Raw genomic sequence first — 72089 nt, forward strand, 5'->3', positions numbered from 1 at the left:
CTGTGTGCCCATTGTAATTGGAACTGAAGATGGTTAATATTTAATTATTTTCCAGACTTTGAATGACTTGCTAAATAATTTTAGACAGTATCCAGTGTCAAAACTGGGATCCAATACTGAGTACCTTGTCGATATGTCACAGGGCATTAATTTCCCGCGCGCATTTTTCTGCCTGCAATAATGTTTTGTGTCTATTGCAATTCAAATACTTGGCCAGTATACCATGGCAACCATTTTATATTGAAAGATATACTTTGATTATTCTTGAGTGTGATGCGATGTAAACCGGACTAAAATTCATCTTCGTTTTTCTTTTTTTTATTATTATTTATTTATTTATTTGTATTTTTAATTAGAACACAGATTGCTTCTTGTTGATATGGATTCATCTTTTCAAATTAAATTATGTTTTTTTTATCTTGTTTCGATTCTCGTTAGTCATCGATTTTGAATTATTTCGTAGGAGGCTCTATTTGAGTGTCTTAAAGAAATCATACTGGATGTAATTCAGAATCAATTTAAATTACGCGAAGAGAGATACACCGATTGGTGCATTTTTATGTACAGTAGCGAAAGTACAATGTTTGTAGTAGTGACCAACAAGCACCGCGAATAGGCAATCAATTACGACGATGTATGTGATACAAAGTACATTTGTATTATAATTAATTAAAAAAATATGGTTGGACTATTACTTTCAATGGGATGGCTTTGTGAACTATTCATTCCAGGTATGACGTGGAATTACTAAATAAAGCATTACAGGATATGACATATTCAACGGAAAACGATTATATTGTTCATCTAAGTCGTTTAGTCGTACGCCCTTTGAGTCATCCCACGTCGGACGACAACAAATGCCCGTAACATATGCATTGATCCCTGTACGCTCATCAGTTTACGGCGTGGATATTTGTGGTGATTCCCTCGATTGACTAAATATAGACATTCTATAAATATAAATATAAATAATTTATCCCGCCACATAAACGTCTCAAAGTGCCGCCATCAGATGTGCTTTGAACCGTTCACATATCGGCACGTATCGTCAACACAACTTGATAACATGAAACCAACACATTACCGATGTTACCGAATGTGAGATTTCAAAGATTGGCTTAGTAATATACGGACTATTTCGAGAATTTTTAATATTAGTGCCGCTTACTGAGAGTCAATTCTTTCAATGTTTATGTTAAAACACAAAGATCGTATCTCACAACCTTCGAAGACAGGTAGTCATGGCCACTCGGCTTATTTGTTCCGAACTAAGCTTGAGACTTATAATAATGTACATATCATATATATATTTGCACTTTAGTATATTTGCGAATGTACCCCTAATTTAAAATAAATAGTTCCATTTATGTACAAGTTTTCATAGTATTGCCATCATTACATTTCGCAGCAAGCAGAGACGTGTTTTGAAACAGGCACTGATCGAGAAATACCTATTAAATGATAGAATTGTAATGACGCAACCCACTGCACCAGAACAATAAAATAACAGTTTGTATTAATAACAATATCAATTAATTTATACAAAACAGGTACAGTTTACACCCGCATACACCCTAGAGGAATTATTATTCACAATTATTCCTAGTAGTTGAGCTTTGCTGGACCACACTCTTCTGGTGAGTTAGCCCGTGACATTATTTTGGGTTGAATGTGCAAGACTGCCTCATCCTTTCATTTTCCACCATTACTGTTGTTATATTACTACCACATTTATTCTAACTAACTCCTGACAATACACTAGTTGTCTTGCTAGCCAATTCGTACTCGTGTATACCACAGAGGATGATGGTCTCAGCCATAACATATGTCATTGAGGCGGTGATGTTTAGGCTATATGTTGCTGTTAATTATACGAAATTGAATGAAGATCACGGTGGGTGTGAATTTAATCCATATAGACCATTTATTGTTTAGAAATCACATGATGTCATTAAAACGGTGAAACTTTTATTGTCTTAAAAATGTTTGATAGAATAAACATCATCAATAATTACATAATGCGTTATTGTTAGTCCCGGGCTTATAATAGATATGAATACTCCGCGTTGAAAGCAGACAAAGCACGTACACATATATCACTATATTTAAAGAGGGAGGGTCGTCACCTGCGCACGCACGGGAATTGAGTCCCAAGTGACAATAACAACACACACTAAAAAGGCAAAGGCTCATGATTAGACGCTTGTTTGTAAACAATGACCCGCTATAGCCATTTGACACATGCGCAGGTGACGACTCTCCCGCTTTAATATATACATTCGATCACAACAATATTAAAGATAAAGCATGGTTGCATACATTTGGTTTGTAATAAATCCCGTAAACTACAGTTATCGATCTACGAGTTCGACCAAAATGTTAAAATCAAGAGTATGTATGTTACTCACAGACTGTGAGTGAAAAACAGAACCACATAACTGTAGTTTCCAAATACATACAAATATTTAACTAAACTAATATTTTTTCAAATTGTTGTACAAGTATATTATTTATGTAAAAAAACACAATTTTGTAAATATGACTCATACATCAAAATCTCATGTTTACTGCCACAATGGGAGAAAAAAATAACACTCATATTATGATAAATATTCAGTAATCAATACTTAAGAAAAAATGTAAAAGATTAAATATTCAAAAATTGTATACTGATCAGTAAAAAAATGTATTACTAATTTATGCATTCAATTTTATATTGCAGCAATATATACTTGAAAGTACCGTTTGTATGTAATATACTATCACTATATATATTTATTTATATACACGACATATGACCTCTGTATTACAGAACGACAGGGCCTCGTGAGAAAATAAATAAATTACATTGCGTAATAACTGAAATATATACAAGTCGAGACAATCACGCAATGAATGTATTATGTAGAGTGTTGTACTGTCTGCAGAAAATCTATATAATGTACTAACACGTGTACTTAATTCAGACCTGTGATTAAAGCTACTGATGACGAGAAAAGGTGCAAGTTAAATAAAGACGTAATTTAGAGTCAACGTGACTGTGCTTATACATATTATGCAGTTCGTTGCGCGGCTCGTTTTTTTTTTCGGGGGGGCAGACACATTAAGTTACCACAATACGAACGTGCGCCGGTCACTCGGCTGAACAATGAACATTGGCGTATGTGCCGTTTGTACTAAGGAGACCGGCCACGCTTTATTCACGCTTAGTTATAATTTAAAAGCAAGGTAATAATCTGGCCATGTATATATATTGATATATTGTTATGTAATATGCATGTTTTCTTAATGGTACAATAAAGTATGTTGCGTGTAGAGATGGCTACGTTAGTGTCAAACTGACATTACTGACGAGTATATTCATTGGCATTAGATAGCATTCATATGAAGTATCTGTGCTCAACACGTGTTATTTTAATCAGGATTCGCCGCACGTAACCAATTAGTCGGGGATATGGGAAGGCCGACGACAGCTTAAAATATAAATATCCATCCCTCCACGTCGTAAAATAATAAGTGACATGTTATAATGTATTAAAACACGATATTAGTATTTTCCCTCTCCCTATACACTTTTGAATGTCCGGGCCGATCGAGTTCAAGTTTAAGCTAAGGTAACACACGGGGTGTAACATGCATGTACCGTGCTTCTGATTCTGTACCTTCCATGATTAGGGACGCGATCCTCGATGCAAACCCGCAATGCACACAACATTGTGACTGAGAAAAGACCAACAACGGCGAGTTGTATATTAGCAATTAACCCGGGTCGTGAATGTAATGAAAGAGTTTGACATGGAGGGTTTAAATGATTATTAAGATGATTTCCCGGGAGACTTGTCAGTCAGTCCATTCAGTGCACTAGCTATCAATCATTCAGCAAATATGTTCATCCCATGTTTCAAAATAATGCTATACGCGAGTAATTTGCAAAGTACATAGTGGTAACACATTTTGTATAAAAAAAAAGTTATATTATGAGTTAAGAACAATAATTTATTTATTTCTAGATTCTTAATTGTGTTGCAAAGGTTCCTAAAAATTACTGTATAGTGTAATAAATTAGAATTAGAGAGAGAGAGAGAGAGAGAGAGAGAGAGAGAGAGAGAGAGAGAGAGAGAGAGAGAGAGAGAGAGAGAGCTGTCTGAGCTGTGACCTGACAACTTCTTCGATAATATGCAGTGACGTCATTTAAATATACACGCGTTAGATTGGGACAATCATTGCTGTGCATGCACCGAACAAATGTTTGTATGAGCCAATCATTGTTGGCATGATATTCACGCACTGAAAAGCATACACCGAACACGTGTCAGAATGAGCCAATCATTATTGTGCATGCAAATAACACGTAACGGATGAGCCAATCATTGCTGTACATGCATCCACCATGTGACGGAATGAGCCAATCATCTGTGGGACACTGTGTCATGCAATTGTAATAGATATGCCCATGTAAATGCACGAATATTACAAACAAAAACACTATGATGATAATAGGTTACGTAATTACCTAGTGCTTAACTACCTGTGTTATACTGTGAAAAATAATCACCCCGAACCCTAACCCTCGCAATCTAGCCCCAATGTGATTCAATATGCCCCTCCAAATAACTATAAGTGACCTGAAGAGGGGTGTATACAATTGAAATGAGTAAGCAGCGCCGGTGGGGCATGGTTACTAGGCTTAGAGTTATGCGTGAACTTGAAGAGGCCCTAAGGAAGTATTATCGTAAATGGTAACTGTATATGTCTAGTATATATCACACGCATTTAAAAGATATATTCTTTATAATTGCTTGTGTAAACTTATTTATGCTGTGGTGCCACTAATATTATTTGTTGGTGTCCACCATTTTAGCGGACAGGTGACATCAACCATGTAGTTCCATGCAACAATTGACTTGAATAGTGTTGGTTGCTATGAGACTCGCATGAAGCATGCGCAGTTCTGACGATGATGCCACGGTTTGTGTATAATGCATTTTAATGACGTACGACATCGCCCTTGTACTGCGGTAACGAACATATTTGGTCGCACTACTGTTATTAGCGACATATCATGTGTTATGTGCAACCAGTCACGTGTTTGCCTCATCCGGCTACTTCCTCCCAGGCATCATGTATCAAATAGTGTTTAGCTTATATTTTTCTTACAAAGTCTCATTACAAGTGAACCACGTGAAATAACAAGTTAACTACAATTATAGTTGCAATAAAATAGCTGTAAATGCCTATTTTTCAGAGAGAAATATGGCCGTTCTTCATAAAAAATTACCATCATCAAAAAAGTATAGCAAGCGTGGAAATAACCTAAAATACTAGTACTTTGTCAAATCCCATGCAATGTTTTGACGTCACTATAACCCTTTGACCTTTGTTTGTTCTATTTTTACATTCAATTCCACACATACTGTGGGATGTCTCGCTGAAAGGAAAGTGATCTATTGGTCGAAAACTCCATCAATTTGCGACAATCGTCGTACAAATTTGACATATCATACTAGTTGATATTTTAACGGCATGTGGTATATGACGTAATCATTTTGTGACCATTATTTATCCAATGCATAGCATCAGCGGTACAGACGGGTACATATTTCCGACACTTCATAGAATGAATACTGTAAAAACATTTATTTTCATTCATATTTAATTTCACTGTTTTGGTTTTTTGAGAATATTCACTGTGTTTTACTTGTAATTTGTAAAGGAAACAATGAGTTTCATTGTTATTTTACATGTTCAGGTAAATTTAATTTAGAGGATTTTACTTATCAGCGATAATAGCGAAAATAAAACCCAGTGCATAATTAATGAATTTACAGTATTTTCCATCGATGGCGCGTATGGGATAAGACTCAATTACACAAGCAACGCACGAGCACAAACACATACAGCAAACATGCTTTTCCTGTTCATGTCCTGTTCTACGTAAGCTTTTTTAGCGATCATATCACAACTCTCGCTTCAAATAAGGGTGAAGGAATGGTGGATTTAAAGATATAATCAGACCAAAATATATACCGCGACACTGAAACTCGTGATATACATCTGTATGCTGATATCTGAAACAGTAAAACGCGGGTAAGGGTTTTCAAACAGTCTTATTGCACGTAGGCCAACAGGTGATAGAATCGTTGTGGTCCACTGTTCCGTAACAAATGTTCAAAAGAATGTTCGGCAAAGATAAAAAAAAAAGCATTTAAGTGTAAAATTGCGTTGTTTTCATCTTCATTACACTCGGGGTCAAGGAAATGATAATTTCATTAATTATAACACGTACTAGGTGATAGTACGGTTACGGTAGTATATTATCAGTTATACCAAGTTGTTCTGTGTACCCGAGTCTTTTATAAGATACTAGTGTCGGCGTAAATTAAAATCGGTTGTGTTTTTTTTTTTCAAGACAATTTACGCTAACAAATCGTGTATTTCCATATTATAGTTATTATCGAGAAGGATTAAAAATATGTGCTTCGCGTATTTGGGACCCCCCCCCCCCATGAGAATATGCTCCGTATTTTACTGTTTTGATGACATTTTCCTGTATTTTGGGGTTAAGGATAATGTGAAGTAGTTTCACGAAATACAGTTCCTCAAAACAACATAGTCAACCATATACATTGTTTCTTGCATTTTTTTAAAACTTCTACAATACTTATTTTCGAATATTAGTATAGCAATGCATTAGATGTGGGTTATTTGCTTTAAAAACACTTGTTAATGATTTTTAGAACATGATTATTCGGATTTAATTTGGAGCGAAATACCCGAACACTGGAATTTGTATATACTATCCATACAGGGTATGTGACCTATGGTCTGCCTTACTATGGAATGACCGGCATTCTTACCTAGCAAGGATTTGTAAATAAGTTATGTTATGTTATATTGCTCTTACTTCTTGTTACATACGTTAATTTTCTTCGTGTTCAGTTCATGTTTTTTTTTGTTCTCTAATTTTTCAAACTTCTGTTTCCCCTTGTGTTTTCTGTATTCTGCAGCAGTTGCCAAAGCACCGACACCTAGTACGATTCCCTTTGTTTTTCACAAGTTTCTTCACAGAATATCTGACTTTATCCCTAGCGAGGTTCAGCGCGATGGACATCATCACCAGACCAATGACAATAAAAATAGATAAAATCGTCTGTCTCATAAGTATCTCTTCTTCGCTGAGATCTGGCCTGTCATCACCAGGAGCAATGTCACCAAAACCTATAGTTAGAAATGTTACAACTGTGAAATAGACAGAATCCAGGTACTGCCACTGTGGTTCTAGATATATAACGGCACGTGCACCAACTAACACGTAAATCAACAAAACGATAATCATGAACCCCACCGGGGCGTCGACTTCCTCCTCTTTCGAACCAGCCGCACTGCCACTCTCTTTTTTCGGAGATTTTTTTAAACCCATGAAGTTGTCACCAAAGTTTCCAATAGAAACTGCTTTCGCCATTCCAGGTTTTTTTGCGCGTACATCCGACGAGCTGCTTCCCATGGTTGACCTTCTAGACGTCGTTTCCTCGTCCCGATCTGGATACGGAGTGATTCCGGAATCAAAAACGGCTAATGTATTTGGCGTGCCGGTCTGTGTTCCAGCTGATCTTAGTCCGGTCGGTGTAACTGACCCGACCTCGGAACTGTCCCGGTCAAAATACCAGCTTGGACTAGCTGCCATATCGTGACTCTCCTCTTTTGGCGACGTGGAAGTATTGTTTTTCTTTTTTATAAGCATAGCTTTAAGGGCACGGTATTTACGCGTCGAGCGGACGTGCAGATATTTCAGTGGTACGGACACTAGTTCACCGACCTTTGCTAGAAAGATGACAAATAACGGGATGCCAAAAATAGCGTAAAATATGCAAATCAGTCTTCCCGCTTGTGTGCGAGGGGCTAATACTCCATACCCTGAAAGAGAAAAAGAAAGAACACCCAATGGGGTTCAGTTAGTAAGCGTAGACAAGTTACGAAACTTCCGGTGAGCCAACAAATGTATTTATATTGCTTTTGTACACATACTATCGAAAGAGTGGAAACAATTACATCAAATTTTCAATCTGCTTTGAATTTTCGATCTTTGAATAATAATAGAATCACACTGCTTTATTTCACACAATCCACATAGCATAAAAATTATATGTCATCTTCTCCATACTTTTATTATTATTGGTAAATTTAGGATACAGAAAAAATAGGATCATCGTACAATTTGTTGCGACTAAACAAAAGTATCATATTATACGGAAAATGACACGATTCTTGAAGATATTGAGTTTCCAGTGTGTTTTGATTGCGGAACATCAGAAATTGGTGGATGTGTTATTCCGCATCAAAACACATAGTAGTAATCCGCTGAATATACGAGTATTGAACAGTTATAAATAACAAGAAAGGTCACAATCATATGATACACTAGAACTATTTCGTATCTCTTGTATCACGATGTCTTGCCTTAGCGAGATAGTTCTTGACACAAAACTCAAAAGGTTTAATTAATATGTAAACTAGGTTATTAAAACTAGTATGCGCGGAGTTCAGCTAAAACCTAGTCATGCCTGCGCATTATCTCAGATCATCTATGTTCAAAGTTTCCTCAAAATACAATGAGAGGCTCTTGCGACACCAGTAGAACTGATATACACACGTATATACAGAAATATTTACTGCAAAGTCTCCTATTGCGTGTTTCGCAAAAAAGCAATATTGGAGAATTGTTCTTATTTTTTCGGTTTAATGTTTCCCATTGCTGTTTTTCACATGTCTATGCCACCACTCTATACACAGACACCCACACAAATATTCGGGTCAACCGTAAGTTACTTTACTAGGCGGGCGGGGATTATTCCGATTCAGTGATCCCATGTTACCAATTTAGACCACACCCATTCATCCAATGCCGTTATTTCTTATATCAGTGTGTATATCCCATCAAACGAGAATAGCTTTTGAGGTGGATCCTTGGCAGAATCGCCGACGAATCCAATTCCGAAAATTGCCAAAAAGGAAATGATTACAAATTCCCATGCACCGAGTTGGACATGGGTTCCATACACCAGGTTGGACATGGGTCCCATACATTGTGTTGGACATGGGTTCCATGCATCATGTTGAACATGGGTTCCATGCATCGTGTTGGACATGGGTTCCATGCATCGTGTTGGACATGGGTTCCATGCATCGTGTTGGACATGGGTTCCATGCATCGTGTTGGACATGGGTTCCATGCATCGTGTTGGACATGGGTTCCATGCATCGTGCTGGACATGGGTCCTATGCATCGTGTTGGATATGGGTCCCATACATTGTGTTGGACATGGGTTCCATGCATCGTGTTGGACATGGGTCCCATGCATCGTATTGGATATGGGTCCCATGCATCGTGTTGGACATGGGTCACATGCATCGTGTTGGATATGGGTCCCATGCATCGTGTTGGACATGGGTCCCATGCATCGTGTTGGACATGGGACGCATTCATCAGGTTGGATATGTGTCCCGTACATCGTGTTGGATATGGGTCCCATGCATGGTGTTGGACATGGGTCCTATGCATCGTGTTGGACATGGGTCCCATACATCAGGTTGGACATGGGTCCCATGCATCGTGTTGGACATGGGTCCTATGCATCGTGTTGGACATGGGTCCCATACATTGTGTTGGACATGGGTCCCATACATCGTGTTGGACATGGGTTCCATGCATCGTGTTGGACATGTGTCCCATACATCAGGTTGGACATGGTCCCATACATCGTGTTGGACATGGGACGCATGCATCGTGTTGGACATGTGTCCCATGCATCGTGTTGGACATGGATCCCATATATCGTGTTGGACATGGGACGCATGCATCGTGTTGGACATGGGACGCATGCATCGTGTTGGACATGGGTCCCATGCATCGTGTTGGACATGGGTCCTATGCATCATGTTGGACATGGATCCCATGCATCGTGTTGGACATGTGTCCCATACATCGTGTTGGACATGGGTTCCATGCATCGTGTTGGACATGTGTCCCATACATCGTGTTGGACATGGGACGCATGCATCGTGTTGGACATGTGTCCCATGCATCGTGTTGGACATGGATCCCGTACATCCTGTTGGACATGGATCCCGTACATCAGGTTGGACATGTGTCCCATACATCGTGTTGGAAATGGATCCCATACATCGTGTTGGACATGGGTCCCATGCATCTTGTTGGACATGGGTCCCATGCATCGTGTTGGACATGGATCTCATGCATCGTGTTGGACATGGATCCCATGCATCGCGTTGGCATGGGTCTCATGCATCGTGTTAGACATGGGACCCATACATCGTGTTGGACATGGGTCCTATGCATCGTGTTGGACATGGGTCCCATTCATTATGTTGGACATGGGTCCCATACATCGTGTTGGACATGGGTTCCATGCATCGTGTTGGACATGTGTCCCATACATCAGGTTGGACATGGGTCCCATACATCGTGTTGGACATGGGTCCCATACATCGTGTTGGACATGTGTCCCATACATCGTGTTGGACATGGGTCCCATACATCGTGTTGGACATGGTTCGCATGCATCGTGTTGGACATGGGACGCATGCATCGTGTTGGACATGGATCCCATGCATCGTGTTGGACATGGGACGCATGCATCATGTTGGACATGGGACGCATGCATTGTGTTGGACATGGGACGCATGCATCGTGTTGGACAGGTGTCCCATGCATCGTGTTGGACATGGGTCCCATGCATCGTGTTGGACATGGGTTCCATGCATCGTGTTGGACATGTGTCCCATACATCAGGTTGGACATGGGTCCCATACATCGTGTTGGACATGGGACGCATGCATCGTGTTGGACATGTGTCCCATGCATCGTGTTGGACATGGATTCTGTACATCAGGTTGGACATGTGTCCCATGCATCGTGTTGGAAATGGATCCCATACATCGTGTTTGAAATGGGTACCATGCACAGAGTTGGACATGGGTCCCATACATCAGGTTGGACATGGGTCCCATGCATCATATTGGACATGGGAAGCATGCATCGTGTTGGACATGGATCCCATGCATCGTGTTGGACATGGGTCCCATACATCGTGTTGGACATGGGTCCCATGCATCATATTGGACATGGGAAGCATGCATCGTGTTAGACATGGATCCCATGCATCGTGTTGGACATGAATCCCATGCATCGTGTTGGACATGGGTCTCATGCATCGTGTTAGACATGGGACCCATACATTGTGTTGGACATGGGTCCCATGCATCGTATTGGACATGGGACCCATGCACCGTATTGGACATGGGACCAATGCATCGTATTGGACATGCGACCCATGCATCGTATTGGAAATGGGTCCCATACATCGTGTTGGACATGGGTCCCATACATCGTGTTGGACATGGGTCCCATACATCAGGTTGGAAATGGGTCCCATACATCGTGTTGGACATGGGTCCCATGCACCGAATTGGACATGGGTCCCATACATCAGGTTGGACATGGGTCCCATACATCATGTTGGACATGGGTTCCATGCATTATGTTGGACATGTGGTCCATACATCAGGTTGGACATGGGTCCCATACATCGTGTTGGACATGGATCGCATGCATCGTGTTGGACATGTGTCCCATACATCGTGTTGGACATGGGTTCCATGCATCGTGTTGGATATGTGTCCCATACATCGTGTTGGACATGGGTCCCATGCATCGTGTTGGACATGGATCCCATGCATCGTGTTAGACATGGGTCTCATGTATTGTGTTGGCATGGGTCTCATGCATCGTGTTAGACATGCGACCCATACATCGTGTTGGACATGGGTCCTATGCATCATGTTGGACATGGGTTCCATGCATCGTGTTGGATATGTGTCCCATACATCGTGTTGGACATGGGTTCCATGCTTTGTGTTGGACGTGGGTTCCATGCATCGTGTTGGACATGGATCCCATGCATCGTGTTGGACATGGGTCTCATGTATTGTGTTAGACATGGGACCCATACATCGTGTTGGACATGGGTCCTATGCATCGTGTTGGACATGGGTCCCATACATTGTGTTGGACATGGGTCCCATACATCGTGTTGGACATGGGTTCCATGCATCGTGTTGGACATGGGTTCCATGCATCGTGTCGGACATGGGTTCCATGCATCGTGTTGGACATGGGTTCCATGCATCGTGTTGGACATGTGTCCCATACATCAGGTTGGACATGGGTCCCATACATCGTGTTGGACATGGGACGCATGCATCGTGTTGGACATGTGTCCCATACATCAGGTTGGACATGGGTTCCATGCATCGTGTTGGACATGCGACCCATACATTGTGTTGGACATGGGTCCTATGCATCGTGTTGGACATGGGTCTCATGCATCGTGTTAGACATGCGACCCATACATCGTGTTGGACATGGGTCCTATGCATCGTGTTGGACATGGGTCCCATACATTGTGTTGGACATGGGTCCCATACATCGTGTTGGACATGGGTTCCATGCATCGTGTTGGACATGGGTTCCATGCATCGTGTTGGACATGGGTTCCATGCATCGTGTTGGACATGTGACCCATACATCAGGTTGGACATGGGTCCCATACATCGTGTTGGACATGGGACGCATGCATCGTGTTGGACATGTGTCCCATGCATCGTGTTGGACATGGATCCCATACATCGTGTTGGACATGGATCCCATGCATCGTGTTGGACATGGGTCCCATACATCGTGTTGGACATGGGTCGCATGCATCGTGTTGGACATGGGTCCCATGCATCGTGTTGGACATGGGACGCATGCATCGTGTTGGACATGGGACACATGCATCGTGTTGGACATGAGTCCCATGCATCGTGTTGGACATGGGTCCCATGCATCGTGTTGGACATGGGTCCCATGCATCGTGTTGGACATGGGTCCCATGCATCGTGTTGGACATGGGTCCCATGCATCGTGTTGGACATGGGACGCATGCATCGTGTTGGACATGGGTCCCATGCATCGTGTTGGACATTTGTCCCATACATCGTGTTGGACATGGGTTCCATGCATCGTGTTGGACATGTGTCCCATACATCAGATTGGACATGGGTCCCATACATCGTGTTGGACATGGGACGCATGCATCGTGTTGGACATGTGTCCCATGCATCGTGTTGGACATGGATCCCATGCATCGTGGTGGACATGTGTCCCATACATCGTGTTGGAAATGGGTCCCATACATCGTGTTGGACATGGGTCCCATACATCGTGGTGGACATGTGTCCCATACATCGTGTTGGAAATGGGTCCCATACATCGTGTTGGACATGGATCCCATACATCGTGGTGGACATGTGTCCCATACATCGTGTTGGAAATGGGTCCCATACATCGTGTTGGACATGGGTCCCATACATCGTGTTGGACATGGGTCCCATACATCGTGTTGGACATGGGTCCCATACATCGTGTTGGACATGAGTCCCATACATCGTGTTGGACATGGGTCCCATACATCGTGTTGGACATGGGTCCCATGCACCGAGTTGGACATGGGTCCCATACATCAGGTTGGACATGGGTCCCATACATCATGTTGGACATGGGTTCCATGCATTATGTTGGACATGTGGTCCATACATCAGGTTGGACATGGGTCCCATACATCGTGTTGGACATGGGTTCCATGCATCGTGTTGGACATGGATCGCATGCATCGTGTTGGACATGTGTCCCATACATCGTGTTGGACATGGGTTCCATGCATCGTGTTGGATATGTGTCCCATACATCGTGTTAGACATGGGTTCCATGCATCGTGTTGGATATGGGTCCCATGCACCCAGTTCGACATGGGTCTCATGCATCATGTTCAAAATGGGTCCCATGCGTCGTGTTGGATATGGGTCCCATGCATCGTGTTGGACATGAATCCCATGCATCGTGTTGGACATGGGACCCATGCATCGTATTGGACATGAGTACCCTGCATCGTGTTGGACATGGGTCCCCTGCATCGTGTTGGAAATGGATCCTATACATCGTGTTGGACATGGGTCCCATGCACCGAGTTGGACATGGGTCCAATACATCAGGTTGGACATGGGTTCTATGCATCATATTGGACATGGGAAGCATGCATCGTGTTGGACATGGATCCCATGCATCGTGTTAAACATGGATCCCATGCATCGTGTTAAACATGGATCCCATGCATCGTGTTGGACATGGGACACATTCATCAGGTTGGATATGTGTCCCGTACATCGTGTTGGATATGGGTTCCATGCATGGTGTTGGACATGGGTCCTATGCATCGTGTTGGACATGGGTCCCATACATAAGGTTGGACATGGGTCCCATGCATCGTGTTGGACATGGGTCCTATGCATCGTGTTGGACATGGGTCCCATACATTGTGTTGGACATGGGTCCCATACATCGTGTTGGACATGGGTTCCATGCATCGTGTTGGACATATGTCCCATACATCAGGTTGGACATGGTCCCATACATCGTGTTGGACATGGGACGCATGCATCGTGTTGGACATGTGTCCCATGCATCGTGTTGGACATGGATCCCATACATTAGGTTGGACATGGATCCCATGCATCGTGTTGGACATGTGTCCCATGCATCGTGTCAGACATGGATCCCATATATCAGGTTGGACATGGGACGCATGCATCGTGTTGGACATGGGACGCATGCATCGTGTTGGCCATGGGACGCATGCATCGTGTTGGACATGGGTCCCATGCATCGTGTTGGACATGGGTCATATGCATCGTGTTGGACATGTGTCCCATGCATCGTGTCAGACATGGATCCCATATATCAGGTTGGACATGGGACGCATGCATCGTGTTGGCCATGGGACGCATGCATCGTGTTGGACATGGATCCCATGCATCGTGTTGGACATGTGTCCCATACATCGTGTTGGACATGGGTTCCATGCATCGTGTTGGACATGTGTCCCATACATCGTGTTGGACATGGGACGCATGCATCGTGTTGGACATGTGTCCCATGCATCGCGTTGGACATGGATCCCGTACATCCTGTTGGACATGGATCCCGTACATCAGGTTGGACATGTGTCCCATACATCGTGTTGGAAATGGATCCCATACATCGTGTTGGACATGGGTCCCATGCATCTTGTTGGACATGGGTCCCATGCATCGTGTTGGACATGGATCCCATGCATCGTGTTGGACATGGATCCCATGCATCGTGTTGGACATGGGTCCCATGCATCGCGTTGGCATGGGTCTCATGCATCGTGTTAGACATGGGACCCATACATCGTGTTGGACATGGGTCCTATGCATCGTGTTGGACATGGGTCCCATTCATTATGTTGGACATGGGTCCCATACATCGTGTTGGACATGGGTTCCATGCATCGTGTTGGACATGTGTCCCATACATCAGGTTGGACATGGGTCCCATACATCGTGTTGGACATGGGTCCCATACATCGTGTTGGACATGTGTCCCATACATCGTGTTGGACATGGGTCCCATACATCGTGTTGGACATGGGTCGCATGCATCGTGTTGGACATGGGACGCATGCATCGTGTTGGACATGGATCCCATGCATCGTGTTGGACATGGGACGCATGCATCGTGTTGGACATGGGACGCATGCATTGTGTTGGACATGGGACGCATGCATCGTGTTGGACATGTGTCCCATGCATCGTGTTGGACATGGGTCCCATGCATCGTGTTGGACATGGGTTCCATGCATCGTGTTGGACATGTGTCCCATGCATCGTGTCAGACATGGATCCCATATATCAGGTTGGACATGGGACGCATGCATCGTGTTGGACATGGGACGCATGCATCGTGTTGGCCATGGGACGCATGCATCGTGTTGGACATGGGTCCCATGCATCGTGTTGGACATGGGTCCTATGCATCATGTTGGACATGGATCCCATGCATCGTGTTGGACATGTGTCCCATACATCGTGTTGGACATGGGTTCCATGCATCGTGTTGGACATGTGTCCCATACATCGTGTTGGACATGGGACGCATGCATCGTGTTGGACATGGGTCCCATGCATCTTGTTGGACATGGGTCCCATGCATCGTGTTGGACATGGATCCCATGCATCGTGTTGGACATGGGTCCCATGCATCGCGTTGGCATGGGTCTCATGCATCGTGTTAGACATGGGACCCATACATCGTGTTGGACATGGGTCCTATGCATCGTGTTGGACATGGGTCCCATTCATTATGTTGGACATGGGTCCCATACATCGTGTTGGACATGGGTTCCATGCATCGTGTTGGACATGTGTCCCATACATCAGGTTGGACATGGGTCCCATACATCGTGTTGGACATGGGTCCCATACATCGTGTTGGACATGTGTCCCATACATCGTGTTGGACATGGGTCCCATACATCGTGTTGGACATGGGTCGCATGCATCGTGTTGGACATGGGACGCATGCATCGTGTTGGACATGGATCCCATGCATCGTGTTGGACATGGGACGCATGCATCGTGTTGGACATGGGACGCATGCATTGTGTTGGACATGGGACGCATGCATCGTGTTGGACATGTGTCCCATGCATCGTGTTGGACATGGGTCCCATGCATCGTGTTGGACATGGGTTCCATGCATCGTGTTGGACATGTGTCCCATACATCAGGTTGGACATGGGTCCCATACATCGTGTTGGACATGGGACGCATGCATCGTGTTGGACATGTGTCCCATGCATCGTGTTGGACATGGATTCTGTACATCAGGTTGGACATGTGTCCCATGCATCGTGTTGGAAATGGATCCCATACATCGTGTTTGAAATGGGTACCATGCACAGAGTTGGACATGGGTCCCATACATCAGGTTGGACATGGGTCCCATACATCGTGTTGGACATAGGACGCATGCATCGTGTTGGACATGTGTCCCATGCATCGTGTTGGACATGGATTCTGTACATCAGGTTGGACATGTGTCCCATGCATCGTGTTGGAAATGGATCCCATACATCGTGTTTGAAATGGGTACCATGCACAGAGTTGGACATGGGTCCCATACATCGTGTTGGACATGGGAAGCATGCATCGTGTTAGACATGGGTCCCATGCATCGTGTTAGACATGGATCCCATGCATCGTGTTGGACATGAATCCCATGCATCGTGTTGGACATGGGTCTCATGCATCGTGTTAGACATGGGACCCATACATTGTGTTGGACATGGGTCCCATGCATCGTATTGGACATGGGACCCATGCACCGTATTGGACATGGGACCAATGCATCGTATTGGACATGCGACCCATGCATCGTATTGGAAATGGGTCCATACATCGTGTTGGACATGGGTCCCATACATCGTGTTGGACATGGGTCCCATACATCAGGTTGGAAATGGGTCCCATACATCGTGTTGGACATGGGTCCCATGCACCGAGTTGGACATGGGTCCCATACATCAGGTTGGACATGGGTCCCATACATCATGTTGGACATGGGTTCCATGCATTATGTTGGACATGTGGTCCATACATCAGGTTGGACATGGGTCCCATACATCGTGTTGGACATGAGTTCCATGCATCGTGTTGGACATGGATCGCATGCATCGTGTTGGACATGTGTCCCATACATCGTGTTGGACATGGGTTCCATGCATCGTGTTGGATATGTGTCCATACATCGTGTTGGACATGGGTCCCATGCATCGTGTTGGACATGGATCCCATGCATCGTGTTAGACATGGGTCTCATGTATTGTGTTGGCGTGGGTCTCATGCATCGTGTTAGACATGCGACCCATACATCGTGTTGGACATGGGTCCTATGCATCATGTTGGACATGGGTTCCATGCATCGTGTTGGACATGGGAAGCATGCATCGTGTTGGACATGGGTTCCATGCTTTGTGTTGGACATGGGTTCCATGCATCGTGTTGGACATGGATCCCATGCATCGTGTTGGACATGGGACCAATGCATCGTATTGGACATGCGACCCATGCATCGTATTGGAAATGGGTCCCATGCATCGTGTTGGACATGCGACCCATGCATCGTATTGGAAATGGGTCCCATGCATCGTGTTGGACATGGGTCTCATGCATCGTGTTAGACATGCGACCCATACATCGTGTTGGACATGGGTCCTATGCATCGTGTTGGACATGGGTCCCATACATTGTGTTGGACATGGGTCCCATACATCGTGTTGGACATGGGTTCCATGCATCGTGTTGGACATGGGTTCCATGCATCGTGTTGGACATGGGTTCCATGCATCGTGTTGGACATGTGTCCCATACATCAGGTTGGACATGGGTCCCATACATCGTGTTGGACATGGGACGCATGCATCGTGTTGGACATGTGTCCCATGCATCGTGTTGGACATGGATCCCATGCATCGTGTTGGACATGGGTCCCATACATCGTGTTGGACATGGGTCGCATGCATCGTGTTGGACATGGGTCCCATGCATCGTGTTGGACATGGATCCCATACATCGTGTTGGACATGGATCCCATACATCGTGTTGGACATGGATCCCATGCATCGTGTTGGACATGGATCCCATACATCGTGTTGGACATGGGTCGCATGCATCGTGTTGGACATGGGTCCCATACATCGTGTTGGACATGGATCCCATGCATCGTGTTGGACATGGATCCCATGCATCGTGTTGGACATGGGTCCCATACATCGTGTTGCACATGGGTCGCATGCATCGTGTTGGACATGGGTCCCATGCATCGTGTTGGACATGGGACGCATGCATCGTGTTGGACATGGGACACATGCATCGTGTTGGACATGAGTCCCATGCATCGTGTTGGACATGGGTCCCATGCATCGTGTTGGACATGGGTCCCATGCATCGTGTTGGACATGGGTCCCATGCATCGTGTTGGACATGGGTCCCATGCATCGTGTTGGACATGGGACGCATGCATCGTGTTGGACATGGGACGCATGCATCGTGTTGGACATGGGTCCCATGCATCGTGTTGGACATTTGTCCCATACATCGTGTTGGACATGGGTTCCATGCATCGTGTTGGACATGTGTCCCATACATCAGGTTGGACATGGGTCCCATACATCGTGTTGGACATGGGACGCATGCATCGTGTTGGACATGTGTCCCATGCATCGTGTTGGACATGGATCCTGTACATCAGGTTGGACATGTGTCCCATACATCGTGTTGGAAATGGGTCCCATACATCGTGTTGGACATGGGTCCCATACATCGTGGTGGACATGTGTCCCATACATCGTGTTGGAAATGGGTCTCATACATCGTGTTGGACATGGATCCCATACATCGTGGTGGACATGTGTCCCATACATCGTGTTGGAAATGGGTCCCATACATCGTGTTGGACATGGGTCCCATACATCGTGTTGGAAATGGGTCCCATACATCGTGTTGGACATGGGTCCCATACATCGTGTTGGACATGAGTCCCATACATCGTGTTGGACATGGGTCCCATATATCGTGTTGGACATGGGTCCCATGCACCGAGTTGGACATGGGTCCCATACATCAGGTTGGACATGGGTCCCATACATCATGTTGGACATGGGTTCCATGCATTATGTTGGACATGTGGTCCATACATCAGGTTGGACATGGGTCCCATACATCGTGTTGGACATGGGTTCCATGCATCGTGTTGGACATGGATCGCATGCATCGTGTTGGACATGTGTCCCATACATCGTGTTGGACATGGGTTCCATGCATCGTGTTGGATATGTGTCCCATACATCGTGTTAGACATGGGTTCTATGCATCGTGTTGGATATGGGTCCCATGCACCCAGTTCGACATGGGTCTCATGCATCATGTTCAAAATGGGTCCCATGCGTCGTGTTGGATATGGGTCTCATGCATCGTGTTGGACATGAATCCCATGCATCGTGTTGGACATGGGACCATGCATCGTATTGGACATGAGTACCCTGCATCGTGTTGGACATGGGTCCCCTGCATCGTGTTGGAAATGGATCCTATACATCGTGTTGGACATGGGTCCCATGCACCGAGTTGGACATGGGTCCAATACATCAGGTTGAACATGGGTTCCATGCATCATATTGGACATGGGAAGCATGCATCGTGTTGGACATGGATCCCATGCATCGTGTTAAACATGGATCCCATGCATCGTATTGGACATGGATCCCATGCATCGTGCTGGACATGGGTCCCATACATCGTGTTGGACATGGGTTCCATGCACCGAGTTGGACATGGGTCCCATACATCAGGTTGGACATGGGTCCCATACATCGTGTTGGACATGTATTTTAAAATAGACAAATATTTAGCCATTACAATTTTTGTAATTGCTATATCTGACAAATCAATATAGAATGCCGGGTTTTCACGATGAATATGTGTGTGGCTGACGTTGAGGGCCTACCTACCAGCATAAATCATTTGAGTCGAGTGTTGGCTACACAAATTATTATTTTGAGATTGAGGGTCACTATCCATAATTTAGAACATAACAACCAAATAAATAATATATCAGCAAATGCGCGTGTATGTTTTTTTCTTCTTTTTTTCAGTGAGTTTACGCTGAGATGGTTTTCAAATGCGGAAAAGAATCAGCTGTGATTGTCCATCGGTGACGCATGGCTGTCAGTGGGCAGTGTTGTACAGGTCAGATTTAAGTCCGACATAGGTGTATGTTCCCTCACAAAATACGGGTTAAACATCCACGATTAAAGGGGTGATATTCGAGTAATTTATTATTGGTTTTCATGGCAAAAACGTTTTTTTTTTTTATATCTCAAAATTATATTCGGCTACACATGGTACAATAATTATATTGTGGTTTTGTGGTGGGCACTTATAGTGATCACAAATATTTAAATCTATTTTGCAGACTATTTATTTATTTTGGACTTTTATTATGGATTTTATGGTCATTATTCAAAACATGTATATTTTTGCATTTTGTTTTTCAGGCTTGTTTTCTCCAAAACAATAAATCATACTTTGTGGAAAGAGCACGAAAATTTGAAGACTTGTGATTAATTTGTTTTAACTATTTATTAGTTCGAATGCCCACAAATGCATTCGAACGAGTGGTATAATGGCGTGTGCGCTGTCACAACAACCCGCATAAACGATGCTGCCACAGATTCCCTAAAAAATCAATAATACGCTACTCACACAAAGCAAAATATGGAGATTGGTGCCATTTCTGATTTTTGCTATATAAAATCGGAATTTCTAACAGAAACAACATTTAAGGCGAATGTCCTTTTGTATTTATTGTCATGGATGTACAGTAACATACGTGTCTTTGTTTAAGTAACGCTCGTGCCGGCAGTATGCAAATTGATTATGTTCCTACATTACAATCCCACCGCTGTTGTTTTCAGGACACCCGTACTAGGAATGTTATGCAATCGTTTAATTATTGCACTTCGCATTTTATCGCCCCCTGCCACGTCACTGTTACGAACGCATACCAAAGACAAATTATTATTAAGATATTACTTTACCGATTGTGCTAATGACCGTCAGACAGAAAAAGCAAGACGAGAAATAATTCCAGCGGTCATGATTGCTTCGGCCATCCTTGTACAACCACGCATCTTTCTGCACCTCCTTGCGAAATATTGTCAGCTCTTTCATGGCAAACTCGTGCCAATCGCTCTGCGTCGTGTTGGCAGCGCTGCTCCATAGCTTATTCGCTATTATGATTTCCTTTTCTGTCATATTTGGCCGAACGTCGACCTCTTTGCTGTGTCCCTCGACGTGATGGAACATGTATCCACCTACCATGACGTATGCGATGGTTGCTATGAACAGAATCGTCGTATTGCGGACTTTCTTTCGAAAAATGTTAAATCGACACGCCACATCCCGGACCTTCACAGCACTGGAACGCCGTCGTTTAGCGATGTCCGATACGACCACACTCATGGCGTTGTTATCGGCGTTACACTGGTGGGCAGCGATTTTCTAATCGATCGGCTGTTTGTCGGCCACCTCTTCGACTATAACCGTTAAACAATTAACAGTCGTGAGGTGCAAATACTGTTTCCATTTTGTACAGGCTGTAAACGCAACCAATCTAGTTTAAAATAACACTCTGACGTATCAACACGTGGGCGTTCATGCTATGATTCTGCATACCCAGTGGATACAAATACTGTTGCCATGTTCGTTGCACTGCAGTATTGTGCGTGAACTTGTTGCACCATTTGGATATAACCAGCAACCGTTCACACTCCACGCTCTTCTTACACGAGTCGTTAAGCTTAATGGAGCGTCATGGCACTGACGCCCGGAAGGAAGTTCGGTGATGCGTTGGACAGCGTTCATAATTAATTCCAAGTTACAGCACTATATATAGGCCCCGCCCGTAATTACAAGTATGGTACCATGAATGCCCGGTTGCTCTGCGTGATACAGAATTGATAGTTTGGTGTGTCGATTCTCTGTCGATTAAAGATGCAATATTGTCAAAAACATGTGTGTTTTAGTATTGGTGGCTGACGGATGCTGCGTGTTGATGACAAAATTGGATTGGAATTTGTCGCAAACTGAAAATGTTATTTATGCATTGCACAGCTTAGTATCAGTTCGATATCAAAAATGAAAAACAAAAACAAAAAACGAATGCCCCTATGCGATGATTGTTATTGTATTCCCAAAAACATATGCGCATGCGCGGAATGGCGTTTTTGCATTTATTCGTCGAACAGCGTTAGTTCCCCCAAAATAAAGCACAGTACAATGTGTTCATCAAGCAATATTATTATACAATATATGTAATGTTCTCTTCCTCACTACATATGTTATACCTACTGTAACAGTTGTCATTACCACGTGGACATGACAGCCAATCAGATTCGCGCATTTCAAGTAAACATACTAGTATTCATGTGTCTACCTGCTGACATATTCTTATGTACTTTCTTCCGGGTATCTTCCTCCCGAATTTACCTGATTTACGCCAATAATCTAGATGAGACAAGATATGCGGTATTATTCATGAAATAACGAGTTTGCTATTCTTGCTTTGAGTATTTGACCATCTTATTCGATAGAAATATAGGATTTTGTATCAATTTCGCGTTAATGTAGTCGCGATTGCCTCAAGTTTCGCCGGCGCGCTCGGCTTTGTGCTTTGATCTGTGCTGGCGTGATTCGTTTCTTTGTATTTATCTCACTCAGGTTTGTTTCAATAATTGGCGATCGCTGTTGAAATATTACCTTACCGGTCATTACTGATACCAAGTGTACCCACCACCAGTGCGATTTGGGACTAGCTTGTCACAAATATTGTTTGACATTAGTTAGATAATACCCCACTAGTCCCAATAGATGCCCACCGGTGTTGCAATATATATATATCAGTAAATCTAATGAAAAAAGGGTACAATTTTCTTTGTAAAATAAACACCTGTGGTTGCTGAGTATGCTGGACTCCTCACGAGTGGATACAAGTTTAAAATTAAAATTGTTATCCATAAAAAAAATGAAACCATCAAAATTCGCCTTATAAACAGCCATTTAATTCATAGTGGGGTGGGAGGAGTAGGCCGGTGCTTATTTGTTATTATTGTTGACAAGTTTTACCATCCAGTTTGCCTTTCATCATGACATTTCCATATACCAATTCCTGAGTAGTTGTCGACCAGCTGCAATGTTCTGGACAGCTAGCACGGCTTACTGTAGAATACTTTATTTTCGATTGAAATTGATTTTCGCTATTTTCGCTGAAGGAAGGATTCAGTGAAAATCAAATTCAGCGAATAGACCTCTTTTTCCTATATTTTACACTGATATATATATATATATATAAGGGACTGACCTGTTTTATACATAAGCTCCCTGGTAAATGAGCCCTATTGTACAAATGTACAAATTTCAAAGTTCTCACCGTAGATCAATATCGGTGGCTACTACGACCCCGCAGGCATATTTCCCTTGTCCACGCATGCGCGCTACTATTTATATGCGAAATTGTGCATATTATCAGTCAATGGAAAATGACTTCATGTGTGCTCGATAAGTCGCATATGATAGCAATATGTACATTTCCAACAAAATCAATCAAACCTGGGATGTTAAAAGTTCCACGTTATCGTCGTGGCATTCATTTTCATAATCGCACTGGCATCTCTGAACGACGTGATGTAGAAAAAACAATTTAAAACGAGGTTTGAATAACTTACGTACACCCAGATGTAAACCGTATGTGCCCGTCTTGTGAGTTGATACGTGTTCATTGTTCGTATTATGTTTAGTTAGATAATGAGGTATACATGTGCCAACTTATGTGTCTAAATGACCGACATTAATAATTGCTTAAATAATTATGTATTTACCAAATAACAGCTACGTTCTAATGATAGACAATCACAAGTCCGACTGGTGGTACTGTAATTGTATGCATATATTCGAAGATGTAACGTTTTTATACTCAATGTATAACACATACCCGGATGTCTTAATAACATATTTGAAGACTGGTCATTTTTTGGACGATTTTCGGTAAAATTATTATTGGCTAAATTAATCTTATTGTAATATCAAGTTATTTATCGAATTATAAATGGTATATCCACATGTTTTTAAGATAACACATTCTGTACTAATATATTAAACTTGATGATTGAAAACCTGCCTTTAAACCTACTTCAAAATGTCGGAAATGTAACAGATAAGGCATTCAGTGTAAACAATATGTTATCAAAAAAAAAATAATACTCTCCGGATATATCACAGTGGTGGGTACTGTAGCAAACGAGTTTATAAATTACACTCAATCGCCGTGATTTTCGATACAACAACTCCAATTAGCACAATGACGTTAGATAGATTAATAATTAAAAATCAGGTTTTTAAAAACAACGGACACAAGTTGAATATCTTCACCTAAATCAGCAAGATGTATATCGAAAATCATTTAAATCTAGATTTTTACGACGAAAACCCTCTCTTTACATTTAAAATTATGGTCACAAGTCATCAACTTTTTATTTTACGCAGTATTATCTATTTTTAATTGGATCGGATTCTAAGAGGAACAATTTTAGATTATTAACAAACATTTGATACGTGTTTAATTTACATACAACACTGGTGGCAAGTTCTTGTTGATTTGCGACTATCACCACATTGAAAAAAGTTTCTGCTTCATAGTGATGATTGTCGTACTATTTCCTTGACCATTGCTGTTCCTTGAGTCAACAACTTTCTCTCGTATTGACAATATGCTATTTTGGCGTCAACCAGGCTCATAACCAGGCCCGGTCGAATACAAGCAATTGCAAGTCGGAACCAAAGTTTCCCCAAAGTTGCATTCGTTTGTGAATGAATCTCGAATCTGTTTTGGTGTTAAAACGCGATGGTTGTCGCGCAGCGCGTGTTCGAATTTCATCTAAATATACAATGTATTTTACACGCGTTGTATACGTCGCCATGAGCCCATATCGAACAGGACGCGGCACGACGACTGCCGCCCTTTAAACAACGTATTCGATTGGGTACTTTACTTTTATAGAAAAAGGTAATTGATGGTAATTGAACTATTTATCATTGTCAAGTGTTTGGTGATAGACGTAAGTCGCGTTATCCGTTATTTTGAACGATCTCTTTTTTTCTTTAGTGCACCAAACACACAGTATACACAGAACAGTGTCACCCACTTGTGGCAAAGTCGCAAATAAGTAAAGAAATAGGTAAACACTCAGCATCTAGAGCTTAACCTCCAAACATCGTCAGAGTTCATTCTTTGAGCATACATATCTCAATTCCTGTTCGGAAATCAACTAAAAGCGACATTCGAAAATTGAAAATCGCCGTTTAAGATGGGGGGAACGGCCTGTACCACGCTAACAAATGACAACAATACCATCTTATCAGTGTTTGGAAGGGGTATCGGCCTCGAGGTATATCATCGGTATGTTAAAATATTTATTAAATGAGTGACAAGTGGAACAAAATGATAACGGGGGCAGTTACCTGTGACCAACAAAGCGTGTATCAGATAAGAAATTATCAACACGTCATAGTCGCTTCTAATCAATAACACGTCAGTCACCAGCGCTGTTCCACCCGGTGATACGTATACTACAAGACCATGTGATCATAGTATTACATCGCGGGACTGATAAACGAAAGACTAGAAAGTCCCTGACAATTTGCCATACTATAACTCGAAGTGTTAAACATCTTTACCATGAATAAATTGAAAAATAACATGAAAAGATTAAAAAAAACTGTTTCATTCTTTACCATACCAGAATAACCAAGCCTTAGATTTGTCAGTGAAATTTTAACGATAAATCTGGTTCATTTCTGGACGATCACCTGTTTATGCTGTTCACTAAGTTATTTTAAAACGCTACGGGTTGGATTCATGGCAACGTGTACAATGGTGTCAAATACATTGTTTGTTTACAATTAAATTCGAACACGCGCTGCGCGACACTGTACCTGATTAAAAACCAGGTACACCATTATTTATTTATTTATTTATTTATTTAATATTTATTTATTTATTCATTATTTTAAATGTTTTGGAGTTTGAAATGCAATGACCGTCGTAATGTGCCGTGCTTTTATTTGTGCCTCGTGCGACGTTTACAATCAATGTGTAATGCACGTAAATGTTTGTTTACACGATAATTAAACGCGCTGCGCGACGACCGCCGTCACGGTAGAAGTCTACGTGTTTAGTGGGGTGTGTCTGATGAGTACGTGGTCATAAATTCAAGGTTTTAAGCATGTAAAATTCATATGTGTCCCGTAATACACGTAAATTACTTCGTTTGTTTACACGGTAATTAAACGCGTTGCGTGACGACCGCTGTCACGGCAGTGCGTGTTCTATGGGGTGTGTCGGTGGGAATGCCGCCATAATTTTAAGGTTATAAGAAGAGAATTGGTTATGGTTGTGAACCATAACTGCCTCAACACAAAGACTGTTGTGTAATGGAGGGGATGTAAAGGGAAATGTATTGTAGTGTTAACTCTCTGTAATTTAAAATATATCTGCATCACAGCCAGAACAACGTCAGCTTGGACTTTCAGCTGCGAGAAATGACAAAACTAACGCAGCAGTGATACATTTCGAGAATAAAAATACCAAATAAACGTAATCAAAGGCGCCGACCACGCGCGCTGGAAATAGATTGAATACGTAGCAACACTGTGAAAGACAATGTGGGAGTTAACTTAAATAACTTGTAGAAGCAATGCTGGACAAATTTTGCAATATTCGTTAGAATTACCAGATACGCAATCGAGACATCGTGGTATATCGAAATATGAATGATAAACAGCAAGTGGCATTTCCAAATACATAGTTAGAATTTAGGCAAAGAAGTGGCCTATTAATCCATGAAACATACTCACACGTATCCGTTTGCGGAAAGCTGTCATGTACACATTCATAACTTAAAATGGTTTAAGAACAATGAAAACTGAAAATCTGTGAACCATGACGTTTCTAAAAAGCACAGTGCTGAGATTCACTTCGAGTATACGTGAAATATAATCTTACAATCGCATACGAGTCGTCAAAACTTACAATTTGGTGACAGTCGGGAATGATACCAAGATTTAACAATTCCATGAAAACATCGCAATGTCCTTTTAACACACGAAACGGATGTGCATAGGTCAAATTTAGGATAGTTTCAATACGCAAACAAGCACCCATAAATACTAGTATATTTTGACAATAAACCGCTCTTTCACATTGTCCAAATACGAACACGACATTGAACCTTCCTGACAGTAACATGTAAGTCGTTAATGTGATGGTAAACCTTTTGTCGGTCCACAAATTTCAGTAATAATGTTGGGCCACGACGGACAAGCTTGTATAAAACTGACCCTAATATTGTAACATGGTCTGCAGCAGGAGGTTTAAAAATGCTGTCCATTCTACTTAACGGATTATGCTCAATGGCGTATCTTCACTTTTGGACACGTTCAAAAACAATGTCTCTACAAGTGTTGTACAAGATAAACGTCCGAAGGTTTTGTTTTTTTTTTACCAGAAGGACATGAATTTAGTAGCATTTTTTGTATTAATTTCCATTGCAAAAAAAAAACACGGCAAATACTGTTACTGAAGCACAGAATCTGCATGTATCCCCCCCCCCGGTCATTCACGCAAACTGCAAATCACGGCTAATACCGCATCCATAGTTATTGACACTTTGCAGCCGCCATGGTGGATGTAATATGACCGTGACGTATTTTGACCCCCGGAGACTGACCTTGCATTCTGGCTAATTTTACTGTCCTTTCATACCAGTTAAATTTCCTTTCATTATTTCAACCCGATTTCACGATATTTAAAACCAACCTTCATTTTACAGGCACTCCAGTTTTCCCTTTTCTAAAATTTTACTGATCAAAAAACTTATCACTCCCATCATGCAATCCCCCATAGTACTTCCGCAGACACAACGACGATCGCCAACATAAATACAAAGAACCCAGTCGCTCTCGGGAGCTGAAGAACCACTTGAAATTCAGGTATTGAACCTGAGACTCCTTTTCACATAACAGGGTCCACGCATGCCCCATTTCAACAAGAAAAACTAACAAGAATGAATCGCCTATTCATGCTAGTATATAATTGTAAAATTGGTTTTAAAGGGCGGTAGTCGTCGCGCCACGCATGCGCGAGATATATGGGTCTAATATAAACAAAGATGGCGACTTTGACTGTTGCGCAGATCAACGAGTACAAACTTAGAAGTTACCAAGCTTTAATTAGGTATTTTTTTAGGAGATTTGTAGGTATTGAAGGAGTCACCGGTGGTAAATAGTGCAACAATGTTTACTCGTATCATCAAAAATGTCGCACATGCGCAGCGCGACGACCACCACCCTTTAAAGCGTTGGCAAAATATTCACGTGACTGTTCACTATGGAATTCAAATGTATCGACAGTGAGTAGAATTATGTTGTGTGATGCAACGGTATCGCTGTATTTTGAAATGTAATACAATTTTATTTATCTATGTTTTTAAATATTAAAATGTTATGTGTGATGTGTTACCATAAGCATGGAGCAAAAAATCCTGCATTATATACTTATTAGTCAAGGAGATACGGAACTCGTTCTTGGCACGGTGAGTAATGTTGTCTAATTTATTATGATTGACACGCTCTCAGCGTTTCTATTAGTTCTACAAATATTTATATATGAAAAAGCTCAGTATGAACGTTGACACTGAGGGCGCTCACACCATAATGTTATACACACCAGGAACCTTGTGTGGAAGTTATCTTATTTCTTCTATATTCTATTTTGTTTCGAACATCATGATGGCCCACACTGTTTCCGGTGACTTTTTTCGCCAGTTTGCTGGTCATAATTGATGGCGTCAATCTATGTATTATTAATGATTGAATAGAGAAAGTTCAACCACTTTGAGCACGTGATAATTTATGCCCGCGATGTTCTCGCTTCGTCAGTAGTAGTCATTGATGCCTCTTGTTTGTTTGTTTGTTTTTTGAATGGCTGCTACCAGGTTCTTAGTTTGATTTCTCTTCTCTTGCATGTCTTTTAATATTCTGTTGTTATATTAATGCAAAATATTGTTTTGAATTTGCTATTATGATATGACACACAAAATATAGTTATCACGTTGAAGTTGAACTCCTTGGTTATGAGAATGGGAGAGGATTTTTTTTTAAATACGGTGCTCAAGTTGCTGTTTATTCCTCTTTTGTCAAATGTTTGTTGGATTGTTTTTTTATATAAATGAAATAAAATAAATTAATTGTGTTTTTTTTTACAGCTGCCATATGAAAGAATCCAATTCCACCTTCCGAGATACAACACTAATATCTGTAGCATGTGGCTGAAAAAAATAAGCAGGAATGGCAAATGTTTAAGAAGATTCAGCCATTTACTGAACAATTAAACAAATTATAGTGTATATACAAATATATTAACCTATTGTTTAAATAAACCATGCTCCCATTCAAGTTTCCAAACGTCTATGGGAGCACCTCTGTACGTTCATAAGCGTCAGTGTGCGCATGCGTCGCACGATATATTCCAACGAAGGTGACACTGCATTGTCACGACGTCCGACTAATTTTCTGTTTCTGAAGTTGTCCATTTCTTTTCGAGAGTTGCGTTTTGGGCTGCACCATAAGCGTTGCAAGCTAACATGTCCCTTATAAACCGTATTACTATCCCCCAAGTATGAGGCAGTCAATGTGATTGATCAAAAACGGTCACATGATCGTTTGATAAATATTGATCTCTCCCACCAGCGTTTTTCTGTTACTGCCCTCTGATGCAATAACACCCGGGACACTTAGATTGTTGCAGACGATAAAAGTATGGAATGCACTTTCGAATGCATTTCTCCACTAGGGATAATTTGATTTTTACTCAGAATATTTGCGCTTTGACTCGGTCACAGTCCTCCCTCGCTTAAAGTCTCGTTGATTATTTGTGGGTTCGGTCAATAACAGCCCCTTTGGGACGATAATTCTTGATATCGGCCTCAGCCGAGGTTAATAACTCTATTATACTTATTATAATACATAGCATGTATTTTAACTTTCGTCTTTTGATTTGTATTTTAACAAAGTTCCTTAGAACATCTTGGTTATTCAGATTCAGTGTTGTGAATACAGAGAACATTGAGAATTTGTTTAATATCAATCGTTTTGACGTGCTGCACTATTAGTGGCGCTGTTGTTATTGATTCACTGAGTAAATAAAAAGCCACTACATATAACGGGAATTGAACCCCTGTTGTTATTATTATGTGAAATTATATTGTGTAAATTGAATTTATAGTATACATGTATCGTTATGCAATGAGTACACGTAAAAGTTGCCTACACATTGCGCCCTCTAGTGACAGAGATATTCTATGACGTATATGAGTGACAAAAAGGCCGTTCCGTACCGTTTTTTGTAGACGTGAATATTACTAGCATATTACTATTGTACAGCCAAACACGACATTGCCTTCTATCACCTATACATGTCATTTTGAAGCCATATAAGAGTTCCTGGTGTTACAGTATTTTTTTCTTGTGTTATACATACATACAGATAATCGCTCCAGTACGTGGAGGGGGGTGTTTACAGGGGCGGATTCGGGATGTACATTGAGAGGGGCGCCGTATTCTGCCCTCTGTTGGGAGAGTGCAAACATGCATCAAAACATGTTATGGGTGGAAGGGATGGAAGCACAGCTACTTGGGGGCTGAACATTTATAAATACTATTTTTTTTTATACGTATATAGACGACTTTCCCGGAAGTCGAAGATACGGCATTTCGCATGCGCGCATGCCGTTTTGGGGTGTAACGTAAACATGCACGCGTGATGTTGTGCTTCTGGGTATACCAATCGACGTCACAAAAATAAAATTCTCTTCTATCGACTATCAACAAACTGACATGCTGGTATTTTCCGCCATGACAAAGCAGGAGTATTTTTGCACCCCAGTATCAGTACTCCCGGGAGAGTGGTCTATAGATAAGCGTTTATATATATATATATATATATACGTATAGCAGATGATTTAAAAAAAAAAATAGTATTTATTAATTTTCAGCCCCAAGTGACTGTGGATGGAAGGCGTACTTTAAACTGTCAACAGTCGGTCGTTCCTAATATTAATCTGTTCTTATTATTAAATATTGTGTATAAACGTAATAGGTGGCGTTTGAATGTTTAGGATACACAATAACATTAGGCCCGAGCCATCATCGATACAAAAGTTTGTTTGACTAGTGCGCCTCTAACGGTGACACTTGACTCCGGAAGTGCTCTCCGACAAAGGAACGTTGCTGACCCACTGGTGCATTGTCGAAATTGCTGTTCCACGACCACTTGGCCTTTGTTGTGGTATTCAGTTGCATCTGTCGTCTGTGATTCCTAATTCGTCGAGGAGCACAACATGCAGCAGGAGATCAAAGAGTGGTAAGTGTGAAGTCGACGAGATGCAAGTTTCCCCATAACAAATCGTTTTACATCCCCCAACGATCAATCGTGCCATGAACAACATGACCCCACACCAGAGTGACTGTGATGACCCCAAGGCTTCAAATCAATGCACACCTTTGTTTTGTTCATTATAATCGAATTCCATGCCCTTTAGAAATCAATTATATTATGATCAATATTAGATTTAGCTGTATTCGTCTATTAGGCGTGCAGCATAGTGGCATAGCCACACTGCAATGCTGTCGGTCTCGGCGTGCTCGACACTGTACGATATTCAAAAGTATGAATTTATGGTATTCATAAATTTTCCGGTAACTTAGCAATCGAAGAATGGCAAATCGCGTCATAGAAGCTGCAATCAATATTTTCTGTGTGTGCGTCGTTGTGATTTTTTTTAGTGGTGATGATGGGGGAGGGAGGGGGTAGTAATTGGTCTCCATGTTTATATGTATATGGTCTGCTAAAATTAACTTATCTTACCAGTATATAAACTGAGGTGCAAATATTACACTCAACTCAAAATTTGTGTAAAAGGAAAGAGTTCCTTTTTTACCCCCCATCTCTAATCCTAACCCTACCCCTACCCTCCAGCACTCCCCATTTAATTGTACATTCTCCTCCTAAGGACATCTATAGTTATCTAGAAGGGGCATTTACAAATGAATTGGGTAACTGGGAGTGAGTGTTAGGGTTAGGGATGGGGGGTACAAAAGGAACTCTTGCCGTATAAAATATGCCATCCCTGAATGCTTATTATGACCAAATGTTTTGTTTCCAGTAACTGCTTCAGATACAGAAACTATAATTAAAATAACTTTAACACATTGACAATGAATGTCATTGCAAACATAAACAGAGTTATCGTTTGTCCTAAAATATATTAGGGTAAAATATTTTATTTTTGGCTTTTTTTACATGTGACAGTGAAACAGATATATAAAATCCAGCGAATGTATTTTTCCCTATATTTCAAAGTTAACTCATCAAAAAATCAGTGAAAATAAACTGCATACTGAAAACACTCAAAAAAGTCTTTTCAGCGAAAATTAATTCTAGCTAAAATGAAGTATTTCACAGTAGGTTGGAACTTTTATGTGAAATATTTGATGCCTGAATATGCACAAATATGGAAGTTATTATAATATACTAATGTGTACAGATTTCAATGGCTTTCAGCATGACCAAACATTGATTGTTGTTTTGGATTATGTGATGTTTGATTTTTGTGTTCATATTTGACATGCTATTGCTTTTGAAATGTTTTCCAATGCACATTGATTCTGATCTGAATTATTCATGCAATTTGCACATGAAGTTAATCCTGCTGTGAAGCACTTGAAACGATTTTCTAGTGCATCTATAAGTTCAAACATTTTTTTTTTTTTTTTAACTTCGCATCTGACACTGGTGGGTTGATATTTTGATATTTTTGGCATTCCAATTTTGAATGAAATAAGTTATAGCAAAGATTAAATTTAAAAACAACATGGTTTATTCTTTCAATCTTTGGAGTATTTTCATCGCCTGGTAACCACTACTGATAAAAACAGAGGTAGAAAACTGTCAAAAAACTGTACTTTGGGCTAGTTGTTGACACTCTCTTGAACAGTGTAACAAGATTGCCTCTGCATGTGCAACATTTTGTTGTACAGAGTTGTTTCATAATTGAGTCTGTGCTGTTTCCTTGACTTCAGTTGTTTTCACCAGGTCTTCAACTGGTGTTCCACAGCAGCTCACGCAGAGCCCATAGAAATACATGGCAGGAATTTTATGAAACAAGGGAACAGGGGCGCAGCGCCCTCATGTCATGGCCATGCGCCCTCTTACCCTGGGGAGCAGATCCTCTGGCAACCATAAAATTCTGATTGACCAGGGATAACATGTGGCCACAGTCTTCAACTGTGACCTGTCTGATAGTAATTTTGGTCTCAAGGAAGCCATAGAATGCTCCATTTTAACCTCAGACTAGTAATACAACAGACTCGCGACGCCTATTGTTTAAGGTGTTAATCGGATTAATTGTATATGCTACGTGTGCCACGCTCTGCAGCATTGGCATAGACACAGTCGAAGTTTACCGAACACTGGATATTCTGCACACTTCGTGCTTCTTCGGAAATTGCGTATTTCTGCGTAAAACGGATCCGGATATTTTTTAAAAACGGTAGATGCGTTCTGGACATTTTGACCTTTGCAGCTGTGTAAGAATTTTAAGAATCGACCAAGAATCAGGGGAGTTACAAGTAACTGAATGTGTTAGTGTTTACCTCAAATAGTTTTTGAATATATAATGAGCAACTTTGAAACGATATTTCTCGCTGTTGCGGAAGGTTTCCAATATTTTTTCGGAGAGAGCATATCGCTGCGTTTTGAACGATCATACCTCTTTGTGTGTTACCCGTTTTGTTTTCGTGTTCCGGGATGCCGAAACATCAGATAGCTAGTGTCATGTACATACTAATTCTCTCTCGTGATCTGGTAACGGTAAAAACTGGAGGTGTGTTATTTTTGTCGCGTTCGACTTCATAGTACGCGATTTGCGCGTTGTTCAGTGACTGTTTCAATTTTCTATTGTGTTTCAGTATTGTTGCTATTTTCGAGTTTCACTGATTTTGTTTGACTTCTGTCATAGTTTTGTATAAAAATAGCCCAGTATATTTCTTCTTATTCTTAATTTCAGGAAATAAAAAACACGAGATCGATCAGGGGTTGCAAAGTTCTACAGAAAAATTGTCATTATCTTCGTCAAAATGTTCTCCTAAAATAGCTTCCCACTCGTAATTATCGTCCTCAGATTCGGCAAATTTTTCCGTAAATGCCATTTTCGAAGTTTCACTGTCAACTGCTGTCGTCTATGCCACTTCCTGTCTTTATGTCTCGCGATGCATCGCGATAGTTGATTGTATTATGAATAGATCTCGCGTTATTTTGTGAAATATAATGAAAATGTTGTTGCTCAGCAACGTTTACTCGGTACGATAAGAACTGATAACCTAAACAAACGTGACACGCATTACTTCAAAAGAAAACACCGCGTTGCGAGTCTGTTGTATTACTAGTCTGAGTTTTAACATAAAAATTATCAAAAACTCCACACCCTGGTAGAGAGAACTCTATCTCCCCCACTAGGTGACGCCGCTGAATTGCAGTGCTCCCTCTTGCAGTTTATTTCTAGAAAAACCCCTGCATGGTATAGGGGCGTGCATCTTAGCAACATAGAATGTTCTGTGATGTAGCTCCGCCACGGGAATAAAATTTAAGAAGTGCATCAGTTATTTTGGCTACAAAAATATGACCTATATGGCACATTCAGTTGGTATAAGCTCCAATACTACACCATAAATACTGTTAGGAAGTTTATGAGCTAACAGATAATTTTGAGGCTACCCCCATGAATGAAATTATTTTCTTACGATTCTCAATTTTAAATATTCAAACGTCACAGCTGTCGCGTAGCATCTGTTGAATAAAATGTCAATTTGTTTACAAAAAATGTGAATGTGTGTTTCAAAACTGCCACTTTAAGTCTAATCTTGTTTTACACAGTTTAAAATGTGAAAAAATTAACATATTACACAGTGGTGTTATGTAACAATCCCAAGGTGTGATATCTACCCCTTTAAAACCCTCTTCAGTTTTGCAGTTACCAAACAGGAATTTCAAGGTACATGAGGTGACAGACAACAGATTATTGTAAGCCTTGATACCATTCAGTCGATTTGGGATTAATTGAATACATGTGCTTTTACAGGATTACCACACCATCTGTGACATCAGGGATTAGCTTATCCAAAAAATAAAAAGTACAGAAATATAAAGTTAAGCGCCCGACTCTGATAGTTGCATGTCACAGACAATGTTTCATCGTGCCTTTCTTGTGTTCAAATAAAAATGTCTACATTCTAAGAACCATTGTGCGGGTAACGCCGGGTATATGCAAATGAATTCAAGAGATCGTGTGAGCACAGTGCTAAATACTTGGCTAAATATGCAAGTATATGTTAGGATAGTCTTAATCTGTCTGCCACAGATGTACAGTGTTAAATTCTTTGTGTGGTTTCATTGGTTACCTCATTTGCATACATTGCATACACAAGTTCGTTCCAGGTCAATGTGTGCAAGAATGAAAATTTTTAGCTAATAGTTACGGCTACAAAATAACACAATTATGAGTAAGGAATCTCACAAAAACTGAAAATTATTTATTAGTCTCTATGTCTGCTTACCACTTGCTGAACATCGCAAAGATTTTGGAAGACATTTAGAATTTTCTCTCTGATTATAGCAGAAGTACTGCCTTTCATCTGTAAACCAACTTTAACACTTTGAGAGCATACTACAAAATTGATTTTGTATAGTCTGCTTTTTCTCACCTGAAATCTTGATAAAAATCGCTGAAAACCTAAACGTAATATCTGAAACTGTCTCCATGGTACATGTACATATAATGATGAATTTCGGGAGGGGGGGGGGGGACTTTTCAATACTCAATAGGTTAATCATAGTTCAGATTGTAATTGTATACACAATTAGTTAATATCAATATTGTTTATACTAAACTTCCTTGGTTTTCTTGGGACAAGTTCTAATAATTTATTCATACATTTACCCTAGTTAATTAATAACTCGTTTTTTTTTTTTTTACCATTTTTGTAACCTACAGGATTCTACAAAACTACACCCTATGTCGGGGGTCGACCGTGACAATTGACGAGATGTTAGAGCATTACATGTGTGAACATAAGTGTACTAACGTGAGATCAACTAGAGTGAATTTTGGATACGCCATCAATACGCTATGGTCAAGAGACGGGGTGTATGGAAAACGAATTCGTCTACCAGGTAGGAACCGAAGACTGAAAAAATATTACAACATCAAGCGTATACCGTCAGCGAATATGGCAGTCGTTGACAAATTGTCTTGGGAAGATGTTAAGAACTACTCGCCTCCCGGATGGATAAAAGTTCCATCAGATGTCGAAATCAGAATAACTTGGGTGATGCTAGATAGTCGAATAGACCTTCTGGTGAATGGTGCCAGAATTTTGAGAGAGGTGACTTTTACAAAATCAGGTAGCTTCATCCATGGCGAGGCCAAGGTCGGGGTGGCATCTGCACCCCTGTTGAAGGCTAACGTACCATGGAATCCTGGCTGCGTCAAAATTGGTACGTTGAAGGCAGTATTTGACCTTGTCGCAAATGGCAATCCATGTATTGGAGACATCAAATGCAATGTCTCTTGCGAAGCATTATGCAAAGTTGAAGTTTGGGGGAACCGATTAAATGGGATGAATTCTGCCCGGCGATGGCGCAGTAAAAATTGCCACATCTTGTCATGTAAAAACATCTGTCCAAGTTGCCAGCATGCTACAAGGAGTGATAAGTTTGGTGCTGTGAACACGTCAATCGTGTCCCGCGTTCAAGGATACACCGTAGCTGGAGTGGAAGTGCTACTGAATAAGCTAAGGCAAAAGCGTGCACAGATAGGACAGAATGAGTTGATCACTGAATTAAAGGAGCAGAGACCTGAAAATGTCATATGTATAATTGAAGACTAAAAGCCGCATATTAATCCAGTGTGTCATGCTAACATGAACACAATCTTGGAGAATACAGAAGCGAATTCAGGAAAAAAAGAATGTATGTGTATGAGTAAAACTACAGCTTAGAGTTTATGCAACAAAAGATGGCAACCAGATTTCAGTATGCAAATTGTACTTTGTGATGATGTATCTTGTCTAGAATATTTATAGAATATAACTTCAAAGTCAACATGCAAGTCTTCAAAATGGCTGTCAATGTCGATGCATACATTAGTATACATGTATGTAGGATATTAGTATCTGGGATAAACAGTAAACATTGGGCGGGCCATTCAAATTTCCCATGATGCACTGGTGACATTTATGGAATTACAGAGCTACACTATAGGGTTGAAAGGATGATAAACAAAATTGAAACTGCTTGCAAAGACCAATCAGATTACTGCGATAATAGAAATTATTACTCAAGACTGTCATGAGATATAAAGTAATATGACATAATGCAACTGTGACATTGCTTTCTTGAAGCAAATTTGTTGTAATTGTACATGTTGCATTTTTGCCACAGAAATCGTGTTTGGGGCTACATCTCTCTATCAAATGGCAACTTAATGCACTATCATGCCATCATGAACACACAAGCACTTGTGGACATTCAATTCACATTCGTTGGTGAATAAATCTCGGCCAGTGGAATGGGCCTTCCCATTGAGTCTGTGACACGCCAACACTTTTTGTTGTTCAGCCTAAGGTAGGATTTGAACTTGGGTCCACCGATCACGAGTCTGATGCAACAACCACTATGCTACCAGTGACTTCAGTCATGGTACCGGTAGTTTGTATATTGGTGTCATGTTATATTGCTGAACTGACCTGCTAGGATCTTCATAGCATGCACCTCATATTTTATAAACCCAAAATTCAACAAAAAAACTTAAAATTACAAGAGAAAAAAAGGTACTTTGTCACACATAAAAAACGTGGATTCCACTGAGTATATTTTCTGATCAGTAAGGAAATTATTGCTTGCACAACTACACATGAATACTAGTACATATTTTTTAATTGTTTTTTTTTAATGACTGGTGCGAGTGTAATGTGAAAATAATAATAGACAGTAGAATGGCATACATTGTATGTTAGAACTTAATGTAGAACAACAACAAATATAAATAGTTAATGTATATTTTTGAATAATTTAATATATAATTTGGAATACATTACAAAGATGTGAAGCTTTTACTCAATAAATATGTTAATTGATGATAGAAGGAAGATTGATGGAGAAGATATTTAGTGAGTATGATGGCTTTGAGTTTCTATGAAAAGTTGGTGAAATATTCTGGATACATTATGTGTGTAAAATTTTTTGGGGGAATTTTGTTTATCATGAAATTAACATAGTCTGCTCTTATTATTTAAAGAAGGTTGTAATATAACACATGTAGCAAAGTCTGACTTTTATATTGAGAAGTTTTCTGATACAATTAACCATTATGCTAAAAGAAATTAAACTTTAAGCAGCAGTGGTTTTGTATGGGGAGAGCATAGGCTGTAATTATTCAAATAAAATATTTGGCTGAGAAGATTGCCATAGAAACCATTGTTTCAGTTTTGATGTATGAAACATTTTTTTATTTTTTTTTATCGTTGTCCATGAATTGGTTTGATATGAAACATTTCAATTTAATAAAGTGTCTGCAATTGACGTGTTGAAAGAAAAGATAGATCAGAGTACTATAATGTTGCTATATAAGTATAACCCAGCGATGTTGAATGCGTTTACTGTTCAAAACAAAAACTGTTTTCTGCCAAGCTGTCGCGAATTTAATCCTCCTCAGATTATACTCATGATTGAAACCTACTTGGAGATTAACTCTCTGTAAAACTTAAATCCATGGATTTAACAGTGGCGAAATTTTGTTGCATATTATTACCATAGAGGGCAGTGTAACATTCCTGGAATTATATTTTTAGTAAATTGATGATATACCTGTATGTTTTACTGAATTAAAACAGACACAATTTTGTACACCTTGTCAAAGATATGGGCTTGGTAAGATTTTTTTTTTTCAGTTTTTTGGCGGAAACTTTTCAATTACTTTGGAAAACTCAAGATGTTTTGTCTGGAGTAAAAGGATGCACATTTACGAAATGATAAAAAAAAGTATCAAATTTTATTCAGCAATGCGTATAAAATTATCTGGTAATGTGTTAAATTTCTTTATAAAAAGGAAAAGGTATGCATGATTGTAAAATGCTCAATGACAGAAAAATTAAGAGATGGAATTAATAAATCCAAAGCTGATTTTTATTTTACATTACACTCAGTTTCTTTATAAGTGGAGAGTGTTTTTCTGCACAAGAATGGGACTACAGATAAACCCATATTACTGACAGCTTGAATTTGACAACACTGCATATAGCAATTCCTACTGGTTTAGGAGGCGCCCTCAATGTTTGGAACCTCAAATTTCCTTTGTTTTAAAAATTAATAGTTCAAACCTAGCAGAGCAAGCTTTGCAATGTACTAGTATACATGTATATTACTATTACCGAAACCGTCTTAACATCTCAGCTGAACAACGAAGGATAGGAATGTGGAACTTTCTTATTTAAAACTATCAGCATTATCCAAAAAACCTTCTACTGCTGGTCTTGGAAGAAACATTCTCAATAAATTGATACATTTGAAAAGTTGTTTTTTTTAAATAGTAAATGCATTTACATATACCTTGCACCACCAGCTTGCTTTAATCTAATTAACAACCTCATTTGCATATAATGTACTGAATTTGTATGCAATATGTAAAATATATTAAATTTGGCAAAAAGTAAACAGTATGTACAATTAAATGAAATTATAAAAATTACAAATTCATATATACAACTAAATATACAAAAAGTTTTTGATTGACTTATTAATAATTTTGATTAATAATACAATCCATTGATAAAAATAGTCATAGCTGTATTCATTTTTTGATGAGCACATTGTATCCTGTGCACATTCAAATACAGAAAGTTGATATTTTAATCTAAATAAATCTGGAAATAAACAAAAATGTTATACAAAACATTCTTAATTGTCAGATGATTAGTATTCATGGTCACTTGGAAAGCTGACGCAATGTTTTTTGTCTTTATAAATTGATTCTACATACAGATATCATCTCTGATACTGCATTTGTGTATTCCTTTTTTGGATTTAGATTCCTATAATATCGACTTTGCCACAAACCCCAGATAATACCAGTAGTATGGCAAGTTAGTGAATTTCCTATGATGCATTGCAACCCAGCAGCACAATTCGTCGTGTGGTGTCTTTTCCACCAATCACAGCTCAGTTATTTTCCATTCAGTAAATGTTTCCCGGCAAAGCTGGACATTCTTCTTCCCCTAGCACCTGCACCTTCTGAGGAATCTCCGCCAAACATAACGTCTGAAATAGGAAGCCAATATGAAAACTTGTATTTATCACATAATTGAAATCAACATCTTAGAGTAATTGTGATATTTTTACTGAAATGCCTATGACCAAACATTTTAAAAAGAGAACACGCAAATTGTTCACTTTGATTATATGGAGAAAACTTTGGCATCTAAGTCATGTTAATGTTAACAAAATCTATTCCATAACAATTTTTCTGACAATATTTTCAATTTCCAAACCACCAGTTATTAAACTCAGGTGAAATACAAATGTGTAACATTGTACATTTAATAAGAAAAATAAGATTAAAAGTTGACCAAATATCTGACAACCAATTTATTCCAAAAAAGATATCAATTTCATTTACTGTAAACCGCTTTAATTTTCATGAAATTTAACGAGTCAGTGAAAATTTGTAGTAGTAAAAATTAAAAGGTTCACAATACCTCCTTTTCCAATTTTCTCTATTTTATGCATGGCATCGTCCACTTCCTGTAAATCCGGCCATGCTGATTGGTCATCCAACCAGATCTTCAACACGTGTACGCAACTCTTTTTGTATCTGTCATCAGGTTCCTCATCTTTGTACATCTCTTCTATCTTGTCAATATCCTCCTCTGAAAAGAACAGTGCCAGAGCTAATCTCTTCCACCGTGTTCCGGGGCCGACTCGTTCAGCATATTTCACAAAAAGTTCTTTTATTAGGTACTCCTACGAAAATGAAGAAATTAATAATTTGATTACTGGTATATTTTTAATAACATTTAAATCGCAGTGGTCCTCGCGCAATGCGTGTTCAAATTCTAAATAAACAATGTATTTTACACGCGTTATGTACGTTACTATGAGTCCCATATCGAACAGGACGCGGTGCGACAACTGCCTCCCTTTAAATATACATGTATGCCTGCAGGTTAGAATACAGTCGCAAACATGAATGTAAATTTTGATCAGTCTACAGTTGTGTATGGAGTACTGAATTTCACTTCTTAGAGTCTATAGTCACACCCAAGGATTATTGATTAAATCAGGTCTTTGTATATTACCAGGACCTGGGTTTGTTTCAGTATCACCACTATAATTCCCTTCAAAATGTAGGCCTGACCCCCCGCTACAGTTTCCACTGAGATTTGTAATGGTACGAACCATCTATCACTGATTCAGATCAAGGTCATGACATCACTACAAACCACAGCATTATAATCTAAGCTAATTATTTTTTCTGGGCATGCTCAGTTGTTCTCTCAGTGGTGTTGGGCTCTTTTGTGCATTGATCTATTAATTAGGTACCCATATCTCATGCATGCATGCACAACAACCACCATCTTTAAGAACACAATGGATATGTACAATCAGATATCTGATGAAAATGAAAAACTTACCCGACATCGTTTCATTATCATTGCAGCTAATTTTGTATTTTTTCTCTCTTTTGCTATAGCATATGCTGTCTTGCGCTACAATTAAATAAAAAGATGAATTGATTATCACGCCATTTGCAGTCAGTTATATATCGCCTATATGACATAAATCTCAGAGTAAACCGGAATTAACATGAAACATTTTTTAGCACTAATTTGCAGGCAACTCTGTCGAGAAATAAATGTTGTTTTCTGAGAATATTATTTTGTTCATTCAGCTATGAGATGAAAACTGCAACTGAGAAGTATATTGAGATTTGTTTCTCTGATGTGACAAAGCGCTTCATTAGTGATTAAAGTGAACACAATCTTGTCAGCTGTTCGCAATCAACAAATAGAATATTGTTGTGGCTTTTAGCATCCATATTGACAATATTGTTTTGATTGTCACAGAAATCAAGTTTACTGAACCTGTATGAGCTTTCCAGATTAGTGTTTGCATGGTTTGTTCTACGTGTAGATGCCATTAGAGGAATATCGCCATGGCTTGCATAAACTGATTATGATTTATTTATTCATTCTATGTGACCAGCTCGTTTCTAATCCTCTCCTCCAATCATATCACACCAATATTAAATCCAGCAACGGATTGATACATATTTTTTAGTAAGAAAAGTAACATGCTAAATAAATCACTCACCTCGGCGTCCTGGGCATACACCTGCACTTTCTTCTTCAGTAAAAGTTTAACAATTGACACATGACCACAGAATGTAGCGCAGTGTAACGGTGTACAACTCTCCCATGAATTGTTGAATATAGAACCACACAACTTATCTACTTTCTAATAAAATAATAGAAATACATGATTCTTGATCAAACAATTTTGCAAAGAATTGACTGCATTTACAAGAGGATTGAAAAATGATGATTGAACTCGGCAACATTTTCACTGTACACAATTTTCATCTGACTGCCTAAAAAAGGCTTCTAAGGAAATTAAAGTTCAGATACTGATGGAATACTTAGAATGCTACACTGATCAGGGTTTTCAAAATCTACAATAATGGTCAAAGGTTCCAATCAATTCAGAAGTTAGAAACTACATTATGCTAGTCCTGGTTTTGCATACAAAATTATCACCAGAGTGAATCTACCACAATGAGAGAAATTTTAGTTTCCATGGAAACACATATAGTGTAAGGGAGACTTTTTTATTAAAGCATTTTGTCAATCACTAATTGTAAACTAATCACTGTGACAAACTAATCCTAGCTACTGAGAAAATAAAAACATGTCTGTGCATATAAATATGAATTGACGAAATACTTACCACATCAGCTTTGGCATCAGCATCAACTTTACCTTGGAATAAAGCCTGTACAACAGCAAGATGTCCCCTGATACATGCAAGATGCAGAGATGTGCAACCATACTGAAAAAAAAACAAAAGCAATTAACAGCGCCCTCCTGAGTTACTTTTCAATTTTTATTTTGTTTTTATTGAATCAATTTTTAATGCAATTACATACTGATCTACACTATTCTGGAATTCGGTGTCAAAGCCACAATATGATTAGTAGTGCTCAACAAATACTGTTTTTAAAAGCGCTAAAATTTTGCACACTTTAAATCTAACTTAGTTGTTTTGATATACCCAGAAAACACAATTTAATGCTCGGAGAGTCCAATTCAATAAACATGGAAAAACCAGTAAAGAAGTATTTTTAATATAAGTTTAATGTTGCATTCTGAGGTCATGAATTGGAATTAATATGATCAAAACGGATAGTCTAAAGAAACTTGGTGAATCAATACATGTTGAAACACTGCAAAATCATCAGAAAATAAAATTCAAATGCACAAATAAGAAGCTGAAACAATAAATTTGTTTTGGGTTCCCATGAAGGTGTGTAGTTGCTTGGCTACCATGTGTGTGGAGAGGGATTGAATCAACGTAGATTCACTTGGGTCAGCAGAAATATGCAGTGTTAGACAATTTTCTTTCTGTACCAGCTACAGTTTTGTACGGCAAATTGATTCTGTATTTGTAGAAATCCAACACTACCATGAAAGCTCACAAACTTTTCATTGAATATAGAAAATGTGTTTTACATTCATACACTCAAAATAAAAAGGGACAAAATATAATTTATATCCCTACAGGGATTTTTTTTTTAAACAAGGGAACAGGGCACAGTGCCCTCATGCCATGGCCATGCGCCCCCTTACCCTGGGGAGCAGATCTTCTGGCAACCATAAAATTCTGATTGACCAGGGATCACATGTGGCCACAGCCTTCAACTGTGACCTGTCTGATAGTAGTTTTGGCCTCAAGGAAGCCATAGAATGCTCTATTTTAACTTAGAATTATCAAAAACTCCAAACCCGGGTAGGGAGAACCCTATCTCCCTAACTTGGTGGCACCACTAAATTGCAGTGCTCTCTCTTGTAGTTTTCTTTCTAGAAAAGACTCTGTCTCTACATGTATGTTATCCATATGTGGCTTTGTAAAATCTTTCTGGGGAAAACATACAAGCATGCATGTATATTCAACTTACGAAAAACTGATACAAACACACCCAGGGATGAATTGATTGTTAAATTTACTTTCCCTTCTATCGCATGTGCGTTCAGTAGCGTGGCAACCACGGAACATGCCCAGAAACTCAAAACTCGTCAAATTACTTACATCATATGCTTCTCACATTTAATTTTTGCAAATACAGACCATAAAATATTTCACATAATCACAAAGCGCAAATTTTAAGTAAAGGTAAGATAACTAACCTCTGACAAATCTACCGCATTGACGTCGACGCCAGCTTTGACCAATGACAAGACCACACCACTGTGTCCCCAGTACGTGGCACACATCAACGGAGTACAGTTACGCCATGGATTCTGGACGGATGATCCCCATATCATTCCAACTAAAATATCAGCCTCAGCATTAATGTCTGCTCCAGCTTTTATCAACAGATCAACCACATTCTGGTGACCCTTCAGTGCAGCTAGGTGGAGTGGAGTTCTACCAAGCTACAGATGAATAAAAAATTACAAGGTAAACAGAAAATATCCATAGGTCTACATTTTATACAGTAATTGTACATAGGAGAAAGAAAAACAGAAAAAAGTCTTTTGTATACATCAAAAAATTACTTGAAAATACATATAATCCCATCAAATCACAGTTTAAAAAAATAAATGATTCTAAATATTATGGAAAGTTATATATACTTATATAACATTTCATCAAAAATGTGTAGTGAACAAAAAACGAAAAACATTGCATTTAATGTGGTAAAACAGACAGTGTAATAATATATATAGATATTTGGAGACTTTCTGTTAATATATATATTTAACTTTATAGCATCACTACACATTTGTATCAAACTATTATCTTTGTCCTGTTTTTACGTTCGATTTCATGCATAATATAACAGATTTCATTGCATATTGTCAACAAATAACACTTATTACGTAATGATTTTCCATTACCATTATCGTAATTTTTGTTTTAATAAAGCAAAGACACTGAATTTTCTAGTGTCTTTGGTTTAAACTCTTCTGAAAATTAAGTCTTATGAAAAAGTGAATTGGACAAAAGTTAGACTTATTAATGAATTCATGAGGTTTGAAATTGTGTGAAAGTCCACACATGCAAACAAACAAATAGCTATGATCATATTTTATGAATATGTTTCGTTTCTCAAAGTAGCGGTAAATTTTTCTCACCACCGTGTCTTTGATATTGACATTGATCTTGGCTTTCAGTAAGACATCAACCACGCCGGTATGGCCCCAATCACATGCACAATGTAGTGGTGTCAACCCTTTCCATGGATTCTGGTACACTGCTCCGGACTTTTTACCCATGATCTACAGCAAAGATATACCGGGTATATAACAACAACTACTATTTAGTCCAACATACAACGATTTTATTTAGCAATGTTGATTATTTTTTCTGTTACATAACGAGTACAGTCGAACCTCGATTATCCAAACCAAGTGGGCGGGGGAAAATTAGTTTGGATACTGTAGTGGAGTTAATTATTCACTGGGTTTTAATTTTGCTAATTTTGCTTACTGGAAAATGGGCTAAATTAAAACCCAGTGAATATGTAAAATTTAGCATGGAACACATTATCTAAATGATAAAACCGTGAATTTAAAATCCACTGAATATGCCTGAAATGGTAAATCAACGAAATTTAAACCCAGTGAAAATTAGTCATTTTACAGTAACTGATTCCAACCTTGGAAACAAACATGTACGCAGAAAATAAACACAATTGCCTAAATATTGCTTGCTGTATTTTATTTACACACCAATCGTCATGTAATGTCGATAGTGTGATTGTTTGTAATTACATACATGTATGTGATTAAATCTTGGTACAGTCAAATCTGCATCAGTGACCACCTTGATATAAAGACTACCTGTCCATAGTGATCACCTTGATATAAAGATTACCTGTCCATAGTGACCACCTTGATATAAAGACTACCTGTCCATAGTGACCACCTTGATATAAAGACTACCTGTCCATAGTGACCACCTTGATATAAAGACTACCTGTCCATAGTGACCACCTTGATATAAAGACTACCTGTCCATAGTGACCACCTTGATATAAAGACTACCTGTCCATAGTGACCACCTTGATATAAAGACTACCTGTCCATAGTGATCACCTTGATATAAAGACTACCTGTCCATAGTGACCACCTTGATATAAAGACTACCTGTCCATAGTGACCACCTTGATATAAAGACTACCTGTCCATAGTGACCACCTTGATATAAAGACTACCTGTCCATAGTGACCACCTTGATATAAAGACTACCTGTCCATAGTGACCACCTTGATATAAAGACTACCTGTCCATAGTGACCACCTTGATATAAAGACTACCTGTCCATAGTGACCACCTTGATATAAAGACCACCTGTCCATAGTGACCACCTTGATATAAAGACCACCTGTCCATAGTGACCACCTTGATATAAAGACTACCAGTCCATAGTGACCACCTTGATATAAAGACTACCTGTCCATAGTGACCACCTTTATATAAAAACTACCTGTCCATAGTGATCACCTTGATATAAAGACTACCTGTCCATAGTGACCACCTTTATATAAAGACTACCTGTCCATAGTGACCACCTTTATATAAAGACTACCTGTCCATAGTGACCACCTTGATATAAAGACTACCTGTCCATAGTGATCACATTGTTATAAAGACTACCTGTCCATAGTGACCACCTGTATATAAAGACCAACTTCCCATAGTGACCACCTTGATATAAAGACCACCTGCCCATAGTGACCACCTTTATATAAAGACAACATGCTTATAGTGACCACCTTGATATAAAGACTACCTGTCCATAGTGACCACCTTTATATAAAGACTACCTGTCCATAGTGATCACATTGTTATAAAGACTACCTGTCCATAGTGACCACCTTTATATAAAGACCACCTTCCCATAGTGACCACCTTTATATAAAGACTACCTGTCCATAGTGACCACCTTTATATAAAGACCACCTTCCCATAGTGAACATTTTTATATAAAGACCATCTGCTCAAACCTGTGTTTCCTGTTGGAAACTGCAGTGATTTTCATCATAGAGCATTTCATGTAACACTGACAGCCATTTTGACTCTGGTGAGTCAATTTGAAATGAAATATCATCAAATTCAAGACTCCTAAATTGAAATTAGTACCCAATGAATATTTCCAGGCATTCAAAATTCAGTCATGAAAAAATCCTGCATAGAGAAGGTGTTCTTATCTATCATATATCCTGCATATTCTAAATAAGGCAAGGCATATCTTGTGTAGCAGTAAAGGGCACCACATGTGGTAGAGCAGGGAAATGTTTTCTGTTTTCAGAGGATTTTTTGTCGATCCAAATAAACATTTAATAATGTATAGAAAAGCATCATCTGATAATTGTTAAATACAGAACATTTATCTAGCTGTGTTGAGGTGTTAAATAATCTTAATTAAAAAAGATTTAATTGCACCACCACATAATTTTCCTATTTTCCCCAGGATGCGAGGCAAAACCTTTTATTTTTGAGCGATCAACAAATACATGTATGAGACTATCAAATGTTGGCTTAGAGTGAGGGGCAGAATTTATATACTAGTATGTTCATTTGAAATTTCATGATATTTTTTTAAGGTTTACAACATATAATCAACTCATGATCACTGCGTGCTTAATTAATTTACTTTAAGTTGTACGTGTTTGCAAACTTCCCAGGACAGATTAACTGAACCAGGTTCATTTAATGCATCAACAGAAAGCAACCTTGGTATGTGAAAACAACTTTCAACAAGCAATTTAACATACAATGAAGAATGGCAAAGAACAACAGAAACTAATACCCCCCCCCCCCCAAAGAGAAAACTCGCCCTGAATGGAAAACATATAAGATCACAGAGGGATCTGTACCATAATAATCACCCAAATGGCAGGGTTATTTACATATCCACAATCATTACAATCACAAAAGAAAAAAAAAGAAAACTGTTCAACAGAGGAGAGTTTAGTGCATACAACTAAGAATAATACCTACCAACAATACAATAGGGCAGTTACTTGAGTGGAGAATTGAGTGTGATTTAAATAACAATAGTGTAACCTGGGGTGAAACTCGCGCCTTTCATTTCATTACTTGGTTTGACCATGGAACTATAAACCCCAGGAAGAACAACGAAACTAAGAGGATTAAAAAAACCTTTGTCTTAGTTTATCTTACAGTGCTTTCGCTTTTGTTTCCACAACATTAGTCATACTCTATGTTAGTTGCCGCCGATACGCCCGTATCAACCGCTTTGCTGGAAACGGAAAACTTGAAAAAAATATTTCATATCTGCGCAGTAAAATATTTCGTTAACTACGCATGCGCAAACAAGTCGGTCTGCAGGGTGACCTTCAGTGTACCGGAAATCATGCAACGGGTCGGAGTTTAGCGAGATTTCATAATTTTCAATGTCGTTTTTAGATTATTTCATGTTTTTTTCAACTCTCGAAAAAATAAGGTTGCGAAAGTTTGCGAAACATGGGGTTTGGTATGCTGTTTGTTGTCGAGATATCCCGACTTATTCCGTGTTTCCCTTCGATCGCCAGAAGTGGCAATGTGTTTTTTTTCCCGTTGAATGTCGCTCATTTATCAGTGTTTTTGTCTTGGCGCCATTGTTTTTTTATGCTATAACCGAAACAACTCGATCACGTGATCCCCGAAGTCGCCTGATTGACTCCGAAAATGACCGATAGTCGGAGATAAACGTTCATTTGCGTAAATCGGCTTATTTTTTAATGCGACGAAATAGACAGTCAAAATAAACATTCGTCATCGCGGCAACTATCATAGTTCAAAGGAAACGAAGTGGTTGTTCTTCCTGGGGTTTATAGTTCCATGGTTTGACATACATATAGTAATGCAAGTAATACTCACTGATTTATAGTGGTTATTTTCTCAACATAAACACATGTATTTTATAGGTAAAACATTCATTCAAGGGGTCAGTAGGAAAACAAAGATAGTGGGATATCTTATAAAAGAGAGCAATTTAGACTTAGACTGCTTATAACTAATTTCACAAGCCGAGACAAGTTAGTGAAAATTGTAGTATGTTGCAGTGTTCAGTGAAAATTTCACTGCGGGTTCTCACAAATGTTATAAGATCTTCAAATGGAAAACATTAATAAGGTTTACAGTATTTGCACAAGTACTAATTTTGGAAATTCCGTTGATCAGAAAATTCAATTTTTTGATTTGTATTTTGTTTTAAATTTTTCAAAATATTTAAAATTTTCGAGGGAAATAAAATAGTTTACTTACATAAAAAAATTACAATTTAAATTAGTCTGGACACTGTTTATATAAAATATATTACATTTCAAGGCAACAACGAGAATCACTGAATTTTGAAATTAAAAAAAGAATCACCCAAATCTGTGATATATAGAAATTTTTTTTTACATTATCTGAAGGACTAAATACAGGACAACAGAGGCGCTACAGTTACTAATTATAGTAAAAATGTGCAGTGAAACAATCATGGCTGATGCAGGCAATTTGTTGTTGACAAGGTAATTTAATTAATTGAAACATAGTTTTGCCAACAGGGTTCATGCAATGCAATGCAATGGGAATATTTAAAAAAAGGTTTTGAACTCAGACATCGATAACTAAGACTTGTCTATAGAAATAATACTGTATTCTGAATTCATTTAATGTGTATTAATGGCTGTACTTCAAGCCATCCCAATTTGAGACAAAATAATTTTCAGTAAACTTCACCGGGGTTGAGTCGCAATGAATCTGGTGAAATTCACTCTTTGTCAGAAGTTTATTAAAATAATCAAATTGGATAAATTGCTGGAAGGAAAATTTGACAAGTGGTACAGTATACTCACATCGATTGGTACTGCGTTGATTTCCGGTTCTCTTCTCAACAAAACCTCAGCCACAGCTTTGCGCCCGTTAACAGCAGCCAAGTGTAACGGAGTCCTTCCATACTGTGGAAAACAAAAAATTAACATAAAAACACCAATACAGTCAACATAATTTTTAAATACACAATACAACAGTATTATAATTAATATCGTTGCTTTCTGAAGTGGAAATTCACCTTAGGTCATCGAATTTGTTTACATTTTTTTCAAGCACCGAATGTGAATTTCTGATAACAAATGCCGCTCATTGACTAGCTCTAGCTTGCTATCCACAGTGACGCCATTGCGAATAAGTAGTTTTATTAACAGAACCACATACACATATATTTCATAACGACGACAGTGAATGATGAATTCTTGCTCACACACAAAATGTTAAAAATATTTTTGGACACATTCATGCCCAAGAAATTGTCATAAATACATCACTGAAAATTAATAGTATGTTATCTATAACACAAACAATAACTAATAAATTCACAAAATGGAGAGGCTCCATTACCTTTGCTTTGTTCTGAAACTTTGGTGGAACTTTTGGTAGACAAACTTTGTTTTATATTTCTTTTTTTTATTTCTATCTAGCTGTAAACTATACAGTACATGTAAGGTAAATTTCAGTGACTTAGTAAAAATCAGCCGTGTAGCCTTGAAAATTACACTTCTATAGTACTAGTTAGGAATTACATTTGTGGAATTAATTTGTCCAAACACAAACAATTTCAGCCAATCACTGAACCATACTTGCGTCATTTGAAGCACAAATGAAACCAACATTTATTGTATCTTGGGTCAGCCACTGCAAATATACAGTAATGTAAAAAGACCCTGTGTTGTTTTATTCAAACCACTGTACTGACATATTTATATATTTACAACTTGTAGCGATGCCAAAGTGGATGTTTAAAAGGCGTGAACATTTAAATCGTTGATCGTTGCCCAGTAACTGACTACGTACCTTATCTCTGGAGTTAACATCAGCATGGATATTTAACAGTGCCTCAGACACGTCTGCATATCCATTTTGACAAGCCCAGTGTAAGGGGCTGTAACCGGCCTGTTGATGAATTAATACATGTATGAGGAAGGGGCAGACCATTATTTTTTTTTAGGAGGGTTGCAATCATACAATTTTCAATACAATTTTATACTAGCACCCCCCCCCCCAAAAAAAAATATTGGTGCACCCCTCTGAATATTACCCAGTTCAGGATGCCCTCTTATATGACTTATTTTGTAGGGTTTTGAGTTAAAAATAAAATCCTTGTAATCAAGTTGGGACAGCTCGTTACTGAGGAGAGAGGTTTTCAAGAATAAATAAAGATCCTTTACCGGTATATGTGGTTGTATGAAACATCTGAAGTTGTGCACATGGAATATGTTATTTTGTTTACAAAAAAACACAATAATAAAATGTTATTCAAGATCGCTGTAGAATCATCAATGTAGGATTTTATGTTATTAAAGTCAATGACGCAGGAGGGAACTAGCATAATTGGTTGGGTCTTTCGTCTGTAATAAATCAAATAGGCTTAGAGGAGAAAATGACCTGGTTATAAATCACATTTAATAGCAAGAGGGTTAAGACATTTTAACATTTTCTTAAAAATATGATACATGTAGCTAAGTTTAAGTACAGTCTTATGAATTTATTAACATTTTGGATTACAGAGCAAGCTGTCAAACCTTGGGGTTGCTACCATTTCAGGCATATTTAGTGGGTTTTAAATTCACGGTTTTATCATTTAGATAATGTGTTCTATGCTCAATTTGACATATTCACTAGGTTTTAATTTAGTGCATTTTCCAGCCAGCGAAATAAGCAAAATTAATACCCAATGAGTTTCCTTATTTCAATTTGAATTTCCCCTAGTGAAATATCTGTGAGATTTGACTTGAAGTAAGAGCTACTTATTATTTGTCAATACAATTATTATTAGGTTGTAATTTTAAGAGGACTATATCATTATCATATCATTGCATTAGACCATAAAAATTCATAAAGTTTTATAAATTCATCATTTGTTGCAGCAAAAAAGTTATGAAGGCAGCTACCACTTGTTACTCAATTAACTTCAGGTCAAAGGTTATCATAGCAGCAACAACAGGGTAAAGGTTATATCAAATAGTCACCAAGTAAAGCAAAGTTACTCGGCAACCACCACTACCACATAAAGTCACTGTCAAAAAAATAAATCAGGAAGCTGGGTATCAAAAAATCAAGAATAAATTTTCCTTGATGGATGTTTTCCCGCCAGGTGTTTAGACGATCACATCGTAAGTTATGAACACCCCTACTGGAATTTGTTTTAGCATGTTGTTATAGCAACTATTGTGTCAAATCTAAATCGGATATTATATTTATGTCCACAGTCAAAGTCAAGTCCAAATAAGCAGTGCAATGTACACTTGAATACAGAACAATTGTGATTCTTGTACTGTGTAAAGAGTGTATCATTAAAGGCTGGTGGTCATCGCACTGCACATACAGGAACTAGCATAATTGTTTGCATCAAGAAAAATTTAAATTAGCAAACTTTGAATTCAACTGATGATAATTTATTCCTAAATTGTTTAATAATTCGTTCTTATTTACAGGGTTGATAAATCACTTTAATATCAACTGTATCGCTCTGACCTTCCAATTTTACAAATAAAACAAAAAAGGAAAATAATATTTTTCAATCAAGATTATTATTTTCACATATTATAATTAATGAAATATGTCAATAGAAAGCATCAGCATTTAGAATTAAAAGAATAATAATATCATCACCTTGTCCTTCATATTGGTGTTAGCTCCACAGTCCAATAGTATCTCCACTATTTTGATGTGACCGTAGGCGGCTGCTTTGTGTAGTGCAGTTGTGTTGCCCTGCAAGATAAAGTACCAACAGTTGAAAGAACAATAAATTATAATTTAATTACTGTAAAATAATTTATTTTCGCTTGGAATTAATTCTCGCTATTGTCGCTGAAGGAATGTGTCAGTGAAAAAAAATCCTGCAAATATATATTTTTTTCCTATATTTTACATTGAACTCGTCAAAAATCAGTGAAAATAAATTCTATAAAAACACCCAAAAAGTCTTCTCAGCGAAAATTAATTCCAGCTAAAATAAAGTATTTAACAGTATTGAGAATTTGTATTTTTTTATTTTATGTGCTATAAAGAGAAATCAAAAGAGACGGATTTTTAGAACTTCTGATCATTGGGAAAAAAAACATTTGTTTTTTGTCGTGTTACTAGAAACATATAAAGAGAAACAATTGCATGTATTTTATACTGAATCACGTCTGCATTTATCATACATGTAAGTGCATACACTACTATAATAAACTATACAAAAGTCTGATTCATATAGATTACAAGTATGACAAAATGTCATGGAATTTATGTCAAAATAAAAATTGATATTGCTTCTTATTCATAAATGATATACTAACAGAATTTTTTACTCGTAATATTAGACTTGAAAACTATTACAGTTAATAATGTTAAACACTTCCTTCAAAACATAACCTTGAACTTCAAAGAATTAACAGTAAACATCTGCATGCAACAATATTTGTGTGGGGAAAAAACAGTTGCATTTTACCTGAATTAAATAATTTGATTTGAATGAACAAATGGTGGAATAAGCTTTAAATTCTGAGAAAAAAAATCTCGGGAGCAAAAATAATAATAATGGCATTTTAGCATACAATGTATATATCACATTAAACTGCTGGTGACTGTCATTCTATTTAAATGCAATTCAAAATAGGTCATCACCATGACAACATACGTACACAAGGAAACACTGCAAGACCATTTTAACAATGCAATAACAAGTTAATTTAAATGTCTGAAGGCAGGTGTTACAGACTTAATAATTAATAAAGCCCAAATAAGTCAAACAAATCATGTTGATTATAATAATTGCCAACAGTTATATGTTAATATCATAATAAACTAGAACACTGGAAAATCAGAATCACCATGGCAATAAATATTTCATTACTTTGTTCAGTCTGGCAATTTTAAATGTAATTGAAATGTAAATGCATGTGCAACTGAAATGGAGCTTAATTTTTTAACTGAATATTTCAATTAATTTGGGGTGTACAATGAACGCACATAGCTGAATTTAAAAAGCATATTTAACAACCAGTAATTCTGCATTTTTCAAGTAAAATAGTCCAAATATTAATGGATACACTGAGTTAAAAAAATAACATATATATTTGCTGCTACTGGTAGCGATACGATAAACAGTAATCTTAGATAAGATTTGTATACATTGTATCTTACACTATGGCATTCCACAAATCACTAGAATATTCTTTTTCTTTATATTATATTTTTATTTAATGTATTTTTTGGTTATTCAATGTAACTTATGTGTGAATGTTTGTTGTGTTGTATTTGCAGAGCCTGTAGTTTAATTCTGTTGTCCTTGGAATGAATACGAATAAATTATATAAATCAAAGAAAGCTTAGAAAGAACTCCCATGTGCTGAGAGTATTGGAGACACATTAAATATAATTCGAAATTACTTAGCTGAAAACTAATTATGCAAATCAGAAAATTAATATGACCAGATTTGAGTGTAAAACTAATGAGGTCTGCGCAATGTAACAGAAAATCTATGTCTCCAAGTTTAATTGAAATGTGATTAGAACCAAAAAATTATGAATTATTATGCTTATTAGGGAATTAATATGAATAGATTTTTACCCCAAACTAATTAGGTTTGTACATTGTCCTAGAGCATCTTTGTACTAAGTTTCATTGAAATGGAATAATTAGCACCGCGAAAACTCCAAAATTTCGGCCCCTCTAAAAATTTGACCGCCTATTTATTTGCCGGGTTTCGGTGTTTTATTTACCTCCAAATTTTCGACTCCACTAAAAATTGCCGACTCATTCTTATTCGAAAATTGCGACCAGTTTTAGTTTTCCCCCAAACGAAAAAAAAAACGATGTGAGCGTTCAAACGGGACCTTCCTCAAAGGCATGAATCCGGGTTTCTGATTGACTGAGAGATTTTTATTTTATTGGTAACGAAAATATATTCTAAATAAACGAAGTTTCAAATAAAAACGAACACAAAAATCTCGGCATGCTGCGTTTCTGAATTGTTGATTATTACTGTACTCAGTAGTGATTATAATAATGTACACAAAATAAATTTGTTGAATGGTTATGAAATACAAATAAAAGTCAACTTAGTTTCATCGTAAGCGAATGATTCCGGTCTCGTATAAACGTTTGATGCTGTAGGATATCCGCCATGTTCTCTTAGGTCAAATAGGTCAAATCGCTAATTAACCAATCAAAAAGCTGGATGATGCGAAAACGGCATGATTTTTTTTAAATAAAAAAATTAGTTGTTTTTAAAAAATAAACTGGTCATCTGAAGAATAATTTAACATTGTTCACAGTGATAACAGCTCATTCTCGAAAGGAAGCTTACCCGCTCACGCTAGTCACGATAAAAATCATACACGTGTACTCTTGAATAGACAGACGTCAATGACTACGGTAAAACTTAGACTCTATTTTAGCCGGCAGGATTGATTGAAATGTCCGACAAATGACGCCAAAATACACCTTAAAAGTCCCATTTTATTTTCTTAAATCCCATTATATTTTTTAATCCAAGGGCGAATTTACGGCAGAATTTGGTCCCTCAAATCACCGGTACGGTGCTCAAATAAGGGACACGTGAGCTTTGATTCTAACCGGATACATTGCACTGGGTCGGGGAGATCGTTTGCTAAACTTCCATGTATCTTTTGTCCAATGGGTACCTGTACTTCGAACATTCGCAAGTTTTCCTAGGTAGTGCGAGACAGCTTTGTCTTTTGACCTATTAGTTTTGTGCTGACCTCTTCTCCGCGTCTTGATGTTTTGTTTTGCTTGTCATAATACTCACTGATTGATGACTTTGTTTAGATTTTGAGTTACAACTCGGCCACGACCTTTGCTTTTACCGTGAAACATGAGGAAGTTTACGTCAATTGACGGACATTGCATTTTTTAAAAACTAATGAAGCACACTGTCTATCATCCCCATTTTTTTTTGCTGATTTCTATTCTGAAAAATTCGACCGTCCGAAAATGCACCTTAATTTTGACTCTAAAAACACGTCACATTTCTAACACCAATTATTTAAAACCGGTCGAAATTTTGGAGTTTTTACGGTACTTTAGATATCAGTGTGAAAGCTTAAAATTGGTTAATTATGCAAATTAGGTAATTAATATGTACAGATTTTAACCCACAATTATTCAGGTCTGTCTATTGTCCTACAGCATCCATGTACATTCATTGATATGTGATGTATAGTACCTGAGATATCAGTGTGAAAGTTGGTTAATTATGCAAATTAGGTGATTAATATGCACAAATATTTACCGGAAACTAATTGGGTCTGCATAATTCTAGATTCATTGAAATGTGATGATTAGTACTTTAGATATCAGTAGAAAAGCTGAAAATTAATTATGCAAATTAGGTAATTAATATGCACAATTATTTACCCTAAAACTAATCAGGTCTCTGCATAGTCCTAAAGGATCTATGTACCAAGTTTCATTGAAATGCGATGATTAGTACTTGAGATACCCGTGGAAAAGCTGAAAATTAACTAATTATGCAAATTAGGTGATTAATATGCACAAATATTTATCGAAAACAATCAATCTCTGCATAGTCCTTGAGTATGTAAGTACCAAGTTTCATTGAAATGTAATGCTAACTACTTATATCAAATGCTGAAAATTAATTAATTATGCAAATTAGGTAATTAATATGTACTGATATTACCATAAAAACTATCAGGTCTGTGCAGTGTCGTATGACATCTATGTACATGTACCAAGTTTCATTGAAATGTGATGATTAGTACTTGAGATATCAGTGGAAAAACCGAAAATTGACTAATCATTATGCAAATTAGGTAATTAGTATCCACGGATTATTACCAAAAACTAATCAAAACCTAGCATTAGTTCAGAGCATCTATGTACCAAGTTTCATCAAAATCCAATGAGTGGTTGTTTAGATATCAGTGGAACAGTCATGGAACCACTAAAAAATAGCTAATTATCATGCAAATTAGGTAATTAATATGCACGGATTTTTACCAAAAATTAATCAAATCTGCGCATATGTTCAGAGCATCTATGTACCAAGTTTCATCAAAATCCAATGAGTGGTTCTTTAGATATCAGTGGAACAGTCATAGAACAGCTAAAAATTAGCTAATTATCATGCAAATTAGGTAATTAACGAGCATGGATTTTTACCAAAACCTAATCAAATCTGCGCATTGGCCCAGAGCATCTATGCACCAAGTTTCATCAAAAACCGATGTATGGTTCTTGAGATAGCAGTGGAACAGTCGGACACACATACACACATACACACACATACACACATACATACAGACACACTAACTGCAAAGACTCCCATTTTGTGCTTCGCACATGGGAGTCAAAAAAAATGATATTGGGATATAAATCATTATTACACATCTGTCACTGTAATGCCTTAAGTACAGCATGTCGTAATTTTGCAATATTGCACTGGGCATTTCATCCTACCATATTAGGAAATGAGAATTCAAAATATGGAATGATTACCCGCGTAAGCGTCCTCTAATAATAAAAAAAAAAACATGACTGCCCCCAGGGTTTGACCGGATTCCACACAAAGAAGTTCGCTAAATATGTTCTAAACGTTTTCAATTTTGGTATTTCCATGATGCAATCCTTAGGTTATTAAAGGTTACTGCAAAGTATGCACTCAGACAGTACACGGCCACATTGACCTCCGCTGTGCGTCTGTTGATACTCCCACTGTACTGTCTTTGTGCATAATTTGCAGTATCATCATAATAACCTCATATTACCGTAATTAATATATATCTGACACCAAAAAAAATGAAATTGACTTGTTCGTAAAACACTGTACGATCACCGTACTCCCTTTGTGCATACTTTGCGGTATTTTTGTGATAAATTCATAATACTTTTTTTCCAAATAAAAACATTGTTTCTTACATGTTCACTGATGTAGTTGACAGCACAACGGCCACTCTTCATTAAGCGAGCTACCTCATGTGACTTGCCTTCCGCGGAGGCACTCAATAGTCTCTCATTTATCACAGACTGAAAACAAAAAAAAGAAGTTTTATGTAATATTTATATTATTATTGTATATAGTCATCATTTGACATATAATAAAATTAACATTGGTTTCATAAGTTCTCAAAATTTGTGCTCCAAATTAAACACCTACAAAAATCACAGAAAACCGCTCAAAGAGCTAAAAGAATCTCAAATTTAACTGAGACAAGACAATTACGGTAAGTACATTTTATATTTACATTCTGATTAGAATGGGCAAATAATGAGAGAAAGATGCTTAATTTATACTATATTAGCAACAATCTAAATTCTGTAGAAATAGCAGAGATTGGTTTAAAAATAAACAATGCATTTATAATTTGATTTCAAACACAGGGATATCTTGCAATCATCAAATTACAGATGCATTTATCGATGTGTGAGATTGCTTTGCTCTGATTACAATATATATCACAGTTGGGCAGGCAATACTTTAGAAGGAAATGCTGAGAAACAATACATATACGTACAACATAGATCTCAAGGGTTGATGACATATGTTATACCGAGTACTGCGTGTGTAATGTAAACACAACAAAAAAAAAATGGTCATTTAGTTGAAATGTGATTCAACACACAATGCGTTGTAGTATATACACACATTGAATGCTCACTAGCAACGCTCTCGGCAGTCGCTCGACTGTGACATACCAATACCGCTAAAGGTGGCCATGCATGTATACTAATGGAAACCACGGAAAATCATTCATACAAAACAAATACATGTATGTCTATAGCTGATTTTATAGTTTCTGAGCAGGCCTTGTGTTTTACATTTTTTAAGCACAGTATGAATGTGAATTAAGAAAACATATATATGTATAGTACATATAGAATCACAGATTTTTCAAGAAAAAGAATGATGTCCTTACCATATTGTGGGACTCTCGCAGCGATGCGTTCTTATTCAGATTGGGTCTTTGTAGTATTTTCCCAGTTGTCATACCAGTAAATATTTTTTATGAGTGAGAGAGAGAACGCCATGATGTCATTCTGATACGCCCGAGTCTCTCTGTATTAAGTCCTATACAAGGGGACACGCGCATGCCATCAGCAAATTAGGAACATTCCATTAATTACGGGGAGGGCAGGTGATAGGTAACTTTTTGTAAAAAAAATCTGAAATAACATAATTAATGCTTTTGCGACAGTTTTCATTGTTAATGTCCGTGTCTATTCTGGTCTTTGTTTTGCGAGGTGGACTTTATTGGTCGATAAAATCAGTTTACAAGACCACCCCTAAAAAAACTACATTATACTTGCAATGAGTGGCCCATAAAAACAATGGTATCATACAATGGTGTTATACACATACAACTTACGTTCATGGGGTTATAGATGCAAGTGTCTCAGAATGACAGTAGATTCACTGTAGCGTACAGCAAGTAAAATCGAATGCCAACGTACACAACTTGTCAGGAGAAACCTCGCAAGACTCGAATTCAGATTCACTCCTCTCTTTGGCGCGATCTGGAAACCAGTAACCCGAGGAATTCTGCTCAACCTATTTATCGCAGAAAACCGTCACTGTGGATACGACGACAGTGTCTCCGTGAATGTAGCCAAAACAGCACGTTCGTCAATGACTTCAGTCAATAACAATATTTTTCACGGACCAACGTTGTATAGCAACAGGAACGCCGATTCTTTTTGGTGTGTATGAATGACCCCAGTGGCTACTGAGGTCAAACATTGTACTCATGTCGGAGTGAGATGCCCGGACTTGTATGTAACCGTGGTCCGTCTTTGCAGCATGTATGAGTTAAGGGCATGGGCATGGGCATGGTGCATTCTGTTAACGGATAACGCAGAATAAAGTTATTATTACAGCCAACGATTTGCCAACCCGGAGCAGGAAACACTCTAAATCCTGGAAACTAACTGGCTGTTATTCGAAATATATCAAAGTTCAACCTCAAGAGGGCGTAAATCAGCCGACCGCAGCGGCCATGCTCGGTGCTTTTGTTTTTTTTCTCGACGTGTGCAAAGAAATGATTTAGAACGGATCAGTCTTGGCAGGATTTTAAAAGTGTGCCGATAAGATATATCTGTAGGCTTTTCGTGTAAAAAGTGTTATAATAATTTTAGAATGCTGAATCCGAACATGCTATTTTCACTCCAATTTATTAAAAGATTTTCTCTGAACGGAGTACGGTGACCCCACTTCTTATAACATGAAATGTCAATTTCTGTAATTAAAAAAATCACATTAATTTTACTATTACTAGTAAGTATCATTGTACTTAAAAAAAGAAGATTACCGTCATAGAATAACTATTTTCAGAATATAACTAAAACAGTCAAGGATAGATTGTCATGACATTCTCATTAGAATCACAAATGTAAAGAAGTTGACCCAGTTATCATGGAGACAAGAGAATGATTGCAAGTGACAAAACATTTTATCTAGATGGATTATCATGATTTACGCAAACTAATTAATAAAGTGTTAAAAGAAGTATGAATCGGGTTTAATGGAAACATAAATTCTAGGAATTAATCTTCATTTAAAATGAGACTGACAAACTGGTATGACATCCAACATTTTAAAATTGGTCGCCATTACGTAATCTTTGAACACCAAATGCCCACACGACTTATAATTCCGAAAGGCCTGGCCAGATTATAGAGGTACCAGTACTATGAGCTATCACAAAATTCATAACAAAAGTTATTGGAATTGCAGGCGAGTGTTTTTTATATATGTTCATATTAATTAGGAACCCTGAATATTATATTATTGTATTGGATTGACACCCTCATATATATCTGCACATTTGTTTCGTTTGGCGTATTTTAATAAAATTATAATTGTTCGTATACGGCGCCACGTTAAACCATTTGATTTAGTAAATTTTTCTGAGCATGCTGTCATTTACCTTCAGCACGCCATCTATATTCGCTGTACCCTTCGTTTCAGGTTTATAATTATTCCTGTTTGTATTCATGCTTCTATTTTTATAATATGATACACACTAAGGTTCACCTACTGGTATTACCTGCACCTGTGACGCATAGATGTTGGTTTTCGGTAGATATATAGGTAATAATCGAAAACTTAAACTTATCACACATCTATAACGTTTTTTCTTCAGCTGATACATGATTTTACATGATTGTATTAACATAACTTATTCGAGTAATGATCCGATTACCCTGGGTAATGTTATACGATCACCAGCCATTGGATGGACTCATATCAGTTTTCAGTTATCAGCGAATTGGACGCTGTCACGTTCTCATAATATCACACATCAAAGGAGATACAGGCATGCAGAATAAAAGTTTGTGATGAACGCGTTTATAAATATTAGAAAACTTTTGAGCAAAGATATTTGCAGGCTAGTTGTAGGCTAGTTTAGCGAAGCTAAGCAAGGAAGTGGTGTAGGAGTACATACAAATGGGGGAATAGACACGGATTCAAGTGTCAGAAAGTCGTGGTTCCTTCTCGTCAACATAAACACTTTCTCTGTACTTGCTGCGGCGATTGCAGTTGTAACACTTCCCTTGTAATAAAAGATCTGTCAGTTGTTGACCGGAGTTTAGTTATCCCAGTGTTTGTAATACTATGTTTAACGCTTACCTTACACTCTTATGTAACACGTAACACATACTTACTACGACATAGTACACAAAGCAGAGAAAATGTTTGTATTAAGATGTCTCTATACAGTTTCACGAAATTCTTTGAAATCTGAAATACTTTGTGAATAGATTGCTTATTGCTATACAAGAATATATGTGAAAATAAAATAGGATACGGATTTTTTTTTAGATAAACCTGATATTACAGTATGTATAATACGGAGTCAATCGTATGAAACAATGTCTGGAACTATATTTAAAAAAAATGAGAGGAGGCGGATCTATTTTTAAAGTTAAGTAAATTTCAGTAAATGGTTGTATGAAGATGGCTAAATACGATTTCACGAACGAACGTGTTCACTCACGAAAACTCCCTCGTGTTCATTTCGAACACACCACGTTCAGGAATTATTGAGCAACGTAAAACAACTTTCACAATTAGTCTCTAATTTAAACAGTTTGGCTATATGTGTCATGGCAGTCCGGCGAGACATATAGCTACATTTATGTGCACAGGGTTTGTTCTGATTGAGTTTTGTCGAAACAAACATGTGATGAGTACATTTTGCGATTGATCCGACTGCTTTTGTCTGTAAATTATATGTTGACTGAGGTACGCTACGGTGGCTTAAATGCATCAGTGACAAGATAGTAAGTGCGTTGAACTTAAGCCACATATGTTAATTTGACATCAATCGGCACAAACATTGTTACAGGTTTACTATGATACTCATGTCGCTATCAAGAAAACAGTTTTTTCAAGAGATTTTAAACTTCATGATCGGAATCGTTTTAGAAATTTTTTTTTGAAGATTCATGGGAGATAACTTTTAATACTTTTTTAGCATTTGTGATGCGCATGCGCCATTACGAGTTAAGACTATCACTGCAAAAGCTAGCACTAACAAGTGGATCACTAGTGCTATTAAAAATCAATTAATACGAAACACAAACTATATGCAAAATTTGTAGCTAATAATCATGAGCCACTTGCTGTATCCAAGGATAAGTCATATAGAAATGTCCTTACTAGTGTACTCAGAGCTGCAAACAAGAATTATTATTCCTAAATTGCATACTCAATACTCAAACCGCCCATTTAAATGATGTCCTGCTATGTTGTGATGCCAACAAACTTTCCATAAATAACAAGGAAACGAAATATATCGTTTTTAGTAGCAAGCAAAACTTGCATAATGTGGCGGGCTCAATTAGCATCAGAGGAGAATGTGTTCAGGAAGTCAGGGTAGTTTCATTTGTTGGTGTTTTAATGGATAAACATCTTAATTGGTCATGTCACATCGATCACATCAACAGTATAATTAGAAACAAGTGTGGCCTATTATTTAAACTTAGACATGTGATACCCCTTAACATTTTAATATTGCTTTATAATTCCCTTATACAGCCGATATTACTTATGGTCTGGAGGTTTGGGGTAATACATATCACTCACACTTAAATACCATTTATATGACCCAGAAAATGTTAGTTTGCGCAATGACGATTAGTTCGTTCACTGAACACTCGGCCCCTTTATTCAAAAAAATAAACATCCTTTATATATATAAAATGCACAAATTAGTCACCTGTACCTTCATCCATGACTTAATCCACCATAATTCAAACCTATCCATCATTCATATCAAACCAGACAACCCCACAATCAAAATCTTGTTGTTGAATATACCCGTACAACTTTTGGCAAGTTTTCGATGACATACTCAGGTGCAAAAATATGGAATAATATCCCGACTACAATTAAGTCAATTATCTCACGCAGCTCATTCAAAAAAATGATTAAAGCGCGGTAGTCGTCGCGCTGAGCATGTGCGACATTTGTGTTGATAAACATTGATTTTTCCACAATCCAATGCGCTCTTCAAATGGAAATCAGAAGTATGAGGTTTGACCTTGGCGCGACTTGCACTGATTGCCGCCGGTGACTCCTTCGACACCTTCCAATTACTCAATTAACGCTTGGAAACGTCTCAGTTCGTACTCGTTGATCTGCGCAACAGTCAAAGTCGCCATCTCTGTTTAGGCCACACTGATTTAATTTTATGGATGACATCCTCTGGAGACCCCAAAAATAATGCGAGAGGGCGAAAAAAAAAAATCCTGCCAAAAAAAAAAAAATCCTGCTAAAAGCACAGGACTACGGAGCTGCTATTACGAATTGGACCACAGAACACAATGTATCAAAGAACAACAAGAAGTCTTTATTTGTAGGAGGCACATGTTGATATACACATCTCGTACTGTATTACTGTCACAGGTATAACCATTTCAGACAAGCTCTAGTACATGTAGTCATGATGAAGTACAGTAGAACGTCGATTATCCGAAATGTTCGGTTATCCGAACCTACTGTGTGTCCCCCAAAGTTTGTATGCAGGTCTGGCTGTGTTCCGTATAGTAATACAAAAGTCAACTGTGAACAATAAATACTACAGTCGCCTCGTGTGATTTCCTGGTGCAACACTTTCAATAAAGCTGTTATCAACATGTAATCCGACGTCTTTCACGTGTACGTTCATTGTTTACAGTGTCTGCGCAAACAATGAAACGAATTACAGTATCCAATAATTTCCTAAATTCAGACAAGCCTATTACGCCACACCAGTGTTCCACTGTAAATAAAAAATGTCCTAAAAACACAAACTTCATCAAATGTCTTCTCCACTGTTTACAGTCAGATCCTTAACTTTACCAAGTTGTAAGTCACCGCAGTTCGGATACGTTTCCCGGGAAAATTGTACGGTGTTCCACTGCCGTCAAAGAAACGCGGCCATGAGCCGATCCCATGTTTTTTCCGATTTTTAATTTTAATGTCCAGTATGAGAAGTCACATCCTCTTCGGAATAAAAAAAGAAAGAAAATAACTTCTGGGATGTCTTGCCACAGAAGCGACGCCAGTTTAATAGTGCAGTGAAAAAGAGAGGCGAAACGACAACCCCTTGGTGTGCCTCTTTGATGGTTTATCAGCAGACAACGGCAACCAATGACCACAGTCGGCGGGCCGTTTGATGGTTCACAGCGTCGAAGTGTTTACGTCCGATGATCACAGTAGCCAACCTGGATTTTTACAACAATTTATTATGTCAAACGTTCTAGGTGTTAAAAACTTTGCTGAATCCAATAAAATCGGGACATCTTGTAGCAGTTTACCATTCGAAAATCCCAGAGCAATCTGGTAACATCGAGCCGCTAGCCGATCTATACACAGCGAATACGAAGCGACCTTTCACCTGTTTACTTTATCAGCGTCCTTTATCTAGCGTTGGCGTGGCTACCCCCAGTGAAATGCAAACGCTGTGTGCTTGATTTGGACGCAAAGTTGTCAATTATAAATCGACTAGAACGTGGCGAAACCGCAAGCAATCTATCTACCGAGTATGGTGTTGGTAAATCGATGATATCCGATATCAAGGCAAAACAAAAGCTGCTGGATTTTGTCAGTAAAATGGATTCAAGTGCAGGACTGAAACGAAAGATAACGAAAACTGCCTATGACGATCATTCAGAGAAATCCGTCTTCACTTGGTTCCGGGACTTGGTTTTCCCAAGAACTTTATTATCGCTACATTTTACGGACATTTTGAAACACTTTTTAACATTCCAGCATGCAACATTTTTATTACAATATATTACTGATTAAATAAAAATGTTTTTAATGACGTACTCTACATGTATTATTGTTTGTGCGTTAGAATTTGTGTGTAGTGAGCCTGTAAACTTGAGCACGCCCACACAAGATCGCATATCCGAACTGTTTGCATAACCGAACAAAAAGCATGTCCCCCTAACAGTTCGGATAATCGACGTTCTACTGTACCTTCAGTAAAAAACACTGCATGCAAGGTACAACATGGACATCATTTTCAGTACAAGTCAAGGCGGAATGTACATATCACTACTTTATGACAATAACTAACAAAACATTGCAATGATACAGAAATGTCCTTGCTTGCTCCTCTCTACACAGTAGGGGTTAGCTTTAACCATTCTCTCGTATAGCTGTGTAAACGTCATATCTCCCTGGCCGACGTCAATTGCGTACCAGTCTACAACAATCCCTCAGTTTTTCCTCTGAACTGTTATGCTCACGTATTCCTGGCAACGCAATACGCATGTGCAGAAGATCATTTACGACAAAATTGGCACGTTTTTAGATAGTCCAAAAAGAGTTTTACGACAAGCCGGCGCTTTGCGACAATATGAGATTTTTTTTTTTTTTTTTTTTTTTTGAGAAAAGGCGAAAACTAATGCGCGCGTGGATGTCATCCATACAATTAAGTCGGTGTGGCCTTATATGAGACCCATATATCTCGCACATGCGCAGCGCGACTACCGCGCTTTAAACAATTATTATTGACAGAAAACTAGACACATATGATTTTGTTTGCCAAGTTGTTTATTTATTTTATTTTATTTTTCCACAACTTATTTTCTTACGAACTTAAGTTCTGTATTGCAACAGGTTGGTTTTGGTGGCACCACTGTCGCGGTTGCCCGGCGGTGTTTGGTGCTGGGGGTGGTTGACCACAAACGTGAGGGATGTTGGTAATGACGTCATATGGGAGGGGGTATAATCATCCATGTTTATGATCCACCATCACCGGCCATCGGGCTCTGCCGGTGTTTCCGTGGTGGTGGTGTCGGCAAAGCGTGATGCCATACAGACATATTTGTTTATTTATTGATTAATAAGCTATATATTTATTTATCACTGATTTTGTAATAATTAACATTAATTTATTTAGTTATTTATTATTTTGGTTAGTTAATCTTCATACTAATATACTTATTTTTGGCCCTCCTCTTCATACATTATAATTTACTTCCAGTGTATATTGAAAATCAAACTAGACTAGCAGTAGCTAATTTCTGATTTCCTTTTTACCCAATATTGTTTTTCTCACCATTTGTTTTTCTCCGTATAGCGCCCCATGGTGACGGCCATCTTACAATTGTTTGCCTATGTTTTCAAAATTAGCCTTCGACGGTGAATGGTAGCTTGATCAAAATTGTCGGTGGTAATTTTCAGATTATGAAGACCAAGTTAAAATTAAATAATGACAAGAATAATAAATATCATGAGCAAAGTGCTAGTAGACAAAATGTCTAAAAGTATGCAGATCATGTGCGTTCACTTGTGTTAGTCATTAATGAAAGAAATAGGAAACCCCTTTCTAGAGGAGTGCGCACAATTGATTCCTGGAAAAGTACACAGCGTTCGTAGAAGAAATATTTTCAAAAATGAGAAACCACTATGTACACAAGTAGAAATTGTTTCTATTTGTCAGATCAACTAAATAAAAGTGACACTCTCAAACGATAGGATGAAGCTAGGTGAACTACAGGGCGACTGTTTTCAAGCGGGTACATCTCAATCACAAAAAAGTACGACGAGTAATTTTGAAGAGTACCCACCATCCTTGTACCAAAGTTCAGACCAGCAAGAGGTTTTTTGTCAGGAAAACTAAGACAATCGGTCAAGAGGTCTGATCTTATTGGCTGTCCCGATTGCTCAATCCATTTAACTGTACGTTTTTGATGGTGCAACAGCTGTACTTTTTCTATCAGTGGGGAAATCCATGATGTTCAGCGATAAGCCCAGGAAATATTCATGCCATATGTGACCATGGACTTGTACCTTTTTATTATTTCTTCTTTATTCCTTTTATTTATTTTTTATGTAACAATCTTGCCTTTTTTTAAACAAATTTAATGTATATTGACCCTTTACAAAGACTCAATGCATTTGATACGAGCAAATATTGGGGAAGCGCCAACAAGTGGTGAACCTTGTACAGGCTTCATCTCAAAAGACGACTTTCCCGGAGGTATTTCGCATGCCGTTTCAGGGTGTAACGTAAATTTGCACGCGCGATATTGTGCTTCTGGGTATACCAATCGACGTCACAAAAATAAAATCTCTTTTTTTGACTATCAACAAACCGACATGTTGGTATTTTCCGCCATGACAGAGTATTTTTGCACCCCAGTCTCAGTACTTCCGGTAAAAGTGGTCTACATGGCGTCATTCTATGCAGGTCAGTGTTGTTTTCATATGCAGATTGAATCTGAATATATTTACAACTTTGCCATCCATTGCTGTATCTGACCAATCTGTTACTGCCAGAGTTTAGAAAACAGTCGGATGTAATTTTGAGGATCGGATGTTTCATATTTTTCCAGTTATTTACATTTGTTGACGGATGTTTTCAGGAGTATTGTATTCCATTTTGCAGCGTACTGCGTCCCTGACAACCAAACGTGTCATAGAATTATTAAGACATTTTCGGCTGTTGTTGTCAGTGATCAGCTGGCCCATTGATGTCAGGTAACTAGATTCATTCATACATATTTGCAGTACATATTTCCAACAACCTGTGTGTAGTGATTTGTACACACTATTGATATGCTAATTAATGTACACCTGGTATGCCAGTACATCTGGCATGCGCTGCTATAAAAGAAATGTAATTCAATAAAATGTGGTCAGTATTCTATAAGCCTTGGTCGTGTTTGTGTCTTGTCATTGTACTGTGTGTGCGTGCTTTTGCTACGGGTCCACCCCAGAATACCACATTGGCGACGAGGATGAACAATACTGAACAGAGAGAGAAGGCACTGCACTTAGAGTGAATGTTTTCTTCAGGTTGTTACACAGTGAGTACTATTACGCCAGTCTACACGTGCTAGCCATTTAGAAGTCGTCAGAATGGCAGTTGAAGCTGGTTTTATATTTTCACAAATTGCTCCTTTAGATGTGCATACAGATTCTACTACATTGGCTCCACGATGGAAGCGCTGGTTGTCCCGTTTCGAAAACAGTTGCATTGCTTGGAAAATTACAGACCCAGATCAGAAAAAGGCCATGCTGTTGGACAGAGGTGGTGAAGATCTATTTGACATAACCGAAACTCTTGTTATGCCTACTTCACCTGAATATGACGACAGTTATAAAAAGATAATAAAGGCATTCGATGATTATTTCACACCTAAAAAGAACACTGAATTTGAAAATTTTCAATTTCGTGGTGCCGTACAACATGATACGGAAAGTATTGATCAGTTCGTTGCACGACTTCAAAAATTGATCAACAATTGTGGCATTTCTGACCAAGCAGTGAGGGATGAAGAAATAAAACATCAGATTGTCCAAGGAGGTAAGAATAAAAGGGTTCGCAGAAAAGCTCTCCAGGAAGAACTAACTCTTGACAAAATTATTTCCCTAGCAAGATCACTTGAGATATCAGAACGCGAAGCGCATGGGATTCAACATCCACAATTACCAGACTCCGTGAACAAAACTTTTCAATATGCAGCAAATCAGAAACGTCCTACGAAATCAAGGCGCAATACAAGAAGTCGGCAAACCAAAGATTCATCACAACGTCCATCAAGTTGTTTCCATTGTGGCGGACATTATCCACACCGAAATATCTGTCCTGCAAAGGGTAAGCAGTGTAATTACTGTCACGAGGTCAGATATTTTATTTCTTGTTGTCGTAAATTGAAAAGCAAGAACAAAACGCGAAGACCCAAGCCTAAGGTTTCCAACATTAACGATGTACGTGATCATGATATTTCAGATAGTAGCAGCAGTGATAATGATTTCTTGTTTAATATTCATGTTTATGAGAAATATGGCGGAAAACTCCCTTTTGCGAAGTTAAGTATCAACCATGTGTCTTTAGATTTAATGATAGATTCAGGGGCAACTTGTAATGTTCTTAATATTAGTGATTATCAATTGATTAGCGATACTGTGGTACTTGAACCAACTAGTAAAGATTTATTTACATATGGAAAACGTCAAAGAGTTGATGTATTGGGTACTGTTAAAACAAAGATTGACAAACCAAGATTGATTACGAAAGACTCGTCAATTCTGGGATATTCTTCCGCAAGTCTGCTTGGTTTTATTCAAATTAACCCATACGATGATACGGTTTCCTTTGTTAATAAGAATGTCATTGAACACAATTCAAAACCTGCATATAAATCGAAAATTTCTGATCTAGCTTTGCCAAATTGTCCAGAGTCGGTAAAAGCAATAATACGCGATAACGCAAATGTTTTTACGGGAATTGGAAAATGTAATGTTAAGCAAATTAAACTTCATGTTGACCCTACTTTTAAACCAATTTGTCAAAGTCACAGGCGTGTTCCATACCATCTGCGCAAGAAAGTAGAAACAGAACTGAAATCACTTGAAGAGTCTGACATACTAGAAAAAGTTGAAGGACCAACACCTTGGGTAAGTCAGATTGTTATTGTTCCTAAACCCGGTACTGATTGTGTACGAATTTGTGGTGATTATAGAGCTTCTAACTTGGCTATACAGAGAGAACGTCACGTGACTCCCACTGTACAAGAGATACGTACAAAACTTCATGGTCCCACTGTTTTTAGTAAATTAGATGCGAATAAACATTATCTCCAATTTGAACTTGATAAAGAATCACGTAACATTACGACAATCAGTACACATGTTGGGCTTAGACGATACAAACGACTTCCCTTTGGTATTAATTCGCCAGCTGAAATTTGCCAGAATGAAATGTCATTGGCCTTGCAAAATATTCCAGGTGTAGAAACTATTTCAGATGATATCATTATTCATGGCAACGATCAAAATTCGCACGACAAAGCGCTACGTAGCTGCCTGTCTCGTTTATTGGCTTGTGGCTTGACTCTGGGTTTATCAAAATGCAAATTTTCGGTTCCCGAAATAGTCTTCTTTGGATTTAAGTTTAATAAAAATGGGATGAGTTGCAATGAGAAACGAATCAAAACTATCCGCGAGTTGAAACGTCCAGAAAATTCCTCAGAGGTACGTTCATTTTTGGGAATGTTGGGTTTGCCTTCCATGATGGTGCCCCAATTTAGTACTATATCTGAGCCAATTAGACGTCTTGCAAAGACGGGTGTACAAATTTGTTTGGGGTGATATTCAAGAAGCTTCGTTTAATGCCATTAAAAACGCTATCTGTTCTGACATTTCTTTAGGATATTTTGACATAAATAAGGAGAATACTTTGACTGTAGACGCAAGCCCTGTTGGTATTGGCGATTCTACGTCAAGGTAACACTTATTAGTTGTGCCAGTAGAGCACTGACTAACACTGAAACTCGCTATAGTCGGCTAGAAAGAGAAGCGTTGGCAATATTTTGGGGTTCAGATTACCATCGTTTGTATTTCGACGGTTCACCAATATTTGTAGTGCAAACCGATCACAAACCACTCCTTAGAATATTTAATCGTCAACAATTGCATAAAATGTCAGCACGAATTGAAAGATGGGTGATAAAATCTCAAAGATTTAGTTTCAATGTTCATTATATACAGGGTGACAACAATCCCAGTGATTACATGTCGCGCCATCCGAATCATTCTAAGCTACATAACGTAACTAAAGCAAAAAAGCAAATAACTATATTT

General features: G+C 38.4%; 3 protein-coding genes across 3 annotated transcripts; 1 reads left to right on the forward strand and 2 right to left on the reverse strand.

The window, feature by feature from the left end:
• Positions 1-1948: 1948 nt before the first annotated feature.
• On the reverse strand, positions 1949-22210 carry LOC102807006 (potassium channel subfamily K member 18-like). Its single transcript, XM_078014005.2, has 2 exons — positions 21576-22210; positions 1949-7914 (listed from the first exon to the last, which is right to left on the reverse strand). The coding sequence occupies exons 1-2, from the start codon at positions 21997-21999 to the stop codon at positions 6968-6970; spliced, it is 1371 nt and encodes a 456-aa protein (XP_077870131.1). The 5' UTR covers positions 22000-22210; the 3' UTR covers positions 1949-6967.
• A 9668-nt stretch (positions 22211-31878) lies between these two features.
• On the forward strand, positions 31879-39301 carry LOC144363060 (uncharacterized). The gene is made up of 2 exons (XM_078014001.2): positions 31879-32011; positions 36699-39301. Exons 1-2 carry the CDS (start codon positions 31989-31991, stop codon positions 37591-37593), a joined length of 918 nt encoding a protein of 305 aa, XP_077870127.1. The 5' UTR covers positions 31879-31988; the 3' UTR covers positions 37594-39301.
• Positions 39302-39736: 435 nt separating this feature from the next.
• LOC100375695 (uncharacterized) lies at positions 39737-60098 on the reverse strand. The gene is made up of 12 exons (XM_002740299.4): positions 59920-60098; positions 58922-59029; positions 53644-53742; positions 51826-51924; positions 50832-50933; positions 46114-46257; positions 45163-45411; positions 43706-43807; positions 43073-43216; positions 42394-42468; positions 41458-41722; positions 39737-41020 (listed from the first exon to the last, which is right to left on the reverse strand). Exons 1-12 carry the CDS (start codon positions 59989-59991, stop codon positions 40926-40928), a joined length of 1554 nt encoding a protein of 517 aa, XP_002740345.2. The 5' UTR covers positions 59992-60098; the 3' UTR covers positions 39737-40925.
• Between the last annotated feature and the right edge of the window lie 11991 nt (positions 60099-72089).

This window comes from Saccoglossus kowalevskii, chromosome 11, assembly GCF_978046115.1.
Source record: "Saccoglossus kowalevskii chromosome 11, keSacKowa6.1, whole genome shotgun sequence".
Taxonomy (NCBI): Eukaryota; Metazoa; Hemichordata; class Enteropneusta; family Harrimaniidae; genus Saccoglossus; species Saccoglossus kowalevskii.

Coding starts and splice junctions, on each gene's coding strand:
- LOC102807006 (XM_078014005.2), bottom strand. CDS start 21,999: ATGAGTGTGGTCGTATCGGACATCGCTAAACGACGGCGTTCCAGTGCT. Junction 7,915..21,575: donor GACGGTCATTAGCACAATCG/GTAAAGTAATAT, acceptor TTTCTCTTTCAG/GGTATGGAGTATTAGCCCCT.
- LOC144363060 (XM_078014001.2), top strand. CDS start 31,989: ATGCAGCAGGAGATCAAAGAGTG. Junction 32,012..36,698: donor CAGCAGGAGATCAAAGAGTG/GTAAGTGTGAAG, acceptor TGTAACCTACAG/GATTCTACAAAACTACACCC.
- LOC100375695 (XM_002740299.4), bottom strand. CDS start 59,991: ATGACAACTGGGAAAATACTACAAAGACCCAATCTGAATAAGAACGCA. Junction 53,743..58,921: donor TCAACTACATCAGTGAACAT/GTAAGAAACAAT, acceptor TTTATCTTGCAG/GGCAACACAACTGCACTACA. Junction 45,412..46,113: donor TCAATATCAAAGACACGGTG/GTGAGAAAAATT, acceptor ATTCATCTGTAG/CTTGGTAGAACTCCACTCCA.